The sequence below is a fragment of the Podarcis melisellensis genome, assembly GCF_964234715.1.
Source record: "Podarcis melisellensis genome assembly, chromosome: 17".
In the NCBI taxonomy this organism is placed as follows: Eukaryota; Metazoa; Chordata; class Lepidosauria; order Squamata; family Lacertidae; genus Podarcis; species Podarcis melisellensis.
The window spans coordinates 27,876,021-27,948,109 of NC_138534.1; the positions used below are offsets into that span (position 1 = coordinate 27,876,021).

Consider the following 72,089-nt stretch of genomic DNA (forward strand, 5'->3'; position numbering starts at 1 on the left):
TGTGTTAAGTTTTTGTCTCTTTTTCAACTGCCAAGCCAACAATTTTCCACATTTGTTAGCAGATTCAAAGGATCTTTGTTTCATTTGTTTAATTTTCCATTCCACCTCTTGATTTATCAGTTTCGAATATTGTGCCTGGAAAAACTTCACTTCTCTCAATACTTCCTTTGATTTAGGCCTGGATCTCAGTTTTCTCTCTCCTTCTCTTATTTTCTCCAAGATCTTCTCCTTCTTTTCATTCCAGAGTCTTTTTTTAATCGTGTTCTGTTGTATTAGAAACCCTCTTATAACTGCTTTGCTTGCGTCCCAGATTATTCTTTTTTCCACATTTGTCTTTAAGTTTATTTCAAAATAGTCCTTTAAAACTTTTTGGGCCTTCTTAACAATCTCCTGATCTCTTAACAAAGCGTCATTCATTCTCCATCTGAACGATCCGGTTGTATTTAGTCTCAATTCCATTCTCAAGGCGTTGTGGTCGGAGCAGGTTTTTGGGCAGATTTCCACTTTTCTGGTCTTAGGTGCCAGCCCTCTAGTTATCCATATTTGGTCGATTCGCGTCCATGTCATATGGGCCTCAGAAAAAAAAGTTCCTTCTTTCCCTAGAGGGTTCTTGATCCTCCATATGTCAATCAAATCCAAATTGTCAGTCATTTCAAAAAAGGTTTTTGGTAGTCTGCCATCTTTCGTTATATTAGCACTTCCGGAGGCGGCGCAAAACGGCAATGGCGGTCCTCTTTACTCAGTGAAGAGGGGCTCCGCGAAAAAGGGTCGTCCGCTACGGCGAAGCGGAGACCCATTCAGATAAACCGCAGGCAGAGCGAGCCTGTGGCCGTGGGACTCGGCGGGTGCCAGAAGCCCCCCCAGAAGCGAGGAAGGGACCTCGTAAGAGGCTCCGGATCGTGAACGGGGGAGCGGCGCTGTGAGTTCATCGCTCTTTTCGCGGAAGTGAAGCCGCGCTGCTGTTGCTGATGAGCGCCGACCTTTCTTCTTGAAAAACATCGAAATTGGCTGCAATCTACCCGTGAGTAAGGGGTACCAAAGAACTGATTAAGGATTAATTTAAATTTGTCTATTTCGGCTGAAAACGGGAGGCGAGTAACAGGAAGTCCGCCTTCCGGTCCTGCTAATCAGAGCAAAGCAAAAGAATCCGATGCGGGCTGAAGCGCTAAAAAGAGACTTTGAAAGAAGTAAGAAGGGGCATTAATAGACTGTGTGTTTCTAGAAATTGAAAAGAGTGAAGAAGTAAATTTTTTGGTTCATTGTGTTAGAGAATCCTCCTCCTACCGTGAAGAGATGTGGAATTGAAGGGGATAACCGAGTTATTGGACTGCCAGTGTTGTAAAGGAGTACTGTCAGGCTGCTGAAACTTTTTTCTTAACATAAACTGTTGTATTGATGGATACACTATCGCTTTAATACTGTCATTGAAACCTCTCCGTTACCTTGTGGCACTAATTTGAAACAGAACTTTCTGAAAGCCTCCTTTCTGAACTTGGGGACTTCAGTTGAAATAGGAGCTTTGATGGTGGAAAAGAAACTTTCTTTCCTATGAAACCCCCCCCCTAGTGGATTTGCGGAGGCATTGAGGTCTGGGAACTGTATCCTATTGGGATTTTTTGTGGTTTAATTGTTTATACTCTGGGCTTGCCTTTCTCATGGATTGAAAGACTATTTGACCTTGAACAGCAGCTGGGGAATGAGTGGCCCAGCGAAAACAAGAGCAGCTAAAGCTAAGGAAGCTTTAGCTGAGGAAGCTAAAGAAAAGAAAAAAGATAAGAGAGCTGGGCAGCTTGTCCAAACAACCTTGATTCATCATCGTAGATCCTCGGTGCCAACTGTGCTGACGGCGCAGGAGGAAGAAGTTGAAACGCCTGCTACAGAAGAAATGGCAGCTGGAGGAACTGATCCAGTCTTGAAACAAATTTTGGAACAACTGGCACTTCTGAATAAGAAGGTGGACGATCAGTCATCTAAAATTGATAGAGCTACATCTACTATCAGCAAGTTATCAGATCAGGTTTCGCAGCACACTCAGGCTATTGAGAAACTGCAAGGAGCTACGGCGGAGAACTACAAACTAGCTGCGGAAGCCAATCAAAAAGCTGAGCAAGCGTGCAAGAAGGTGGAAGAGATCAAAGGGGAAGTAAGACCTTTGAAAAGACAGGTAGGAGAACAGCAAGCCTACCTGTCAATGGTGGAACTGAAAAGTAAGGAATGTAATCTTAGGCTGAGGGCTGTCCCAGAGTTGGAACAGGGCAACCTAGAGAAATTCTTGACGGAGTTGTTTTCTAAATTTTGGGGGGTTGAAGAAGATAAAGATTTCAGGATTGTGACGGCCTTCAGACTGGGAAGATCGGTTAAGAAAGATAAGTCCAGAGACTGTTTGGTTTGTTTGAGAACAAGAGAGGAAAGAGACAAGATATTAGGCCAACATTTTAAAAAATCCCTGGAAGTTGAAGGCAAAAGGGCAGAAATTTATAGAGACATTCCTAAATATTTGTTGGACCTTAGAGCCACATACACAGACTTGGCCAAATTGTTAAGATACAACGCAATCCCTTATAGGTGGGAATTTCCTCAAGGTCTGTCATTCACCTATAGAGGAAAGAAGGTAAGAATTAAAACACCAGAAGACCACCAGAAGTTCCTACACGACAACGAGGAGGACCTCCAAAAGAGAGCTGCAGATTCCTGGCCTCCACCACCAGGATTACCACCAGGATCTATACCATCTGGAGGCGGCCCGGCACCACAGCTTCCGGAAAAGGACGACAAATTAGATACCCAACTGTGATACCCAAGAAGTAGGCCGGGATGTCTCTACAGCTTCTTAGTTGGAATATAAATGGCGGGAATTCTCCAGAAAAACGCAGAAAAGTATTTCATATTTTGAAAAAAGAACAATTGGACATTATTTGCCTGCAAGAAACGCATGTGACAAGACTCCACAGAAAAGTGTTAATCAATAAAAGGTTAGGCCAAGAATTTATTTCATCGGATAAAGTTAAGAAAAGAGGAGTGGTGATTTATGCAAAGGAGAACTTGTCCCCAAAATTTGTATTTAAAGATGAACAGGGCAGAATTTTGGCAATTGAAATCCAGACACAAGGAGAAAAGTTTTTAATTCTAGGAATCTACGCCCCAAATGATGGAAAATCGGAATTCTTTAAGAAGCTGCACGAGATTATGCTGGACTATTTGGACTATAACAACATTATCATGTTGGGAGATATGAACGGTGTCGCCTCAGTGAATATGGATAAGTCACAAAGTGCTAATATAACGAAAGCATCCAGTCTTTTTCAAAGCACTAGGATTTCCCACTTAAGCACTCTGAAATGTGCATTTGCTCTCTGGAATGCAAAGTCAATCTATCCTTTCCTCCTAATCAATAACATAAAGTATTTTCATCCCTTCTTTGAAGTTTTCATTTACTCTGAATTTTTAAATGCAGACAGAAAAGTCTATAGGAAAAATTACCAGGAACAATTCTCTTTGACCCAGCATTTTGCTATTTAAGAGATGCAAGCATTTTCATCACCCTGCTTCGTGCTCGAGCCTGAATATTTTGGGGCTCCTCATTCTTCTAAGTCATGGGCAGCAGAGCCAAAGGCAGTGAGCGTGAAATAGACAACACTCTGCAAAGGAGCTCCGCAGGCTCTTTGCAAATGAAACTGCACAAAATTTACAAAGTGCTCCTCACTGTTACAAAACACAAGCCAAATAGTTTGCAACGGATCTTTACAGTGGTGGCATATGGGTTTTTGGCACTCTAGGCGGGCTCTGAGTTGTGGACCCTCCTGAACAATGTGGAAAGGGGGCTGTTGTGGGAAATCACCCTAAATTGGACTTGGCTCGTAAGATGTTAACTTAAGGAAGCTCACAGCAGGAACATCCTCCAACCTTCTTTCCTGATCAGCTCTGCAAAGATTTTGTGGGAAGACACAAGTGGCTAAATACACCATAATTTCTTTCATGAACTTTCTTATGCTAACTTATCCGTGGGCAGTATCCAACTGATGCATTTCATCATTGGAAAGATTTTTGCTTGGCCAATGCAAGTCCTCCTTCTTCACTCCCCACGTGCCCCCTTTGCTCTCCCCAAATCTGCTCTGGAGGTTTCGGAAAACACCTAGAACAGACTCAGGGGGCACATGGGGAGTGGAGGGTGGAAATTCTATTGTGGAAGCCTCTTTCTTTAGAGGGACACAGCATTTGTGTTCTACAGTGGTACCTTGAGTTAAGAACTTAATTCGTTGTTGAGGTCTGTTCTTAACCTGAAACTGTTCTTAACCTGAAGCAGCACTTTAGCTAATGGGGCCTCCCACTGCCACCGTGCTGCCACCACACAATTTCTGTTCTCATCCTGAAGCAAAGTTCTCAACCCAAGGTAGTATTTCTGGGTTAGTGGAGTCTGTAACCTGAAGCGTCTGTAACCCGAAGCATTTGTAACCCGAGATACCACTGTATAAGACTCTTTCTAGGCAGGACAGATGAGAGCCAGTGTGGTGTAGTGGTTAAGAGCGGTAGTCTCGTAATCTGGGGAACCGGGTTCGCGTCTCTGCTCCTCCACATGCAGCTGCTGGGTGACCTTGGGCCAGTCACACTTCTTTGAAGTCTCTCAGCCCCACTCACCTCACAGAGTGTTTGTTGTGGGGGAGGAAGGGAAAGGAGAATGTTAGCCGCTTTGAGACTCCTTAAAGGGAGTGAAAGGCGGGATATCAAATCCAAACTCTTCTTCTTCTTCTATTCATGTTCACCCTTCAAGTTGTTCTTGGTGTCGTTTTACACAAAGAAAGTCTGTTTCACCAGTTCCAGAGGGGGAACCATGTTAGCTCATTGCAAGAAAAAGCAAGAAAAGAATCTGACGGCATCTTAAAGGCCAACAGATTTATTATGCTGTAAACTTTTGTGACTTAGACCGTACTTCGTTGAACACATGAAATGTTATTCTCAGTTGGAAGATATATCTAAAAATATGAGTATAGCGGGGAAAAGAATGCAAACAATAGGAGCAAAACGCAAGAGAAAGTGGCACAACTGTGTGGCCCTCGCTATCCTATTTAAGGAACCGAGGCAAGATTTTAAGTGAGAAATAAATTGATATTGTTAACACTCTGTTGGGCTGGTGCCCACCATTTTAGATTTCAGCTCTGAGGAGAATTTTGGGAGATGATGTCAGCCACTAGTGCAGCCTGAATTTTACCCAGCCATAGCTCCCACGCAAAATTTGAAGGTATATGAATAACATGATCCGTTCACAACAACACGCACTGTGATAATGCTATCTATCTGACTATGTGAAGTGACTTTAACATCTCCAATGGGGAAGAAACTCAAGACTCTTGATTATGCCAGAACTGAACAGAACAGAATTTGCTAGATTAACTTTGCTTCAGAAATATTGCAGTGAAATTTCATTTCAAAGTGTTTTTGTTGTAGTCCAATGACCTTGTATGTGGCAATTTGCTCTTCCCAGGGAACTCCAATAATGTCCTCAGTGTCACTATACTTTAAACAGTTTTCCACATTTCCACATCAGTTTGGAAAGTCTTCATTTTAACATCCTAATGAAAATTCATCAGTATTTTAGTGTGAATTTCTCTTAAAATACACAATTCTGTATGCAATTTTACCTCATGTACACATTTTCCCTGATATAATGCACTTTTGTATGCTATTTTGACTAAAATATGTGTCTTCATGCACACTTCCCCTAATATATGCATTTTTAGACACATTATATGGTTGGATAACTGTTGCAAAATTCAGGGACATGAGTATTTTAAAGGTTAACCATTGTTTCAGTTTGCAATTGTTTCAGGAAAATGCAGGTTGGTAGATCAACCTTTAAATGTGAACTGAACTGGATTTCTCCCCCATTCTTGACCCAGACTTGAACTTCCATGGGTGCATCCCACCAATGGGTGATCCAATGGGTGCATTCCACACTGATGGAGGGGGAATGGCAACTTTTGTCAATTCCCCGCTCTCCCTACAGTCCCCACTATACTGGAACATCACCCAGACCCTCAAAACAGTGTGATAGGTGATGTTGGGAGCTGAAAGTAGAAGGTGGGTTTAGGAAGAGTTCAGAGTTGCTCTCACAGGTGGGAGAAAAGACGGGATCCAACCCAATGACTAATTTACACTACTCAGAACTTACCTGGTCCAATAATGCATCGAGTCTTCACCCATTAGGCAGATGATTAGTCAGAAAAAGTTAATTTTAAAAAATCCTGAGTACAAAACTTTCATAGCACCTTCCAGTCAGCTCTACTTTTGAAGCTTTTAATTAATCACGGTGGGTGGCTACCCCATTGTTCTTTCCTGAAAAGAAAACCAGGGTTCAGCGACAATGTGTAAAGAAAGGCATTCTCCTGTCAAAACAACAAAACACTTCAACAGATTTACAAAGAGTTGAATCACTTGAGCTCCACTTACTGCAAATCAATTCAGCACTCTCTGGGCACTCTGTGATGTTTGCTTGAATTTTAACGACGAACAAATTTCATTGTCAGATGTAAAGATTATTACCAGCTCTCTGTTTAATTGCTACCTTTCAGATCTGTGCAGTTTAAAGAAAATTGGGGGGGGGGAAGGAACAACCAAAAAATAAAACCATGCTGCAAGACACACACAAAAACAACCCAGGTCTAGCCAATAATTATAACCAAACATTAAGTGTTACAGTGACATCAAGTGGTGAGGATTCTTCGTTCCAGAGAAGTAAGAGATAATATGTTATTGATTTTAGATCATCTTCATCTCCCCCTAGCAAATGCACACTTATTTTCTCTGACTCCTGGCCTTACTCTCCCATTTATTGTAGTCCATCTTCATCTCTTGTTTCATCTACCATTCAGGAGATGTTTTAGGTCCCGCCGAGAGATGTGCGACACCCTCCCATGTGAAAGTTTGCCTCCTCGTGCCCTCAAATATCACTTTGAATACCGAAACGTTGCAACAATTTAAAGCTATTAATAATTACTAATTGATTACCAATTAATTATTATTGTTTAGTAACCCTCATGATCTAGGTTCTCTGGGCGACATACTGTTGAACAACTCTGAACTTCTTGGAAGGAAAGGGGGCATGCAAATATAATAAGAAAGAAATACAGTGGTACCTCGGGTTACAGACGCTTCAGGTTACATACGCTTCAGGTTACAGACTCCGCTAACCCAGAAATAGTACCTCAGGTTAAGAACTTTGCTTCAGGATGAGAACAGAAATTGTGTGGCGGCGGTGAAGCAGCAGTGGGAGGCTTCATTAGCTAAAGTGGTACCTCAGGTTAAGAACAGTTTCAGGTTAAGAACAGACCTCCAGAATGAATAAAGTTCTTGACCCGAGGTACCACTGTACACATATCCCAGCTGTGGCACCACTGAGACATTGTGGGGGGGAGCTATAGCCTGCACATGGCAGCGGACCTGAGCCCATTAGCCCAGCCCTAGTAGCACTTCTTATTAATCTATATTATTAGAGCAGTATTGTTACTGCTGTATACTGCATTCATTTATTCTGCCATTGCTGATTTGAAAGCCAAGATGTATCCTTTTGCAGAATGCAGCTCCCAACTTCATGGGGGGTCTTTACCACCCCCCAGGCCCCCCTGAAAAAGAAGACACGGTGCTATTCTCCAGGGGAGAAGTTGGCAATGACCACTGGTCCTAATGAGCCATTCCTGAATGGAGGTTAGCTGTACTTTATCAGGTGGCTCCTCCCCAAAGTGCCTCACTTTGCTTCAATTCTTGCACCCTCCCTAAGCAGTTTGAAGTTTCCCAGTTGCCCATTTATGGGAGCTGAGTAGTTATTTTGGGGGAGCCCCAAACTGGCCCCGGTACTCTTCTTTTCACCTACACCAGTGGTGGCCAAACTTGGCCCTCCAGCTGTTTTTGGACTACAACTCCCATCACCCCTAGCTAACAGGACCAGTGATCAGGGATGATGGGAATGGTAGTCCCAAAACAGCTGGAGGGCCAAGTTTGGCCACTACTGACCTGCACCATACTCCTAAGAGTTTTCTTGTTCTGGAGTGGTATATTTTCTGATTGGTTTAATTGGCTATTAGTCTGGGCAGGGAAATGTTTAACAATACATTTGGAAACAAGGTTTACCAGAGATGGAAGTTTTAGAGACTCTGGGAAGAGACCTGAAAGCTGGAGAACGACAACTCAGGCAATTTACATCACAGTCAGTCAATACCTGTTGCATCAGCTCCACACCATCTGGGCAAAGTCCACAACTATAATGGAGAAACAACCCACCTCCAATTAGGAATCCATCTACAATTGAAAATCAAACATCTATGGACCCATGAATCAGACCAGGGCTATGTTCTCTGATATATTTTGCTGGATACTCCTTACCACATTTAGCAATCCTGATGCTTATTTTCTTGTGTGTCCCATTCCCTAGAGCTAGATGAGATGTATGAATTGATTTCCTTCTTTAATATTTCAGTTTTCACACTTTGTCCATGCAACAGTGACATTATAAAGATGCTTTCTGAAATTACTGTGGCACTAAAAGGACATTCCCTTATAGTCAGTTTTAAGAGGAACACATCAAGTCAGCTGTGATTTCTTCCAGACATTTCAGTGTTTTCGGTGTATATACAAACTGAGGTTTTGCTTTTAAAATGTCTGTAAGATTTGAGGATGTAGAGATGGGTGGCAACCTTGTTCCTGCACTGAAAATGAATTGGTCCCATTTCAATGCTCAAAAACCCTCGAGTGAATTCTTGTGCTCCTTTCTGAATACAGAATGACTGCTGAATATGACCTCAGTGACAGCAGAATGGCCACTTTGAAATTGAAAAAGTGCTTGAGTTCAGTTGAGATGTTTTTTCAACTCTGCTAAATTCTTTTCCAAACTCCAGGAATATTCCCAAAATGACCGCTCCCAGCTTAAAACGGGGGGCGCCCTTTGTGTGGACGTGTGCAGCCCTAGATCTGGAGCGGCTCCAACAGCATAGGCTTGGCTTTGCCTTCCCTCAGATGGGATACCTGGAGGTCTCCGCCTACCTCAGTCAGTTGTCCAATCCCACCTGGGGGAAGCGTTGCCAAGGAGACCAGGCCAGGTAGGGGAGGGATTACCTGCCCACACAATAGAGGGAGGATCTTACCTGGGAATCCTCTCTTGGCTCCAGAGCTTCTCCCACCCTACCCACCCTCAGTTAACGTCTCATTTTGCAGGTTAACTTTTCTTCACAGGTTTTGCAGGTTAACTTTTCTTCACAGGTATGCGGGCGCTGCTATGTTAAGGTCGCTGTTAAAGGGCCGGAAAGGAATTTCCCTGCATTGGCAGGTTTCGCCTTTCCCGTAGCAAAACGTCACAACTTTGGCGGTATCAGGCCTTGGGCAGAATTCTTTTGTCCATCTTCCTCTTTGCGGCGGCGATTCCAGGGTTCCCCGTTAAAGGGGTTTTCTGAAGGGAGGCTTTGACCGTACGCCGAAAGGTCGTCATTGCTCTCCCCTGCAGCGGCAGCATTACGGGGGCGGCTATCTCTGCTTGAACATATGTTCTCCAGAGCCGGCCCATCCCTCACACACATACTGGATAACCCTGATGCTCCCTAGGTCCCCGGCTGGGGACTGGGGAGGGAGAACGCCCAATGCCTGAGCCAAGGTCTACCCACATTTGAAATTTAATAAAGTTGTGGCCAATTTAATCCCATAGCACGTTGTCTTGAGTCGTTATTCCACATGACATGGGGACCGCGCAGGATCTGGGGACTCCGCCTGTCCACGCAATACAAATCCTGTTTCTTGTTCTACAGGACTCTCTCTCTCTCTCTCTCTCTCTCTCTCTCTCTCTCTCTCTCTCTCTCTCTCCTCAGACATTTCTCCTGAACAGGAGGCTTCTAGCAGTGCAGATTTGGGGCTCTCAAATTTTAGTGGGACATCTTGTCACAACCCCCCAGGGCTGTGCCCGGGGCAGCCAGCCCCTCCATCCCCCTTCGTACGCCTTTGGCGACAGCACCGGTTGCATTACCCTAAATCCACCTCTGCTTAAAGTGAGCCTTGAAATCCAGTGGCAACTCTTGATATCCTGCTTATCACCTTGGCCAACTGTAGCAGGCCTTTCTTCCAGAGCTGTGTTAAGAATTTCAGGAACAATTTGTTGGGTGGGTGACATTGAAATGAAACTCTCTCAGAAGATCTTCAGGGGGAAAGAGAATTTCACCCCAAATTTCCAGGAAGGGGGTGGTGAGCAGTTTACATTTGCATATGGCCAAGGGTAGCCAATCTGGTGTCCTCTAGATGCGTTGGACTACAACTCCCATCAGCCCTAGCCAGCAAGGTCAATGGAAGTTGTAGTCCAGAACATCTGGGTGGCACCATGTTGGCTAACCCTACATATGGCCAGGGAACCTCCTTATTATTGCTTTAACTGTCTTTTTTAAAGAACGCTTGCCTTGTGCTCACAGCAGCACAAGGCAAGTAAGAACACAATTTTGAAAAGGCCAATATCTTTGCTCCCCAAAGCCTCTCCCTGCACCAGCCAGATTCCATTATGGCAGCTGCTGGTTGCACAAAGCTTAATGTACTCGGCTCCCGAGGATGGCATTATGGTGAAATGAACTGTTCATGCATGAACACCCTAACAAACATAATTTATGCAATCACAACTTGCAAAACATCAGGAGCAGTTCTTAAACTGCTGAAGAGGTGGCGAGCCACCTGTCATTTTGAAATCCTCCCCCCCCCCAAAGGAGACTTTAACAAAAATATTAATCTCTGTGTTACCTAAAACAGCAACATTCCTCTCCTTCTCCTTCGTAACGCTTCGTGCAAATTACCTCATGTTGTGAAGCGTTGTGATATTGCAGGTTTCCCCCACCTTACCCTCATAGTTAATTATGTGGAGTGAGTAGAGAAGCATATGACGTTGCAATTAGCGCTGTTTCAAAGCCTGTCTTCCACTGCCTTAATAGTTTTTCCCCACCCCTTCCCCACAAAAGAACATTCCTGTTTTTCTACCTCTTTTTGAAGGTCCTTCAGAATTTATTTTTACTTGCGCACTCTTTGAGAGGGAACGAAGAAAACTGAATTGCTCACGGGACATGGTGCAAATTTCTTCAGGGTGTGACCAGGCAAGACATCTGAGATGGGCACCCTGAATGCATGGAAATATTTGGAAACATGTTTTTCAAGGTCAGAGTATTAGTCCAGATTTTGAATGCAGTGTAAAAACCACTGATTTCTAATGTGGTCTGTAGCGTTTGCCATCCTAGGTGTGTGACATCATACTGGGTTCATAAGGAAAGGTTTAACTAATTGTAAAATGACCAACCTATAGGAACCCAAGGAGAGGAGTTAGAGTTAGAGTTGTTAAGAAGTCAGTCTGGAGTTAGAGAAGAAAGAGGGAGGATAAATCTGTGGGTTGGGCTAGTCTGATGTGAGAGAGTGAGAGAATCTGTTAAGAGGAGTCAGTCAAGCAGTTGAGATAATCAGTCAGAAGGTATTAGGAAGGAATAGGCCAGTAAAGAAACTAAGGTTAAGAAACTGACAAGAAAATTATCTGAGAAACCATAAACTTGTTAATGCTTATAAAATAAACTTGTTTAGTTGGTTTAATTTTAACAACTGTCTGGACTCAGTGTGTACCTGAGAGTAATGGGTTGGTGGCAGCGAGGAAGCGAACACAGTGGTGGCACAGGGATCACTAGACTGTCAAACGTCCAGGGACCCTGTGTGATCGCCACATGGTCCGCTGGTATTAAACAAGCTGCAAAGTGACCTCGTTTTTTATATACCTTTCATGAAGTATTTGATTATCTCTTTGTTATATCTTGGGAGGTGGGTGGTGCTGTGGCTTAAACCACAGAGCCTAGGACTTGCTGATCAGAAGGTTGACGGTTCGAATCCCCACGATGGGGTGAGCTCCCGTTGCTCGGTCCCTGCTCCTGCCAACCTAGCAGTTTGAAAGCACATCAAAGTGCAAGTAGATAAGCACATCAAAGTGCAAGTAGATTTCAAAGATACGTGACCAGGACATGCATGCCCGCAGTCTGTAAATTTGCCTGCTTTGAGACTGAGTTGTGTGACTTACGCAGAGAAGAGAATTTTGTTATATAATTGCCTTTGCTAAACATCTGTTCCTACTTTTGAGGTTTTTGATCCATCCTGTTTTACTGATACACAATAAAATATATATTTATAATGAAAGGCTAAATGAAGAAAACAACCTTTGTATTTAAATGTCTAGGTAATGCTCTTTATAGAGCCAGTTTTTGTGACTGGGGACATGGAAGCCATCTCTCACTTTCATAGAAACACAGAATTGTAGAGTTGGAAAGGACCATGAGGGTCATCTAGTCCAACCCCAACTTTCTAAGAGAAAATGCTCTTGCTCAGGCAAGAGATCTCAGCTCCATGGTTCCAAGGGCTCTGCCACTTCTGCTGACTATGGAGGAAGGTTTATGAATAAGCAAAGTAGCACAGAGTAAAGAAAATCTGGGAAAGGTTGTGGACCACTGGGTTGAATTTTACTGCATGTAATGCTTTGAAAGAAAATGTAATGAAAATGATATACAGATGGTACATGACCCCAGTTAAACTTGCCAAAATATACCGTTCGTCAGATAACAAATGTTGGAAATGTAAGGAAAGTGAAGGAACATTCTACCACCTCTGGTGGACCTGCCCTAGGGTGAAGGCCTTCTGGGAAATGATATATAATGAGTTGAAAAAGGTATTTAAGTATACCTTCACTAAGAAACCAGAGGCCTTCCTCCTGGGCATTGTCGACCAGAAGGTGTTAAAGAAAGATAGAACATTTTTCATGTATGCGACAACAGCAGCAAGGATACTACTTGCCAAGAATTGGAAAACTCAAGATCTACCCACACTGGAAGAATGGCAGATGCAACTGATGGACTATATGCAATTGGCGGAGATGACTGGCAGAATCCGAGACCTGGGAGAAGAAAGGATAGAAGAGGACTGGAAGAAATTTAAGACTTATTTACAAAAATATTGTGATTTAATGGAATGTTAAAAAAGATGCTTGGTTATAAACAATTGGCCATCACTAAAATAGATCAGGAAATGATGATAAGAGAGATTAAGAGAAACAAATTTGAAGGAGAATTAATTTATTGTATTTTATTGATACACAAGCTGGAAATAAGATGATAATTTGCTTGACAAAAATTTATTAATGATGTAAATGGGAGCGGGAGGCGTGAGGAAGTTCAAAGATGACATGAAACTTTGTTAAAACAAAACAATACTGTTTATTATTAATGTACTTTTTTTGTTTTTAAAAATCTTAATAAATATTTATAAAAAAAAAGAAAATCTGATGTGTTTTCAGAATTATCGTATCTTTTGCTCTATAAGACTCACTTTTTCGCTCATAAAAAGGAAGGGGAAATGTGCGGGCGTCTTACAGAGCGAATGCAGACAGCACAGCTATCCCAGAAGCCAGAACAGCAAGAGGGATCGCTGCTTTCGCTGCGCAGCGATCCCTCTTGCTGTTCTGGCTTCTGAGATTCAGAATATTTTTTTTCTTGTTTTCCTCCTCCAAAAACTAGGTGCGTCTTGTGGTCTGGAGCATCTTATAGAGCGACAAATACGGTATATAGCAAAGAAATGTGAACTGCTATCAGACAACAATCATGCAAATTGGCCCCTAGATGGGGCTCCTGAGCTTTGAAAAGAGGCACTTCACACTCAAAACCAACAACATCAGCCCGCATTTCTGCTGAACCTATTTAGAGTGTCGGCTTTGTAGTTTATACAGTTTACATTCTACATAAATCCAGCTGCTCCATGTTTATTATTTCCTCAGCCAAATAGTTATTTTCAAGGTGTGAGTATTCTGCCAGCTAATTTGCAATCTGTTTAACTAAAATCTGTATTAAAAATCAAGAGCATACAGTCTAATATAGCGAACGACATATGCTGGAAGGTTTATTAACATTGTAGGGGAAGAATTCTGGGTAATTCTAGTAAGTGTGCACTTCAATTTCCGCCTGGTGACAGAAATAGTATCCCAATTCATTTTCCACTGGGGGAGCAGTGGGAGAGAACCAAAATGTTTTCACAATAACTTCTGCAGTGCCCCTGCAACTTTCAGTGTAAGGAAGAGAGATGAGGAATTGCTTTTTGAAAAATTCCAGAGCAGCCAAAAGAGAAAGAAAATATTATTTATTTTCTCTTTTTTTTTGAAGAAAGAAAAAAATAATTTTAAAACTGCAGAATGATAATCACGCTTAGCATTTATACATTATCAAAGAACGGAAGAGTTGGAAGGGACCATGAGGGTCATAGCCTAACCGCCTGCAATAAAGGAATCTTTTCCCCAACCTGGGGCTCAAACCCTGAGATTAATTGTCTCATGTTCTACTGACAGAGCCACCTCTTGCTTCTGGAAAGTAGACCTTATGCAACCTCAAGCCCTTAAACTCCACCTCCCAAAGCTAGTTGGCTGGGCGACTGGGTGCCCACCAGGCTAGAGAATCACAGACCCTCCAAGTGTCCCTATTTTCCAGGGATACCCCCCAACCCAAACTAGTTTGTTAAGAAAATCCCCCAACTCCGTTCCATGGGTGACTCTGGGTCATTTCTCTGTGGTAGCTTATCTTAAAGTTTTAAGTGTCTATACGCTTATTGCATTTATAAATTTTAAATTTATTGTTGTACATTGTTTTAAATGTTTGTTTTTCTTCTGAGATTGTACCCTCAAATGTGTTTTATAAGCTGGTCTCCAACCACAATAAATTATCATCTATCTATCTATATCTATCTATCTATCATCTATCTATCTATCTATCTATCTATCTATCTATCTATCTATCTATCATCTATCTATCATCTATCATCATCTATCTATCATCTATCTATCTATCATCTATCTATCTATCTATCTATCTATCTATCTATCTATCTAATCTATCTATCATCATCTATCATCTATCTATCTATACGTTAGAATCTGCCCAGAGTGGCTGGGGCAGTCAGATGAGTGTTATTGTTGTTGTTGTTGTTAAATAGAATGTCCCTATTTTCTTTGGAGAAATGTTGGACGGTATGGAGTTACAGCCTCCTATAGTGGGGTCAGGGCAGTAGTGGCCCCATTGCTCACTGTCTCTTCCTCTTCCTCCTTTTCCTGCCGCTGCTGCATTACACAGCTGTCTGCTCCTGAAATTATTTGTAGATTCCCCTTCCTTGCCCAGAAAAAAAAACAAAACCTTTCCCCTAATTTCAGCAGCTGTTTTGACCCCATTTGAGAGCTAATACAGTTTGATCAAAACATTTTGGTTTTCCAGACCGAGTTGAAACACATTCTCGTTGCACTTGGCTGAATATATATTTTCCCCCCTCTTGTGACTAAACTCCCAAAACAAAATGCAAAGTCTGGTCATGCCATCATGGGTATGAATTGCTGGCACCTAGTAAAATGTTCTTGAGTCACAAAAGTTTGTGTGAGTAATCTTGTCTGCTTTTCAAAGGACTCGATAGATCTTTACAATCTGTCAGTTTACATATCAGACTTGGGAAGAAAAATAGCAGATTCTAATAAGGTGGCTTACTGAAAGAATTTATCAGGGTTTTGATGGAGTGGAATACCTGGAGGCTGGCTAGTGACATTTGCATTTGACAGATGATTAAAAACAAGCCCTTGCCATTTGTGTTCTCAGGTGGAGAGTCAGACACTGTATGAACTCCAAACATGTATTTGTTAAGGAAATATGACACACAGAGATGGATTATTTTGCAGAGGGTTGGGCAACAACAGGGAAAGTGTTTAAGAGACTTCTTGAAACAAAATGTCTCTCCTCCTCTTATCATTGTGCCATTGGTAATGCCTGTATTCTAACAACTACTGCACAGCTTTAGTATGGAACCATTTCTGATTTAAAACAGCATTGGTGGCATAAGTTTCTATTTATTTGTTCTTATGTGTATGAGATTCTTTTCTAGCTAACTTGCCACTAAAAGGGATTTTAAATTCCCGACATGCAAAAAAGAAGAAGAGAGAATTCTATCTCACAGATGCCAGGAAGATGGCACAGAATTTTGCCCTAGTGGTTCGTTAACAATACAAACTCCAGTGATCGGTAAGAAACAAGAAACTAAACCCTTGACAAACACGTTTTGGGCCAAAATGCACTGGGTGTATTGCGAAAATAAAGAACTCATCCTTTTTCTTGGCATCTCTTTTTTTGCATGTCACTCTTTGATGCTTCCTGCGTTGGCATCTCTCATTTTAATCTCCTGGCAGCACACTGTTGTTATGAATAGGTGAGTGCCCACTTTTGCCAGACTTTACTAACCAGATGCCCTCTAGATATTGTTGGAATTGAAGGAAATAAGGAAGGCAGCTGCATCTATCATGTATATTATCTCTCTCAAGGTACTCTTTGAACTAAATACAAAACAAAGGTGCATATGCCAATACCAGGTTTTATTTCTGAGGTCGCTTCCAGATGGCCTCTTCACGAGCATTTGTTCTCATTTGTTTTCAGGGAAGTCAGACAATGTGAAGCAAAGGACTGAATTTGTTGCATAAGACTTAATGTTATATAAAATCAATATAACTTTTGTTTTGTTTTAAAAGAAATAAATTGTGACTGAAATGGTTGGTTTGATGTGAATGAACTTTGGACTACGAGGTTTCTGTATTATATGATTCCCCCGCCCCCCATCTTTCCCCTCTTATGGTAATATATATGGTACATCCTTTTGCTTTTCCTTGTCACCTACGGTTGACAAGCAACTCGTAAGTCTAATAACATTAATTGCACAACCTGAATCTGTCAGCATGTAACTCAATCCCATACCGAAATAGTGACAGCATGGAAGTGTGCTTAATGTAAAGCAGTGGCCAAGTTAACAGATGCTAAGAATGTTGTCATCCAGGATACCTGACCTGGATACATTTTCCCAGTACAGTAGTATCTCGGGTTAAGTACTTAATTCATTCCGGAGGTCCGTATTTAACCTGAAACTGTTCTTAACCTGAAGCACCTCTTTAGCTAATGGGGCCTCCTGCTGCTGCCGCGCCGCCGGAGCACAATTTCTGTTCTCATCCTGAAGCAAAGTTCTTAATCTGAAGCACTATATCTGGAGTCTGTAACCTGAAGCGTATGTAACCTGAAGCGTATGTAACCTGAGATACCACTGTACTATTTTTCTAGAAAAAGAGGTGCCAGAACTCACAATAAATGACCCCCTTCTTCTCTTATTATAATGGCAATGGTGCCCATTTGAAAGGGTGCCAGAACTGAGTTCCAGTAAATTCCAGCTGAAAAAAAAAATCCCTGCATTTTCCCCATTGGCCTCAATCCTTTTGGGGGCTCTGTCATAGCCGCACCTTGTAGAAACAGTGCTACAATGACGATTTACATAAATGAAACTGCATCCAATGCAGTTTAATGCTCTTTGCCTCCAGGATTTGAGTTTGAAGAACAGAAAACCTTCTTGGCATCACCACCCCCCTGCTTATGCATCATAGCAAAACCTCTCCTCTGTCTAGACCTGAGGGTTTGCTCTATTTTAAGATGGTCAAAACAAGAACACGATGCCATGCAGGATGGACAGAACAGGCCTATTGGCTCAAAATGCCCCCTCCTTTTGGAATATGCTGTTAACACGCTTTGCAGATGGCTCCCGAAATGTGCTGCTGTTATTTCACGGGAGCAGGAAAGCACAAACAACATTCCCCCTCCCACCTCAATGCTGGCTCTAAAGAGAGAGTGATGCAGGCACTGACCACAGAGAGGCCAGCCGAGGCCTTAGGATGGAGAAGTTACAAACAAGCAGAAAATTGTAATATCTCTGACTCTGCCCAGGGCCAAGTGAAACACTTAATTTCCAAACGATTTCTTAAGCACATGGTCCAATTGTAATCAATATTCTGGATATTCGACATCAAAAACTACAGCAGAGGTTTATTTATTTCTTAAAAGAAGCATTTATAGGGCAATTCAGCCTCCGGCAGCCTCAAGAAAACACTTGCAAGTTTCTGCCAATGGCTTTGAACGAAACGAAACGAAATTACTTTTGCATATGCGACCATTTCAGACAAATCTGCACTCCATTCCCTTGCCCTAGATCCTATTGCATCCCTCCAAAATCTGGAAGATATTCGGAGTAAGAATATTCTTTTTAAAGCAGCAGCAACATGTGCCCTGTAATCCCATTCATTCCAGTGCTGACTGCAACACAACAGATGAAAGGTTAATAAACTCTGGAGATAGCAAACGAGCAACATATGGAGGTGGGAAATCTTGGGGGTGCCGCTACAAGGAGAGATGCTTGAGGAATTCAATATTTGCAGATTCTGACACTGACTAACCCGATCCACACCTCTCTGACCAATGAGCCAAAGATGATGTCATTATCTTTCATTTAAAACTACTTTGATTAAGGCTTGGAAAATGAACAAAGGAAAAACAATATACAGGAGTCAACATCAAATATCAACAGAAAAGGAGAAGAAGAAAAATAAAGAAGAAGAAAAGAAAAGAAAAGGGACGTGGCCTAGTGACAAGGTGTAGCATGACAGGATTCTCAACAGCCAGATAAGCACATTTGGCCCGTCGGACTGAGGTACCCCACAGAGATATGTGATATTGCAGTTTGCATAGACAACAGCACCATGCAAAATTTAATTTCAGACCTTAACTGCATGTGCTTGCTACAATTTAGTGAGTGGGCTGGCTCACTGGTACAAATCCTAGGTCTGAAGATCCTAGGGCTGAGTTACGCCGGAGGAACGTCCAGCAATCCCATCTGAGACCTCATTGCACCATGTTCTAGAAATGAGGAAACAATTTCAAAACGCTGAAGTAAGTTGAACAGCCAAATCGTATAATCACCATGTGGGTGCAGCCTTTGTAGTCTATAATCTGAAACCTCCACAAATGTAGTCTGAAACCATCAGGGGGAGCTCATAGCACACATAAAACACATATTCGAGCAATCTAAATTCAAGCAGCCTAAATTCTCTGGAACAGAGAGAAGGCGAGAGAGTGGGGGAGAGAGAGACCCCTTCCAATGTCAGTCGGAGGCCCTGGTTCACATATCAGAAATGGACACAATATAGCTTCTCACCATATCTTACTTAACATTGGACTTAACTCTCAGAATTGGAGATCTTGGAACATAAGGAATGCAGCTGCAGCAGGCATTTACACGAAGGAAGCTCTTTGAAATGAGCGTGAGGAAAAAGAGTCTGGAGGTTGGTCCATCATCTTTCAATGTGTTTTGATGGGATTATGTGATAGGATCCAATCTGATAGGGCACAAATGCTCTGTTTACTTCTAACGCCTAAGTTCTTCCAACTAGTTTCCAGATATTCTTGTATTCCTCACGCTCACTTCAAAAACTTCACATTAAATACTTTTTCTTGCCATTGGGGACACCTCATCCATGTTATGTCCCATGATCTAGGACTGAGAATAATCTGCTTTCTTTTGTCTAATTCCCAGCTTCTTGGTGGGTATTAGGGTGTGTGGTAGCAAACAACTAGGATGAATGGGAAGTTCCCATAAGGGATGACAAATCTTTTCAATTTCAGTTCCTCACAGTTTCTCTCTTTTCCATACTTGGAGATCAGTTCTTCACTTTTCTCCATCAGATTCTAATACACACACACACACACACACACACACATATATATATATATATATATATTCACAAAAATAGTCAGCATTTTAGTACACATTTCTACTTATATACACATTTTTGTAAGCATTTTTTTTTTACATGCAAACATTTCTGCATACAATTTCTCCTAATACTGGGATGTTATTTCTGCCTAAATGTTGAGGAGAAATTATATGGTGATTAATATGGAGAACAGCAAAGATTTAATTGGATGGGACTCTTTGTGGGTTTGAGCCCCACATTGGACAAAAGATTCCTGCATTTCAAGGGCTTAGATTAGATGACCCATGTGGTCCCTTCCAATTCTACAATTCTTTGATTCTATTCCTTTCACTTTTTGTATTTTTTTTTTACCATTTGTTTATTATTATGTTTGGTATATATGTAAAACTATATCTTAACCGGGGGTTTTTAAAAATAATAAAAATAATATTGTATTACTTTATATATATTTTTGGTGGTCAATATGACCACAATGGTTGAAGCAACTACAATACACATAAAAACAGTATATTATTTTCACAAATATATGCATTTTTTCCCTAATATACACATTCCCCCCCCCCCCACTCTATTGCAGAATTTAAAGTGCAGATTTTCAAGGATGGTTGTATTTTACCTTGTGTCTTGTTTTGAGAAATGTGCTTTAGGCAGGTTCACATGAAAATTTGAATTTATTCCCCAATTCTAGTTCCCATGAACCACAGCTTTCATGTCCCATTAGCTAAAGCTGGGTTCCAGCTGCTGGTTTTATATGCCTATCTATCATCTATCTATCTATCTATCTATCTATCTATCTATCTATCTATCTATCTATCTATCTCTATCTATCATCTATCTATCTATCATCTATCTATCATCTATCTATCTATCTATCTATCTATCTATCTAATCTGTTTCACTCTTATTGACAAACTCACAGGTTACATGAGAAGTTCCAATGATTCATTTTAAGGTATGAGTAAGAATCCCATCCATGAATCACATGCAAGCATAGATGCAAGGCTCCCTCCAAGTCAGCGGTTCTCAACCTGTGGGTCCCCAGATGTTGAATCTCAAAACTATCCCCCCATGAGTCCTATTGTCAACATTATTTCGTAATCTATATTTTATCTCTATCCATATTGTCCATAGTATTTGTTACATTACAAGTGAGATTAAAATCCTGCTAATGTTTTCATCTGCTTACAGTGGTCTCCCCATTCTTTCTTGAATTTCTTGTCTTCGTGGTCTCTGAGCTTTCCATCTGGTATGCAGGCTGAGACCCTGCTTGCCTTCAGACTGTCTCCCCAGAGTGGTGCATGCTCTAGTTATCTCCTGCTTGGACAACCGCAATGTGCTCTATGTGGAGCTACCTCTGAAGATGACTCAGAAACTACAGCTAATCCAGAATGCAGCAGCAAGTTTGGTGACTGGGAGCAGCTGTTGGGACCACATAACACCTGTCCTAAAAGAACTACATTGGCTCCCAGGACATTTCTGAGCACAATTCAAAGGGTTGGTGCTGACCTTTAAAGCCGTAGACGGCTTTGGCCCTGTATACTTGGAGGAGCATCTCCACCCATGTCTTCAGGCCAGATATTGAGATCCAGCGCTGAGGGTCTTCTGGTGGTTCCCTCATTGTGAGGTTACAGGGAACCAGACAGAGGGTCTTCTTGGTAGTCGTGCCCACCCTGTGGAATGCCCTCCCATCTGATGGCAACCCGATAAACAGCTATGTGATTTTTAAAAGACATCTGAAGGCAGCCCTACACAGGGAAGTTTTTAGTATTTGATGTTGTGTTGTGTTTTTACTATTATTTTTGGCTGGGGCAACCCAGTCAGATGGGTGGCATATAAATAAATTCTCCTCCTCCTCCTTCAACCAGTGTCTGTCACCATATACTATTTCAATGAGTCCCACACAAGGGCATTTGGCATTCTCAGGCAGATGCCAGTGCCCTAACATCCCAGCAGGGCCCACAGCTATGTCTAGCTCTAGACTTCAGCTCTGTGAACCACCTGCCATTTGACTTACTCCCAATGTCCCCCACGTAGACTGTGAAAAAGGAAAGTCAGCTGTAGCCAAGATGATCTTCTCCAGCTCCCATTGTCCCTGACCACCTGCTGGGATGGGTGGAAGTAGTAATCAGGCAACATCTGGGAGGCAACATGTTGACCACCCCAGTGTATGTCCTCTCCAGATAATGCAGTGTGTTTGCTGAACTGCTCAAATATTAACTTATTTAAAATAATTATCATGTATCGTTCTGCTAACAGCCAAGTGTACTCTGCAAACATTCAGTGCTTACTCAGTCAGCTGAAGTGCTTCCTGAGAAAAAGTTGATAACCTTTATTTGTAATGGCAACCTTTATTTTTGCTCATGAGTCATATCAGAATTGAGTGGGAATTAGATCCCAGCATTTATCTGTAGGCACCTAATGATATACGGGACCCGGTAAACTTACAGAATGTCCTTATTTAACTGGGAAGCTCCACTTCTATCAGTTCTCATATTGGCATTTCTGATGAACAACTGAACAATCAGATTTGAGGAATAACGACAACAGTCCAGCATCCTGTTTTCACAGTGGTCGGCCAGATGCCTCAGGAAAACATGCAAACAGGACTTCAAACTAGAAGCAATCTCCCCTCCTGAAATCCCCACTCTGAGATTCAGAGGCATATGTTGTTGTTGTTTAGTCATTTATTCGTGTCCGATTCTTCATGACCCCATGGACCAGAGCATGCCAGGCACTCGTGTCTTTCACTGCCTCCCACAGCTTGGTCAAACTCATGTTCGTAGCTTCGAGAACACTGTCCAGCCATCTTGTCCTCTGTCGTTCCCTTCTCCTTGTGCCCTCCATCTTTCCCAACATCAGGGTCTTTTCCAGGGAGTCTTCTCTTCTCATGAGGTGGCCAAATTGTTGGAGCCTCAGCTTCAGGATCTGTCCTTCCAGTGAGCACTCAGGGCTGATTTCTTTAAGAATGGATAGGTTTGATCTTCTTGCAGTCCATGGGACTCTCAAGAGTCTCCTCCAGCGCCATAATTCAAAAGCATCAATTCTTAGGCGATCTGCCTTCTTAATGGTCCAGCTCTCACTTCCATACATCACTACTGGGAAAACCATAGCTTTAACTATATGGTCCTTTGTTGGCAAGGTGATATCTCACAGGCATATAGCCTATGCCAGTGGCAGTATACCATAGCCAGAATGCTCACCCCCCTTATTGAGGGGGTACATGGCAGTACACCATATTGCCACCTCTTTTCGCCTCCTCATCCACTACAACTTCCCCACCCCCAGAGGCTTTTGGCATCACCTACCAAAGCAGGTTTACCACAAAGTGGTGGGGCTAGAGCAGCCAACGCTTCCTTTTCCTTCTTTCCTTGATGTGTGGGCTGCTCTAGCCATGCCACTTTGTAGTAGAGGAGGACTGGAATATTCCACACAACTGGGAGTTAAAATATAATAACCTTAGAAAAACTATCTTAATTATGTCAACTTGATCTACCGCTTTTTTGGGGGGTGATGCAGGGCATGACAATAATTGCCTCTTCTTTTCATTCCTGCAAAGTTCTAGTCTCATGCGGATGCAACAAAAGGTTTAAGAACTAGTTTGTCTCTCTAAGTGATGATCTGATTAGACAAAACTAATGGAACACTGGAGATTAGGGAGAGGCAGGGAGATTTGGATAATAATCACAAAGCAATTTGACGACAATGGGTGGAAATGAAATGAAAGGGAAAGAACAACAGAAAGATTTCTATCAGGTTTCTTCTCACATTACTGGAACATTTAGGAAAATGTTGAATGTGCCATGGTGAGTTTATATCAATTAGAATCGGATCAGCACCCACCATACTACAACATATTTTTGTTTTTTGTTTTCCTATATCAAGTGACATTATTTGCATCCTTTGCAAAGCTTCCACGCTGTAATTTCTTCCTCCCTCAGAGTCAGAGTCTTTTTCTCCCCGCCCCCATCTAAAGCAGAGGCAAGGTTGGTACCCACCACTTGGAATTTCTGCTTCACAGAACAGGGCCACAATTTATGATAAATCCCAAATCTAACAGCAGCACAGATTTTGATTCTTGAGACTATATCACTTTAGAATGCAGCTGGGAATTACATGATTGAATGCTGCCCTTGTCAAAAGTTCTTTGCCCATGGAAAATTATCATATTAGGGAGAGGAGTTCTAGCCTGGTGCCCCTGCATGGAGGTTTTTCTTGCGGGGGGGGGGCAGGGGCGTAATGGATTACATGATCCCTACTTGCATGCTGAAACAGTATCTCAGGAAGGTTTTACCATGACTCCTGAAAAACTGTAGCTCTTACTTGAGCTTAACTTCCAAAAAATAATAATATCAGATCTCTACGACTAATGGAAATTGGAAATTTGTTAAGAGATAAAATGCTATTATTTAGGGAGAATTGATTCATTATTTTAAAGCACTGGAAGAGCAACAATGCTAAATGTTGGGAATAAAACAGTGGCAAGTGGTCTTCCATCCCAATGTACAGATTTTGGCTTCACATTAGCTTATCAGTTATCAGCAATCAAACAGCTAGTTGATCCTCCAATGCTCTAATTCCTATGCAGAAAAGGGTGCAAATCCAGTACTCATGAGTTGCAGTGTGTTTGCTCAACTCTCACCCCCAACCACATACAAAAATTCTAATAAAATAATGGACCTTGGGGGTGTGCAATTGTACCCTGGATTAGCTGCCTACTGTTTAACAACAATAAATGACACATACTCTCTTTTTAAAATTTAACTTCTTATCGACTTTTTGAACAATCAAGTCCTCTTTTCTTGCTGGTCAACCATTATTCATGTGTACATAAAACAAAGTTGGTACATTGGGAGTGGGGAGTAGGATGGATGGCAGTCAAGTAAACTAGGTCAACAACCATGTCATTGGGCTAGATTCAGGTTTTCTTCATAGTTAGTTTCAGCCTAAAATTGAATGGATCCATCTCTGATCCTTGTAACTTTCACACATATTCATTCACAAGTCTGTTGCACCTTATTTCCATACTGATGTATGAACTTAAGAAGCCTTGCATGGAAACGGAAGATTAATGTATATAAATATGTATTGTGAAATCCACTTTCACACAACTCATTTTTTAGACCAACCAAAATGTCGCAAAAGAATTGGTACATTTTTGAGTTCTCCAGGTTGGATGGTGTTTTTAAAAAGAATGCAAGGGAGGGAGGACAACTTTGGGGGCTGGTGTTAATTCCACCTATGTCTACATTCAGTAGTCTTAAGCTTGAGTCTGGGAGGAGGTAGCAGACATTCAAATGAGAGCTCTTCAGGTGCTATGCAGGTATCAAGTTGCACTTCAAGGAGGAAAAGAATATATTAGGAGATTCCACCATCTCTAGAATACAACAATAAGCTGTCACTCATGTTTAAGTATGTATATTATATCCAATGCTTCTCCCCCCCAGACTCGGGGGGGGGGGGTCTCCTTGCCAGCCAGAGGCTTGTTGAGCAACTAAGCAAAGCCCTCCCCATCTGTCCTCTGGCTGATGTGAGCTGGAGCAGCAATGAGACTTGCTCAGCTGAGGTGTGGAGAGACTTCTGAACCCCAACTGAACAGCTTAACAAGCCTCCTCTCCAGCACTGCCCCAGCTCATGCTTGCTCAGCTGAAGTGTGGCTTTCACACACGTCAGTTGTGAGCCAGGAGGCTGAAGAGCCTCGGAGACCATAGATGATGTCCACTTTGGGCTGTGGGGAGGGTCTCGTTGTGAGCTTAGGCTGGTCAGGTCTCTTCCAACACTTCCAGGGCCCACCTGAGAGGTGCTGGAATGCTCCTCTGATGCTTTCCAGCAGGAAAAATAATGAAAAAAGTTTGTGATCAATGCAATTATTAGGGGCTCCCTTCCACACAAGAAAAGAGAGCCCCTTTCCCCCCTGAAATGACTGCAGCAACCTGGTCCTCTTGATCAAGCCTGTTCTATAATAGAGCATAATTCTTGAAAGATCTCACTGTTTGACACATTGTCCTCTGCCTCAAAAGGCTTGCCCTTTTCAGCACTTTATCTGAGAAATACAATGGCACATGTTGTTAAGCGGCTGTCAATTCAACACAACACCATGGTAACTTGCTGCTTTTAATTATCCCTTGCAACAGCTGTGAAACACACACTGAAATCCTGTGACATACGTGGTGTGGTAAATTGCATGTGTTTATTTTTTAACTTACAACTTGCTTGATATTTCAACCCGTTAACCTCCTGATTTCTCTCTAGAATAGGGAATGAGGAACCCTTTGGCCCTCCAAATGTTGCTGGAGTCCCAGTCAACATGGGTTATGATCAGGCGTAATAAGTTGAAGTCCAAACAGATGTGGAGGTCCATTCACCATCCCTGCTTTCGAAACACCCGCATTAAAAGTATAGGTTTTCAATAATACACACTAATATATTATCCCACTGCCCCATCCATAACTGTGACTTGTAAACGTTCATTTGGACCCAAACCACCCAACATGACCCCCTTTTGGACCTACCAATGTCCAAGCTCCAAACCCTCCCTTCCCGCACATAGTCCATTGTGTGTTTATGAGTAGCATGGGCCTGGATTTTCAATGTCAAATTCCATAGCTCCTGCATCAAGATTTAGACCATAAAATCATGGAATTTTAGGGCTTGGATGACCCTCAAGGTTCTTTTGCCTTTTAGGCAAGGCCTGAAACCTATTCATCCATACAATCCAGATTTTATCAGTGCATCACCAGAGAGCACAAGTAATTCAACTAGTAACGATTCCCATCAGCACAAGGATTTTCTGTTGTGCAATGGGACTTCCTCTACTCTCATGCTTGTTTGTTTGTTTCGTTGACATCTGACGGCCCTCTGCTTGGTTCCCTGTAACCTCACTTCTCACAGTGAGGGAACTGCCAGAGGGCCCTTGGAGCTAGACCTTAGTGTCTGGGCTGAATGATGGGGTGGAGATGCTCCTGCTGAGTTTGATAGGCTACCAAGTTTGATAGGCTTTTCTGCAGATTGACGTTTGTTCCAATTCACCAGTAAACAGCAGGGGTTTTTTTCTCTTGCAAAAATGGTAGTACAAATGAAAAAAGAACACTCAGACCTGTGTCTAGAAAGCAAGGTGCAAGCAGAAAACCTCCAAGACCCATGATTTTTAGGCACATGGTAAGGTGAAGTGTAGATGAGCCCTTTGTAAGCCTCCTTGAGTGTGCATACTTATAGAAAGGTGGGATAACTAAATAATAATTCTTTAAACTCTGATACAGTTAAAATGACTTTCTTTGTGTATGATTCATCAGACTCTCTGGCAACTAAGTGCACTGCCGGTACTAGCTTGCTGCAATTCCAGTACATGATACACTAGCTCTCAGGGTCACATTACAATGAAGTCACAATTCAACGTGAATGTACAATTTCCTTTTGAAAAAAATGATATAAAGAGGGATGGGCAAGATAAACTGTAGGCTCTTTCACCCAGGATCTCTTTTCCATTTTCCATATCTGGGAATAGTGAGGGACAAGGTTAGCGAGCTCTTTACATTCATTGTCCTCATCTGGCTGCAAACAACATTCATTTCAAAAGGCTGGTTCACTTCCTCAAAACCACACTGCATTAAACAGGTTTAGGCAATCAAAACATTTTGTCCCACTTCACGATGCAATGAATATTTCTCTGACAGACATCAGCTTGCAGTCAGAACAGAGGTTCGAGTGAGATACTCACGGAATTAAGGAGATCTGATGAAGCTTAACTATATAGTCACACACAAACATGAATCAGCTAAGCAATCTGCATACAGGTATAGGGTGGAATTCAGCTAAGTTGCTGTGTGTGTGGAATAATGTCCCAGCATGCAACACGACTTTACCTGATCTTATTCAGGTGTTTCTCACATACAGGACACTTGTGAAGTGAACTGGAAGTGAGGTTGCAGTGCTGCCCTGGCTCCTGAGTGTCCACACATTGAGTGGGGCCATTTGCAAAGGAACCGCTAAACATGAGCAGCTGAACACAGTTGCACAGATACCCTCATTCCATGGAGCCTAGTAGAATCACATAGGCATAGAGGCATAGTAGAATCACAGACTCATAGAATTGTAGAGTTTGAAGAGATCCCTATGGTCATCTAATCCAGTGTTTCCCAACCCTGGGTCTCCAGCTGTTTTCAGACTACAATCCCCTTCATCCCTGACCACTGGTCTTGCTAGCTAGGGATGATGGGAATTGGAGTCCAAAAACAGCTGGAGAACTAAGGTTGGGAAACACTGATCTAATCCAACCCCCTGCAATACAGGAATTTTTCACCCAATGTGGGACTCAAACTCAAGACTCTTAATCTTAAAGAGTCTTGTGCTCTACCAATGAAGCTATTTGATGAGCTCCTTTGCAAATGGGATGCAGGGCTAGTCCAGGGATGCAGAGTCCAGAGTGGGGCTAGATGCAGAGAAACTAACACTTAAAATGCTTGGGCAGTTTTGGAATTAAAGTCATTCACCATGGGGGGGGGGTGAATGCAGTGAACAAGTTCTTTACCCTTTCTATTAAGATGACATTAATTTTAAAAAGCTCCTAGAATGAAACAGAACCTCGTAAATAGCTCTCAAGTGAAAACTTTATAAGTGGAAATTAAATATTAACTCCGGAGGAAATTATCAGATGACTGTGCCCTTTAGAGTCCATTAGTCATTCTATTTGGCCTCAGAGCACAGATAAATATTCAAATCAGGTGGCTAACCATTCAGTTGCCTGCAGCTCTAGTCCAGACAACATCATTTCCACCTATTCCAAACCCCACCCAAAGCACTGCACGTCAGTGGTGTATAATGGAAGGTGCATAATTAAACTGTGTTACTGCTGGTCTTCTGAGGTTGGGCTTTCATGACATGAAATCATTCTATTGTGAAGTTTTACAAGGCATCAGTTTGATGATGCCACGGAAACCACAGATCCCTTCCAGCGTTCCTTCCTTTACTTGTTCAGAAGCATTTATATGGAGTCATCATCAAAGACTACATAGATCTTCAAAGGGCCTATTCTTGTGTTTCATCAACTGCTGCTAAAATCACTAATATGCAATCTCCAATACCCTGGTTTCGACAGATGCCTTTACTGAAATTGCACTGCTATCATATAAAAATCTGCATGCCCTCGCTTCTCATCAGATGTATTTATATTGACCAACACCAAACTGGGGTTTGTGTCCTGATCTATGGTCTTGGCATATTGTGTGAATTTGGGGGTTTCCTACTCAGTCAAAACATTTGAGACTTTTTGGAGAAAGCAAATAGAACACAGGGAGACAAAATGGTGCCATCCAGATGTTTTTGGACTACAACTCCCATAATCCATTGGACCCTTGGTCCTGCTGGTTGGAACTAATGGGTCTTTTAGTCCAGTAACATCTGAAAGGCCACGAATTCCCCATTCCTTAAACAGAGTTTGGAGAACACTTCCTTGTGGTGGTGATATGATGTTTCGTTGTCAGAAAATCTTGTGCAACCCAACATTTAAAATTACTCTGAAGGTCCCTTCTCAAGTGACATCTGTGGAGGTTTTGAAGGAACCCAACCAAATCAAACTAGAGATATTTCAGAGTGAGGTTTTGCACTTCTCTAACTTAACAAACTATGGCTGAACTGGAAGTATACGTGTGTGTGTTCATATTGTAAATTGTTTTTATATATAGTGGTACCTTGGGTTAAGAACTTAATTCGTTCTGGAGGTCCGTTCTTAACCTGAAACTGTTCTTAACCTGAGGTATGACTTTAGCTAATGGGGCCTCCCGCTGCCGCCGCGCCACCAGAGCACGATTTCTGTTCTCATCCTGAAGCAAAGTTCTTAACCCGGGGTACTGTTTCTGGGTTAGTGGAGCCTGTAACCTGAAGCGTCTGTAACCTGAAGCGTCTGTAACCTGAGGTACCACTGTATATTGTAAAAACCTCTGTCTGCTGCAGTAAGCACATTCTTTTGCAAATTTTTGGGAAGGATGTAAAACTGTTTTTTTTAAAAAAAAAAAACAGCTGTCCATTGTGCAACCGACAAGAGCACAAGGAAGGCAAGGGGAGAGCAGTGAAACTGCATCAGCAAGAGGAATATTAGAGGTATGTGGTGTGCATCTGAGCCCTGGTCTCCTCACACAGCTATGCAAGTGGTACCTCTGCCCAACATCCATAAAGATTATGCAAAGCCCTCACAGTGAATTGGCTGGCATTTCCCTTAATGTATTAACTTGCAGCAATACCTGATTGCTTGTGTGGCACCATCATGATTCACAGCTACATTAGTCATAACCCTTGCTCCATTGGACCACATTTCCCCTTTCTCCCTAATATGCCTTTATCTCCGGATTGTGGGTTTGTGGGCAGGACCCTAGTGCTTTTAGCACAGTTCCTGGCAGTTTTAGATGCTTTGTGAATAACTTAACAAATACTCAACAGCAATGGCTACTACCATGGCTATGGAGACCAGAAAAAGATTAGCACAATAAATGACACCAAAGCAGCAAAATCCCGAGGAAATGGCAGCGAACAGTGCAGAAAAAGGCAAAACCAAGAGGTTTTCATGGATTATTTTGCCACTGACCTTACCCCACAAAATGTCATCGTGACCTAAGTTGTGGGTGCCAATCCAAAAATTTTGGGTTGTACCCCTGTGTGTGTCAGATTTATGGCGAGCCCCTCTGTAGATATAGTTCATTTGACATCCAGGCAAATGTTGGAAATTCTCTAGTGTGTCTGGTCATTTCAAGATGGCATCCCCTTTGCTCCACCAATCAAAATAAGGGATGTAGATGACCCACTAACGTCACCCATGGGACTTCTAGATATCCGGTATATGCTCAACCTCTAAGGATGGCAGTAGGAAGCAAGTCACACTAGCTAAATTTAACAAGGCATCCCCAAAAGTCGTTACCAGGGAAAGTTTACAATAAAACAGGGTTTGTCCCTAGGAAATAGCTTGTTACTGCCCACACGGACTGGCAGCAGCTCTCCAGGAATTCAGAGAGGATTTTTCTCCCAGCCCTACCCGAAGATGATGGACACTGAACAAAGTATCTTCTGCATGGAAAACGTAGTGTCTGCAGTTGAACTGCCACAACCCACCTCAGCCCAAACCCCAACTGTACCATTTTCATCTGTGAAATATGAATGTCAAGTGAAGTAGAAATGAATTTTGACACACTTAAAAATTTGAGGAGGAGAAATGTAAAGATCAACGAGATTTACTTTAACAATGATTCCACTTTGATGCATAATTGTTTGTGTGTTTGATGATTATTGTTTATAGCATAGCAACGCATATATACAGTGCTTTTTTCTAAAAACAATGTTTAGGGGTACTCTCATTTTGACTCAAGAAAATCACCATTTTATAGTTTAAATTGGGAAAAATAAATACGGTAAATGGACCAAAGTACAAAGATTTGCAAAATCTTTAGGGGTACGTGTCCCCCTGCATCCCCCCAGGAAAAAAACCCTGCATATATAGAGGGATAATGTTTAAGGCAGCATTCCCTGGCTGAGGTTGATGGGAATTGTAGCCCAAAATATTTTACATTAAGAAACAAACAAAGCACCCTTTGGTCAGCTGCAAAAATTATAATATCTCAAAATACACAAAATCCTGTCACCCCTTCGTTCAGTAAGTATATCTGGGAGAGAAACATGCTGCAATTCAGCAAAAGACAATCACACATATAGGAAGCCTTCAACTCATCTGCATTGCACAGCAATTCAAGCTCAACGGAACTGACTTCTCTCCTTTTTTGGATGTGAGTAAACCGGAATCAGCAGCCACATCTGAGGCCACTGGTTGTCCATACATGTGAAAACTTGCACCCATGCTTACAGCTGGATTGGGTCCTGGGAAGCTGCTGAAATGTTTGAATGCACATCAATCTGTTTATTCCTTATCTGGAAGCAGATCAAAGAGAAGAGCTATGAAGATACTATTTCCTCATTGATCGAAATGAATCACTGTATGAATGTTGGCATAAGAAAATCCAGTGCATTTCCCCCCACTTTTTTATATTAGCTTTGTAATTATAAGTTGTTCGGGGCATTATTTTCTTCAGTCAATATCAAATTTAAATTGGGGGGGAAAACAGTTAAGTGATTCAGAACATACCTTTGCTCTTTCTGCGCTTAAAACACATGCACGGACACACACACCCATCCAGATTACAGCCGGACGGGATCGCCTAGCAACAGAAATATAAACAAGGATTCCCTCTGTGGGAGTTCTGCTGGCATGCATCATAGAGTTTAGGTAACTGTTTGCAGGTTGTGGTTGGCAGTTGCCATGGAGACTAATAGGCGAGTAAGGGAAATCCTTGCGAGTGACGTCGCCAACATCTGTTTACTGCTCCGTGCCTTGCACGCAAGCCTTGCGCACTCTCTCTGTGTGGGAAGGGAGGGGAAGGAAGCAGCACAGGTGAGTATTCAACAGGAGCATTGCAAAGGGGACATTCCACTCCCCATGACACAGTAGCTACTGTAGTATTTCTTCATTGCAGTTTCATTCTCCTAAACTCCCCGTTTTCACTCCTGCTAAGAAACAGGGTGACGCAAGTGTTTCTTTACAAACTGAAAGAGGGGGCTGTGCATTATCAAAAGTTTCTGCTGGGTATTCTAATGCATTTAAAATGGCAGCGTTTGGGCTTCTCTGAATTCGGATTTCCCCTGGAGTCACAGAATCATACAGGTTTTTTATTTTAGTCATAGATTCCACCACGTGCTCTCAATGCCATCATCAGCATGCCTAAATGGAAAAGCTGAGATTTATCGCCATTCAATCCCAGTGATCCACATGCGCACAAACGTATTTGAATCCCTAATCCACCCCATCTCAAAGGCTCAAGACAATATAGATAACTATAATTTAGGAACATTACAGTCTCAATGGACTGAACAAGCACCTTGTACCACTCCAACTAATTTCAGCAGGACTCGTGCAGGAGAATTTATTACTGCATTGGCTTAAACACTGCTCAGCCTATGAGTTCCAGATGGGATTTTTAAGGCACATTTTGGGATTGATGGAATAGTTTCTTTGGAGACCATGTCAATTCTGCAAGCCTTCTTTTATTAATCTGTTCCACCTCATTTCCCTATTAATCTGTGAATGGGAAAAATCTGCATTAAAATACGCATTTAATTGTGTACCTTATCACAAGATATGCAATGAAGTAAATATTTTATCTTAATGTATCCATTCTGAACACATTTTATCCTAAAATATACACTTTAAACACATCTTTCTGTTTTGAGCCATGATGTGTATTGCAAAATTCAGAGAAGTGTGAAACCCAAAGGTTAATTATGTTCCACCCCATACATTAGTCTGGGAAGTGTGTGGATCTGGTCAGTTTTCATCACAATTCAGAGCAATCAAATTCCTTAAGAATCCCTACATATGACTGATTACTCAATTTCATTCCAAGTGTCCAATTAAAATTATTTCATAGAATTGTAGAGCTGGAAGCTACCCTGAGGATCATCTAGTCCAATGTGATTTATTTAATTGCTTTATATTAAAAAGGGATGAATGGGGTGTTAGGGGAGGGAGTGTACCTCTGGTGGGGGACAGGCTGTGCTCCTTCTGGGGTAGTTTGTCCACCTCTGGTCCCCACTCTTCACTCAGGACTCACCTGTGACTCCTAGAAACTGCCATCATGCAACAGTGGCCACAGTCCAGAACGGCTTCGAGTGGCCTGCTAAACCAGGTGAGGTTTGCCAACGGGTCTTAAACCCTTGATGAGCTAGGGACTTCCCTTCCATGCAAAGACAGGCTGTGGTAGATTGAGTGGGTGAGAACAATAGCGGGTCCAAAGGCCAAGAAGGAGGTTTCTGTGTGTGCTGTAGAGGGAAGTGAGGAGGAGGAGGAGTTTGGATTTGATATCCCGCTTTATCACTATCCGAAGGAGTCTCAAAGCGGTTAACATTCTCCTTTCCCTTCTTCCCCCACAACAAACACTCTGTGAGGTGAGTGGGGCTGAGAGACTTCAGAGAAGTGTGACTGGCCCAAGGTCACCCAGCAGCTGCATGTGGAAGAGCGGGGAATCGAATCCAGTTCACCAGATTTCGAGTCCACCGCTCTTAACCACTACACCACACTGGCTCTCCAAGGGGCAGATGGGGCTTGTCAACCTGGGAAGGTAGCTCATCACTGAGAAGGAAAATATTGGTGCTAAACTTCTGCTGTCTTGTGGGCTATCTTTGGGAGAAGAAAAAGCCTAAGGGGTAAATAAGGAGTGGGGTCCCTAAGACAATTGGATAGCACCTTGCACGCATCCTTCTAGAAACTCCTGCAGCCAAGCTGGTGTCAAACATATTGCTCTGCTTTCTTTGGACCACATTAGTGAGGCTGGGGGGGGGCGGTTCTTGTTGTCTGGGCAGCCCAGGACCTCCATACACGCTGCCCAGACTTGTGCCCCAGGGAGGTCGATTTGGTGCTGCTAACACAGCCGTATGACTTCATCCCCAGAGGCACACTCCATTGTCTCTTGAGACAAATGGATGCCAACAAAAATAATTCTAAGAGACTTTTAGCCCAGGACAGGGCATGTGGTAGTCCCCTGCAATTTTATCCTCGCAACAATCCTTTGTGGCTGGATAAAAGATCACAACTAGTCTAAGGACAGGGACGCGGGTGGCGCTGTGTGTTAAACCGCAGAGCCTAGGACCTGCTGATCGAAAGGTCGGCGGTTCGAATCCCCTCGGCGGGGTGAGTTCTGGTCGTTTGGTCCCAGCTCCTGCCTACCTAGCAGTTCGAAAGCACCCCTAAGTGCAAGTAGATAAATAGGGACCGCTTTCTAGTGGGAAGGTAAACGGCGTTTCCGTGTGCGGCGCTGGTGCTGGCTCGCCAGATGCAGCTTAGTCACGCTGGCCAAGTGACCCGGAAATGTCTTTGGACAGTGCCGGCTCCCGGCCTCTTGAGCAAGATGAGCGCGCAACCCTAGAGTCGGACACGACTGGCCCTGACGGGCAAGGATAACTTTACCTTTTTAGTCTAAGGACACCCTGTGAGCTTCGTGGCTAAACAGGAATTTGAACTCGAGTCTTCTGCATTGTAGTCCAAAACCCTAACCTTTGCACCATACCAGTGAAGATGTGTTTTCTATTTTGAAATACTGCCATTTCAAAGCAGCCATTCCAGCCAATGCAGCCAACTTCATCCTTGGCCATTTCAACCAGGTTTATTTTATTCTGTGTGGTCTGACTGTTGTCAAAGGGAGTACCTTATGTTGGGTGGTTATGTTGAAAATGGTCTATTGGGTAGAGTTATTTCCAGATGCCTGTTCAACCTCCATCACGGCACAAATTCTTGCTTTGAATGCTTTTTGCCTTTGTTCTCTGCAGCAGAAGGTTTTTAATTAACATGCCACATTATGCACAAATAGATATGTAAATTCCTTTGCAATTTAAGTTATTTACATATTTGCTGATGCATAATTGCTGCTATCCCAACAGGTGTCTCATTACTTTTTCCCCTGAAGTGTTTTTCGCTGAGTTTATGTAAGGTGTTCTTTTGCTAGAGGCAATCTATAGGCAAATATTTTTTTTTTCTTAGTGTGAATTTTAAAAACCAGCCATCATTCACTACAATTCACATGGAAAAAGTGATATATTTTGTTACCTGTAAAGTTTATCTGTGCTCCTCACTTCTTATCCGAGCTTCTTTGTCAACATGGGGGAGAACCATCTAAATGTAACTGCTCATTTTAACCATCCATCCCCCTAATCTTTGTTTTAAACATGTTCTTGCTTCACTTCCTGCATATCTGAAGGACTAATTCATACAATCCATGATACAAAGAGTAAAAATATCCAGAGGGTGCTGAACTTTCCCTCCCTGACACCTGAGTGAGAGAAATGAGACTGGATGACAAGATTATACTGAACAGTGAACTCAAGCTAGCAAAATAGGCTGCAGTCCAAACCCCGCTTTCCTGGGAGTAAACTCCATTGAGTTCAATGGGACTTACTTTTGAGAAGATGGGTTTAGTTTTGATGCAAAAAGAGAACAACTACTAGGGCTACCCTTCTGGAAATTAATATTGACAAACAACACACAGAGGAAGGCAATTGGTTTGTAAATATCTGTTGATGGCTGAGTTATGTTTGTCTAGTGTGTTCTACGGTATATGTAAAAATGGAACATATTTCCACATCAAGTGGACAACAAAACAAAAGAGTTGTGCAAAATAAATCAATTGCAGCAGAACAGAAAATACCAGGTGAATGTCGGAAGAAATTGAAGAACATTAGTGCATTCCTAGTCAATAGCAACAATGAAATTGTGGAAGGTGCTGTGAATGAAGAATGGCATAACTCTATTGATGACCCGATAAGATTCAAAATACAGTATGCTAAAATAATGTACAGTGGTATCTCGGGTTACAGACGCTTCAGGTTACAGACTCTGCTAACCCGGAAATAGTACCTCGGATTAAGAACTTTGCTTCAGGATGAGAACAGAAATCGTGCAGTGGCGGCGCAGCAGCAGCAGGAGGCCCCATTAGCTAAAGTGGTGCTTCAGGTTAAGAACAGTTTCAGGTTAAGAATGGACCTCCAGAATGAATTAAGTTTTTAACCCGAGGTACCACTGTATGAATGTCTTTTGAACCATTCATAGAGTACAGGCACAATATTTCTCTGGCCCTTTCCAATAGAATGCTTGAACTTATACAGCATTTTTCATGAAAACTTGGAAGAGTTTTCTCTCTTTTGTTTTTATGCTTCAAGGAACAAATAGCCTGGGTACCTAGGAAAGGGTTCTAAACATAAAATAGAAAAGTATTCTAAACATAAAATAGAAAAATCTGTCTCATATCTTCTAGAATCTAGAGGTTGTTCTAATTCCCTAGCTATGCAGCACTGTAAGCCAGACGTTGCCTTTAAGACAGTAAAATTTGCCTACCTTGAAGGAAAAGCATTTCACACAACATAGGACTCTGTGCTTTGCAATTACAATGCCACATTTTGAAATTAAAATTGGCATCCTTCCTTGGTAAAAACCACGCATCTTCGGAGAAACCAATCCAGCTTATCTTTCCCTGATTACAGGAACTCTCGGTTTCAGATTGCAACCAAGTTATCTCCTTGATTAAATTCTGATTTTCCAATTTAAATGGATGACATCAATGCTAAATGACTCAATCAACTGTATAGGTATCGATGAAGGCTGCTCCTTTATCTGTATAAGCAGAAATATTTTAAGACCCGTATTTTAATTCTCCATCCAGCTACCATCACCAAAAACCCCAATTTGTACAAGAAACAACAGCAAAAAAAAGTGCAGTTGCAATGGTTTTAAAAACAGAAATGGTTCCAAGTTATTAGATTAATCATGATCCATTAATCATGGTGCAATGTTTCTCAATCTGCTTTCTGAGCTCATCAGTGTTTCAAATATAATTTGAATCTTACCGACTTAGATGAAACTACCTGGTACCAGTCAGGAGCCAGCTCTTGATCAATCTGAGAGGTAAATGGAGTTCAGCAGTGGCAATGAGGGCACCATTGCATGCCCCTGCATGAAGATAAATGCCTCACTGAAGCTACTCTGTGGTGTACACAGGGGGGAGCCATTTTGGAATGGTCCCCTGTCCATGTGTCTGATTACAATATTCTTACTCACTGACCTAGGCTATCCTCATTATGCACACCAAAGCCACAAATCCACATGGTTCAGAAGCAAAACAAAAGGGGAAGGGAGAGGAATGCAGTGTCAGAATTGCTGTCACCGTCCCTCATCCACCCACTTCCTATTGTTGAAGGCAGGTTGGCCAAGCAGTAGCTGACAAGATGTCTGGGTTAACACCTTGGAGACCTTGGTTAACACCTGGGTTAACAGACCTTGGAGGCAATTTCACTATGTCTGGAAGTTTTGGGCCATCATGAGATGCAAATGGGGAATTCACAAGGCAAGAGATCTCCCAGTCATACAGGATTTGAAGAACGTGACTTGGCCCAAGGCCTATACAAGGCCACATCATGTGACTATTTTCAAGTCAAGCAGCACAACCCTTTACCAGGGTTACCCAAGAAGTCTGCAGCTGGTTGCTCTGCATACCCTCCACCCTCTTCTAACCTAGGCACACCATGCCTCTGCCCCATCACACAGGCCCACTATCACCACAGCCACCCCGTGTGACCTCACCTCTCACCCCCCACCATCCGTGGCCCCCCCCAAGTGTTTTTGGGGGGAGGCTGCAGTGCAAAATTACATGAGATCACAATGCCCCAAGTGGCCTCTATTCTCTCATGAGAAAAAAACTGGGATGTCTCTAGTTGGGATTATAGACCATCCTGAGGCAAGGTGGCATGCCTGTTAATTGTGCATCATTCCACAACTTGTTCCAAAGTAACCCAGTGCAACTAATAAACTCTGTGGAATGCAAACGCAGCAGATTATATATATATATATATATATATATATATATATATATATATATGCCTAGAGTTTATTTGCTTATAATGGCTTCTAGGCTATAGCACCTCAACAAAGGGTGCATTAGGTGATCTCATCCACTCATATGCCGCTATAGTTAATTTGTTTGTTCTGCTAGATGTTTTCTTTATTAAAGAAGAAGAAAAAACAATCATGAGTGTCCTTGTTGCTTCCTGGTTAAATTGAGTTGAATCCCTGACTCAGCTAAGGTGGCCTCGTCCTCAGGGCTGGGCTAGGTGACTTCTCTTCTGTCTGAGTTGAGACTGTGGTTTTAGAATTGTTTTAAAATGGGTGGAGGTGCAGGTAAAAGTGCATGTTTATTTGTTTGTTTGCTTGCTTAGGAGCTAAAAAATGAAGAAAGGTTACATCCTACCTTTGGGGAGTTTAATTTTACCAAAAGGTATGGCAATTTTGATTGCTCGCCTTAAGGCCTCCCATGTCTGGGCTTCACAAATTCATACAGAGAACAGTTCTGCTCGAACTCTAAAGTGATTTCCTACTTCCTCCTGTCTATGGATGAAGAGAGAAGATGACAGGGTCTTTCACAGTCAGCTCTGTACTGAGTACTGCCGTCAGTTTATGGTTTGCCCCACAGCAAACCAGGCTCAATGTGGCTCACAATCACAAGAACCTGAGAAAAAAACTACAGTGGTACCTTGGGTTACATACGCTTCAGGTTACATACGCTTCAGGTTACAGACTCCGCTAACCCAGAAATAGTGCTTCAGGTTAAGAACTTTGCTTCAGGATGAGAACAGAAATTGTGCTCCGGCAGCACGGCAGCTATTAGCTAAAGTGGTGCTTCAGGTTAAGAACAGTTTCAGGTTAAGTACAGACCTCCGGAACGAATTAAGTACTTAACCTGAGGTACCACTGTAAACATAATAAAAATGCAGCATTTCAAGATTATTCATTATGACGTTGTTACAAGAAACACAAGCAAAACTTAAAATAGTTGTAGAAACAACAATCCAGAAGGCCAATGGAAATATCTCATATTAGTTAATTCAGAATAAAACACTCCACTAATAATTCAGACTAAGATCCAACAGTAAAAATACAAATGAAGTATGCATTGGCCAAAATTAAATTCATATTAAGGCCTAACAATAAAAATACAAAAAGAAGTATATGTTGCCCAAAATGAAATGTTGCCACCAGGAGCAACCCCTAAGCAAGATAGCCACCTTGCCAGTCTGTGTGTCATGAGCCAGAAAATCAGGGAACTGGGTCTAATAAGCCACTTGGTCTCTCACAGGAACACTGTGCTCATTATAAAGACTCTCGGCGGCTGGACAAAATCATTTCACGAGCCAGGTGCTGCCCTCGAGTCACCACCACATCATTTCTCAATTACACAATCACTTTTTAATTATATAAAACTCTATAACTGGACCCGGCTCAAATATTCTTTAAAATAATGACACTGCTGCCCTTTAAAAAAACCCCAACCAAAACACATTATCCAGCAAGCTTAAGAGCCAGTTGGTGCTCTCAAAAGTCCTGGAAAATTATATTTCAGGTGGAACATGTGCCCATGAACATATTTGCTATCATTATGCTGCATAATGTCACTTATGGATGTATATTCATATTGAAAGATACATATACCTCTCTCGTGCCTACAATTCTTTTACCCCATTGATGGAGGTCAAAAATGTTGTTGGAATTTTTTTGGGGGAGGGGTGTATACCACCAGAAGCATATGCCCTCAAAAAGTTATATTCAGGCTGAAAGGTTTTCTATGTCCCATTAAACCAAAAGGATGCTGGATGGCGAATATGAGCACAAGCCAAATGACTTGCTTAAAAATCATGTGTGAAGGAGCTCTGTGAAGGCAATTAAGTGCCACTGAAATGAACCAACTTCTGAACTTTCAAATTCGCACTGATTTTATTCATGGTTGATCTTCAGGGCTGGAGGACCTAGGCTAGCGAGTGACTGTGAAATCTGAGCACTCAGTTGTGATAGGATATGTGACTTCTGCTTCTACAGGTGTTTTTACTGAGATGACACTTCTGACAGATACACAGGTGATTAATAGCTCAGACAGGTGCACGATTAGTTGAATACACAGGGCAGGTGTCTAATTGAAGACAGTAAGGGGAAAAAATAAAAGGTAATGTGTACATTCAAGGAGAATTAGCTTGTCAAGGGAAATGAGGAGCTATTAAATATGGTAGTGCTCATGAAACTGGGTTGTAAATTGCGTTCATAATTGGCCACGTTATGCAACCGAGTTTCATCAAAGGGATGAAACCCAAAAGGTGCTTGTGTGTCAATTCACTCTTTCCCCCTAGTCATCAACTTGTTGACTGCATTTTAATTATCTCTGAAGTACAGAAGGGAAAAGGCTGGTTTTCGAAGCTGCCCGCAACCATCCAGCCCACACCTGTTGTAAAACGCACCTGCGCCGTGCAGAAAGTCGTGCCGGGTCAGGATTTTCAAAAGCTGGGTGCTTGAATGCTTCAGGAAGAGGCAGGAGGGGAGGGATCAAGAGGTGGAGACAGAGCAGGAGAAGAAATTGAAGCGGACTGCATTTTGTGCAGGACTATGAACCTGCCTAAAGTACGTAAAAGAAGGAACCTGAAAGAGAGAAATTGGGAGATCTAAACCTGGGTGGGCAGTTGGACTGATGCAGCATCCCACATTCACAGCAAGGATTCCAGGGCTTCAGCCAAGGACTGAGGCCAGCCATTTTGCCTACCATGGGGTGCACAAACCCTCAGAGTAGGGTTGCCACCCATCCCTAAAATAACGTGATTATCTTTTTTCTTTTTTGGAGAAAAGTGTCCCCTGTCCTGTTTGGACTTCAAATAGGATGCCTTTTTTTCATGTATTTAAGCTCATTCACCTCCTCAAAACCGTGTGGGTAGAAGGTGGAGCCATGTGGTGGAGAGCAGAGGGTGACAGCAAGAGTTATTGTGGGATGCAGGCAGAGGGTGAGGTGGGGTCGAGAGGAGGAATAGAGAGAGAGAGAGAGAGAGAGAGAGAGAGAGAGAGAGAGAGAGAGAGAGAGCACTTTTGCACGGGCATAGGGTCATAGCTGTCAACCTTCCCTTTTATTGTGGGAAATTCCCTTATTCCAGTGCCGTTTCCCACTGCTTCCCGCTGCTATCCTGGATTGTTAGATATCCCATAGACTGTCCACGGGACACGTGAGGCTGCTGATCCCTTATTTTCAAATCTGAAAGTTGACAGCTATGCAGAGGGTGGGTTGCAGAAAGTGATATAGGGGGGTTGCATGGGCCTGCTACAGTGGCATCTTATGTTTTCAGTAGGTGGGGGTGGGGGTGAGTGAATGAGAGGGTTTACAGAGGCTTGGTCCACTGTGGAAGAGAGTTTTTGCAGGGGAAGAGGTGGGTAGGTCAGATATGTTCTGGCTTCTTTTCATCCAATGGAGAGCGGGGGGCGGGGGGCAGAGATAATTTTTGCTTGGGCAGTGATGAAGGGGGGTGGACAGAGAGTGAGAGGGAGTTTGCAGCAGCACAGTGTGTTGGTTGTTTATTTTCATTGAATGAACCACTGTAGCCCTTGTGTGCCATTGTAATGGATTGGTTTGAAGTCATTTCTGCACCCTGTACAGTAATTTACTCACCCAACTCCCTCCTGACCTGTCCTTTATTTTGCCTGACCAAAGGTGGCAACCTTACCCCAGAGTCCTCCTCCTTTCTGTCTTCAGAGACAGACAGGAATCCGGACATTGCAGAGTCTGCCTATGTGATTGAAGAGCCAGCATGAAATCCTTGGATTAAACAGGTCTTGATAGAAATATTGGTCAACAACTGCATTCTCTTTCTGCTCTAGCTGAAACTCTCAGCTCCAGCTACTGACTCAAAGATTCTGAGCAGAAGATTACAGCCTTCAGTCTAAATTTGGGTTCAGATGCCAAAAATCACTGGGCTGGAGCTCATACCTTAAAGAATTGGGAGGATGGCCTCAAATGTCCTCTGAACCTCTAATGGAAGGCTTGTCAAATTGAGAAACCCATCTACCAGATGGATCAAATAAGTATTAAACTTTTCTGTGCACCGTCATTTAAAAAACTAATGATGTTTGTATCTGAGATTGCCTTTCTACAATGTGAACATTCGCTTTGGCTGATAAATGCTGCAAATAGGCAGCATGTCTGGATGCACCTAGAGAGCGGAGTTTGGATGGCCATCTGTTATGCATGATTTAGTTGAGATTGCTGCATCACAGGTGGACCCTCAAGGACCCTTCCAACTCTACAGTTCTACGATTCTATGAGAGAGCAGCAGTGAAGGGATGTCCAAGTTGGATGCAGTTATGGCAGCAATGTATATGATGCCCAATAATGACACCAGTTTGCATTTTTAAAAAGGGGAGCATGATACACAATTCTGAACAATAAATTGAATTCTATGTATTTTTATGTGCTTTGTGCAACTTCCTTTTATCCATTCTTTTCTGTCAGTGTCTCCTGAATATGCAATGCCAGCATCCTAGAAAATAGAAATATCTGCAGAGAAATAGCACTCAAAATATAATAGCCCAATCCCATACCTCTCTATTCTGCACCATTCTTGGTAACTTGCAGATCTGATCTATAGTAACTGCATATGGCCAATCCTGATGTTCTGACTTCAGTTCTGGAGAAAGTTCACCTGAATCATTTCCTGTAAGTTTGCTGGAAAAGTCAACAGGATTAAGATCTTAGCTCACCTTTGTCCTTCCTCCAATACAACTTCAACCTCAGCCAACCAGTTTGATAAGTCCTTATCATTCTGTTATTCATAAACCACATAACCAGAGGATATCCATCACTGAAATACTGCCATTTAGATAGAAATTCAAACTGCCTCCAAGTTTCTAGATCAGAGTGGCTAACCTGTGGTACTCCAGATGTTGCTGGCTCGACCCCCATCAGTTCCAATCAGCATGGCTAATGGTCCAGAGTGATGGGAGCTGTACCATTTCAATATTTACCATTCTAAATATTGAAATACACCTTTTGATTATAAAAAAGTGTTAGATCACCACACCAGCACATAAATGGGACATTTCTGACAAGCATATGCTGACAAGCATATACCTCTAAGGAACTTGGATCCTTCGTAAAAGTTGGAGACCCATTTCCATTACTTTGCTTTGAGACCATTCCCACCCTCACACTTCCTCTGAAGATGTAAGGCACAGTAAATGGATTGATTCATAGGCCCCAACTTTCTTAATGTTGATGTCTGATCTGCAGTCTTCTTAATGAGTTCACGCCAAGGTCTTCTACATTAGGGCATCTACCAGAATGAGAGGTATAAGATGACATCCCTTGATGCTCACTTTGTGTGGGAGGTCTTCCTCCAAACATCAGATCAGGGCTATCACAGGCTTTCACACCTGATTGCACACACAACTGAACAGTGTGTCATGGAGGCCTTGCCCACACCACCAGTCTCCCCAGTGTTAAGCCTCATGGATCTATAAATCACTTAGAGTCTATTGCAAACTGCTTTGTATCTTTTAAAAACCATTTAGAGGCTAATGCAGTTAAATTGTATATAAATTGGTTAAATAAATAAATAATATAAGTCTGTCAGGATTACTTGCACTAGGCCCTCTTGTGACAGTGATCCCAGACAATCCACATGTCCCTATTTCCCAGGGATAGTCCCAGATTTACAGAAGCCGTCCTGGTTTCTGATTTGATCCTGGAATGTCCTGCTTTACTTTCGGACATTCCTATTTTCATCAGAGCAATGTTGGACGGTATAGTAGGTGATCCCTATTTTAATCAGTGAAATGTTGGAGGATAGGGAATAGGACATTCCTATCTTCATCAGAGAAATGTTAGAGGGATGTCCCTCTTTTCATTGAAGAAATGTAGGGAGTCTGAAATAGGATGACCCTATTTTTATTTAACACATGTTGGTGAGTATGTGACCCATAAGAGGTTTGGTTGAGACAATTCTCCCTTTACCATTTCAGCCCCTTAAGGTGCTCACCCATTGTGTAATACCATTGTCCCTCTTTCCCGCAAACATACAGAAAACCTGCGGGTTGTGACTTAGGGTAAAATGAATTATTATGAACTCATAGACCGGGTGTGTGGGGTGAGCAGGGTGCTGCTCACAGGAAGTGCTGCTGGGGGTAGACATAATGGCTGCCTTCAACAGGAAAAACCATGTCTGCCTTTGATTGTCCAATGTTACATGAGCCATTGAACCTCTTTCTTGTACTACATCCATCTAAGAGACAGGTTGGGAAACTCAGACTCAGGGGCCAAATGTAGACCTCCAGGCTTCTCTGCCTGCTTTGGGATGCTTCTTCAGGCCTGCCCAGCCACAGACACCCTCTCCCTAGGCCACACCCCTCACCTGCTTTCCTTCTCACCTTACTTGAGTGGTTTTTGCCTGGCTGGAATGCAAATAATAATAATAATAATAATAATTAATAATAATAATAATAATAATAATAATAATAATTATACCCCACCCATCTGGCTGGGTTTCTCCAGCCACTCTGGGCGGCTTCCAACGGAATATTAAAATACAATAACTTATTAAACATTTAAAAACTTCCCTAAACAGGGCTGCCTTCAGATGTCTTCTAAAAATCTGGTAGTTATTTTTCTCCTTGACATCTGGTGGGATGGTGTTGCACAGGGCAGGTGCCACTACCAAGAAAGCCCTCTGCCTGGTTCCCTGTAACTTGGCTTCTCACAGCGAGGGAACCGCCAGAAGGTCCTTGGCACTGGACCTCAGTTTCCAGGCAGAACGATGGGGGTGAAGATGCTCCTTCAGGTATACTGGACCAAGGCCGTTTAAGGCTTTAAAGGTCAGCACCAATACTTTGAATTGTGCTCAGAAATGTACTGGGAGCCAGTGTAGGTCTTTCAAGACCGGTGTTATATGGTCTCGGCGGCCTCTCCCAGTTACCAGTCTAGCTGCCACATTCTGGATTAGTTGTAGTTTCCGGGTCACCTTCAAACTGATAACAGTTCTTGCTTGCCTGAATGAGGATAGGCAGAGAAACTAGGCAGCTGTACAAAGGTAAAAATTGCATTCATTGCTCCAATTGATTTTTTGCTTTTGGCTCCGCTCACCTCTAGCATGTGGACCCTGCAAGATCACCTTGGAAGGTAATGTGACCCTCAGGCTGACACCTTTCTCTGGGAGAAGATGTCAAAAGTGCCTTGGACTGTTCTATCACTTTAAATAAGTAAACCGCAGAAATTCCATAAGCAAAATTAGCAATGCTACAGGGCTGATTTCAGAGATTTAGATGCTTCACACACTGAGTGTAAACCTTTGAGTTCAAAGACACCTGCAGGGCAAAGGCTTCAAAGGAAGTGTCTCCATTAAAGGCCTATTCACCTTGACAAATGTTTATCTGTTCCCATGGGACAGTGTGATGAGTATGGCAACAACAGAGGTTCAGTCAGGCCATAAACTTTGACTTATTCTAGTGCTGGGGTGTTGTGCTTTCAATATTGTTTTTATATAGTAAAATGGTTCCCTTTGATTGTATGATTTTAAACATCTGGGTGCTAAAAACCCCTTTGCAAGTCATGCAAGCCAAGCAATTTATAAAAGTTCCAGGCCCTGCAGATGGAGGGATTCAGCCTGTAGGTGGTCTTTTCCCATTGAGCTCAATAGGGGAATAAAGAGAGACTGGGTGCATTAATATCCCTGAAAATCGTCTGTGATTTTGGTTCCCACAATCTGTTGTCTCAGCACACATGTTTGGCACCATTTAAAAGAAAACCTATTTCCATTTGTGTATCGGGACATTTGAAAATCTGGATTATGATAGCATTCTTTAAAATTGAGAAATTTTGAGAGAGATGCATCAGTGACCAAATGGCTTACACTATACAGAAGAGCAAGTCCCGCGTGTCTGTATACTGGAGAGTGGGTGGCAGAAGAGAAACAGATGCAAAACAAGTTTGCTTCCTTCACTTTCTTTGCCGTGAAACTCACATGGATAGTGCCAAGTCTTGCTATGGTCAGGCCTGGTGTGCCTCAAAGTAAATCACCAGACGTCCACTTCAATTCACCGAGATGAAATAATTTGAGGCTGCAGCTTCACTAGCAATTAAGAACGGAACCCAACTGAGCAAGATGCTCCGGGCATTTTAGATCGCACTGGAAACATTGAGAATGATATGTGAAAACAAATTCTCGCTGCTGCTTTTGGTGCCGTCAGGCGGGAAATGTAAAGCAGGGGTGGCGAAGCTGTGGACCTTCTTCTGTTGTTGTGACTCCAGCTCCCATAATCCCCAGTGGTTGGTCATGCTAGCTGGGGCTGATGGAGTTGGAGTCAAACAACAAATGGAGGACCACAGGTTTCCAATCCTTGCTCATCTTTCCCATTAAGACCTCATGTGGCTCTCCAAGGAGAAAGCTAATCAATCTCTCCTTTATGCATTATACCTGGAGGTGCATCTCCACTCCCCTCGCTCAGTCCGGACACTGAGGTCCAGCTCCGAGGGCCTTCTGGCAGTTCCCTCATTGAGGTTACAGGGATCCAGGCAGAGGGCCTTCCTGGTAGTGATGCCCGCCCTATGGAATGCCCTCCCATCATATGTCAAGGAAATAAACAACTATCTAACATTTATAAGACATCTGAAGGCAGCCCTGTTTAGGGAAATTTTTAATGTTTGAGGTTTTATCGTGTTTTTAATATTCTGTTTGGAGCCACCTAGAGTGGCTGGGGAAACCTAGCCAGATGGGCGGGGTATAAATAATTATGATTATTATTATTAATTTTAACTGAACAAATAAAGAAAACCTAGCGCAGCCTAGAACACACCTGATTCTCTCATGTAGAGAAGAATCATGGTTTTGGGGGAACAGTCTTTCATGGAAGTTTGTTCACCAACTCTGATAATCTCAAATCCTGATACATTTTCTAGAAAATTTGTTCAGCTTTCCTTGAAATATCTTTGTGTTTCCCAACCAAGAATTCACCCCAAAAATTCACCTTAGGTGAAAATGATGACTTAGGTTGACGCAAACCATCAATCACCCCTCCTCTCCCCTGTGGAAAAATTTCAGTAGTTTTAGTCATAATCTGTTTTTGTGTCACTAAAAATCCTTTGGTGATTCCTCAAAGCAGAAACATCCATATTTGCTTAAGGGAAAATTCTGGGGCAAAACTGAATGGAAATCGCTTTGAGATGTTATTATCGGAAGCGATTCATAAATCGAATAAACAGAGATTCTTAGAAGACTGGAGTAAATATATGAAGTATTTGAAAAGCAATTGTAATGAACAGATTACACTAGTAGGACTGCAAGAAGTTCTGTAATGAGGACTATTTGAAATATTGCAAGAAAGACTATGAGGAGAATTATTAGTTAATGATAATTAAGAGTAATAGAGAAATTAAGAAATGCAGAATAAGTGATAATGAATGGGAAATCATCAGAGGTGTTGACGGAAGTCTAAAATATTGTATAAGATAAGATGTTATGTTATATGATTGTTGGAAATTATATGTTAAAAAAACTAATAAAAATGTATATAAAAAAACTAAAAAACTATAATAAAAGTTTTTTATTCCCCTTTCACCACTATCTGACCTTACCCAGGAATGCAAGCAAGGCTCTTTCCTGTTATTCTGATGTGACCAAATATGCAAGGATTAATCTGGAATGGTTGTCCCTGTTTCGTGAGGCAATGTGTTGCATGGTAGAACCTGCTTTAGAAATAACACACCGTTTATGAAAAAGGCTGATTCTCCGTTTCTGTAGCCTTTTCTAGAATATATATCAGTGACTCAGGTGTGATGAAGGGCACAGTTATCAAGCAGGGGAACATATACTGATCCTTTGCATACCAGAAGAATTAACAGTTTTAAGGAACACATAGCTGATGATGCATATCATGTGACCAACGCCTATGTCTTGGAAAATGCATGTAATGAAAGTATCCCATTATTGAACCAGAAGCCCAATAAATACAGTGATAAAGAGAGATCATTTTCATAACAAAGCTTCCAATTTTTTTAACACAATGTGTTAAAAATATTGTTTAAATACCATATATTGTAATATGTTTTGGGAATATATGTTTCGGCAAACACAAATATATATATATACGTGCACCAGGTTACAGTTGATAACTTGTTCTTTTTATTATACAGCACACATCAACAATGAAGCAAAACTAAAAAAAGGCTGATTCAACAAAGTGCTGTTGCACATTCCCTTAGACGCACCAACGCAAGTCACACATTGTTCTCAGTCACTCTTCAAAGTGTAATCCTCTTTGATTGGCAAATCATTCTATAAAATCAATTACTCATCAAAGCTCAGCAAATTATTCGTAATGACCCAGCACTTCCTTCTGTACCAGGGATTCCCTTCATGCTAGCCACTGTTGCAGACTGCCAGAAGGATTTACTCAAATTCAAAACCAGCAGTATTCCAGCTAGAGATTTCCCAGGTTTAAGAGCACTGTGGATCTTGCATTAGGATTATTAATTTCCAAAAGGCTTTGGGATTATTTTGGTTAAAAAGTAGGATATAATTGTAATACACAAATGAAGAGAAATCAGGGGTTTCCAATTTGTGGTTGTTCTTTCACAACTACCTGTGTTCTCTGTGTTGCTGCCCTGTGGTGGTGAATTATTGACATGCAAGTGGCAGTCATCTTCATGAAGACCCTTCTGGATTGAATCTGGCCCCTAAGCTTCACCAGTGGATTTTTCTAGGTAGGGAATAATATTAAGGGCTTCCTTTGCCAATGGAACCTTGCTTGAGCAACAATATATTTCTGAGCTCCGACATTTTTCTGGATTCTTGGTTGGTCTAACTCCTGTGGGTTTTTTGGTCCTGCTTCCTGCTTCACTCCATGGTTGGTTCTGACTACTGGTCTGTCTCTTGGCTCCCAGTTCCTGCCACAATGCTTGCCACTGTCCACAAAACCACAACAAAAAACTTGTGTTTTATTCCCTGCACTCTGCCTGTACATTACACTAATTATATGTTGTTGTTGTCGTTTAGTCGTGTCCGACTCTTCATGACCCCATGGACCAGAGCATGCCAGGCACATCTGTCTTCCACTGCCTCCCGCAGTTTGGTCAGACTCATGTTTGTAGCTTCAAAGACACTATCCAACCATCTTGTCCTCTGTCGTCCCCTTCTCCTTGTGCCCTCCATCTTTCCCAACATCAGGGTCTTTTCCAGGGAGTCTTCTCTTCTCATGAGGTGGCCAAAGTATTGGAGCCTCAGCTTCACAATCTGTCCTTCCAGTGAGCACTCAGGGCTGATTTCCTTCAGAATGGATAGATTTGATCTTCTTGCCGTCCATGGGACTCTCAAGAGTCTCCTCCAGCACCATAATTCAAAAGCATCTATTCTTTGGCGATCAGCCTTCTTTATGGTCCAGCTCTCACTTCCATACATCACTACTGGGAAAACCATAGCTTTTACTATACGGACCTTTGTTGGCAAGGTGATGTCTCTACTTTTTAAGATGCTGTCTAGGTTTCTCATTGCTTTCCTCCCAAGAAGCAGGCGTCTCTTAATTTCGCGGCTGCTGTCACCATCTGCAGTGATCATGGAGCCCAAGAAAGTAAAATCTCTCACTGCCTCCATTTCTTCTCCTTCTATTTGCCAGGAGGTGATGGGACCAGTGGCCATGATCTTCGGTTTTTTGATGTTGAGCTTCAGACCATATTTTGCGCTCTCCTCTTTTATATACCATGTTCATAAACAATGGAGACCCATTGGAGCTGGATTTCCCAGACTTGGGTCTCCAACTACAGTTCTCATCATCCCCGACCACTAGTCCTGCTAGCTAGGGATGGTGGGAGTTGTAGTCCAAGAGATGATGATGAGAAATGAAGTCGAAAAATAGCTGGAGACCCAAGTTTGGGAAACTGCATTAGATGTTTGAAAACTCTTTCATGTATGACAGTTAAAATCCAGTAAGTTAAAATCCAGTAAGAAAGAGAGTTGCATTTCCTAAACACTTTCACCCTTCTGGCAAATAACCCCAGTCTTTTCTTTTTGCAATTCTTTGTATTCCCTTTTGATAGAATGCAAAAATGTTGGCAAAGGGTGAGTGGAAGAGGCAACACATGATTCCTTCTGAAATTATGATGTGCATGCAAAGATGCATCCCACTGAAAGTAACACAGTGCCAAGGAACAATATTCACTTCTAGCTGTACTTTCAGATGCACATGGCCCAACACCCAGAAAACACTGCTGAGTTTCCTCAACAAGGGAGATGTTGAGTTCTCTCTGCTTTCCCAAGCAGCAAAAGGTTGGGTGAACAATGACAGAGAAGAGGTATGGAAATAAACGCTAAAGAAACAGAACGTAGGTGGCTGGCAAAACATTTCCATGCCTCCTCTCCCTCACAGCCCTGCAGAAACCTTTTTCGCCGAAAAAATAAAATCAAACGTCATGGAAATTTAGCCCAGCCCTAGGAACAAAATCTCTCAAATGGCTATGAGGCTCACTTCAAATGAATATAATACTCAAAGCTCTATGTGTAGAATAAAGGCCAAGAGAGCCAAACTGGAAATTGAACCAGATGGCAATAAGTATGAGTTCAGCTGAATTTAATATGAACTCCTCCCACTTTTATTATTTTCAATTATTGTAAGTTGTAAAAAGAGCATCTGTGGGTAGTATCAAAATATGTAATAAGCTTTGAAACCTTGATTTGTTTCCTGGAGTAATTCGTCCAACTGATGGGAACCCTGAGAGATGGTGGTTTCATTTCTAGAAGAGGAAGAGGGCACAAAGGGGGGAAGATGCCCAGAGCTTCAAATATTTAAGGAGATTTGTTTTAAAATGAAGCTGTAATGTGGCAAAGTCAACCATTCTTGGTTAACTAATTTACTGTCTAAATGTTCATCCATTGTGCTTTTCTGTGTGAAGAGATCCTATGCCTGAGAAGGTTCTTCTTTTCTCTTCACCCTTTGATAGTAGAAAGATGGCACCATTTCCCACTTCTTGATAGGGCTTCCCACCCCCACCCCCTTTGTAAAGTGACCCCAGCCCATCAAAGATCATAAAGCAAAGTTGATAATGAAGCTAGTGTGTGCTGACACCACTGCAGGCAAACAAAGCAGATTTATAGTGAAACCAACCATTCCTGACCCGATTACATGGGTGATCTCAGTTGTCAATGAGGAAGGTGAACACAAATGAATGATTCTGGTATAAGAAAACACCTTTGAAGCCACCCATGAAAGATCAGTGCTTGGCATGCTTGTCTTTCAGTACTGAGAAGAAAAGCATGTGTGAAAATTAACTTCTCTCCTTTTATTCAGCCTAATCTTGTCTGAAGTCCTACAGTTCAGGAACAATTGTACCACATCATCTGTTGCTTGTGTAAGCAAGGTTTTAGTTATTCTGATGTGCCTGCAGCCTTGGTAATAGTACATAAATATAGATTTTCTCAATAGTTCAGAGGAGGGGTGCCCTCTGTGTTTTGGACTACAGTTCCTGTCATTATCTATCATTACCCAAGCTGGCTGGGGCTGATCGAATTGTAGTTCGAAACAACAGGAGGGCATCAGCTTCTTCAGAATCTCCCTTCCTCACCCCACTGTCTCTTTATCAGAATGGACATCCAATTGAGATTATTAACATTGTAGCATGTACTTTTGCTACAAAGTTATATTGGGTGCTATCCAACTAAGTACTACTCAGAGAAGACCCACTGGGATAGCGACCACTGATTCCACTCTCAAAAGTTTGTTTCTATGTTTTAAATAGTAATAATTAAAAAAGTGGTCTCTTCATGTTCCACATAGTTTTTCATTTTCAATCTAAATTCAACAGGAACATCTGTGCCTAATGTCATCGAATGCATGTCATTGACTACAGTATTCAGTGACTTTTACATGCATGTCTGCTGTTACAGACATGAAGACAGAAGCTTTATATCACACAACATCAAGTTGAATACCAAACTTGTTTAAAAAGAAAAAAGCCTGTTCAGATAAGATGCATCAAAGTGCAAGACATGGTCAAATGAGAAGCAAACATTTATAAGTTAATGAAGCTCCAGTCCAGAGTATCCCTTTTCCATTTACAATATGTATGCACACATTCTTAAAACTCCAACGCCCCCATTGCAATTGTCTCATCTATTGAAATACTTTTTCCACAACTTAAGCTGATTCTTAGTCAGATCTGAGAGACTAAAGACTCATCTAGATTCTAGACATCTAGATTGGCATTTGATATGTATTGTATATGCGAGATAACACTGTGACACCAGATGGCGCTGTGGAGTCCCGTCTTTCCCTACCAGGTTGCCCTGTATGAGTTTACAACTGAAACGTTTCTTTGATGTGTCTAGATCCAGCCTAAGAGATGAGCTGCCTTTAAAAACAACACCACGTTTTTGTTTATCTCTCTGGGCCAGTAAACATGACCAACAGAACCAACCAGTCAAATTCTTCCTTCACTGAATTGCATCAGACTGGAGAAGGGAGCTTGCATGTACCAGAGTTCCCACACAATGTAAGCGCTTTGCATGTAGAAACATAGCACAGCAGGGAGAGTGCAAGCCTGAGCCTTTCTTCCTGGTCCACTCCACTGGGCAAGCAGTCAAACACTCAGCCACCCATTGGCAAGGGGCAAAGCCCTCCAAAAACCTTTACCTCTCCATTCTGCTGATCCCATACACTGGCCTCCTCTGCCCCTTGCAGATATTGTTCATTTGTTTGTTTTGCTGTATCCAGCTTATTTTTCAAGCCGCCTACACACAGGAATGCACTTGAAGTGACAGCATGACAGCTTCCCAAGCTTGCCTCCAGTGTTGGTGTGGCCTGCCAAGAAGAAAATACCTTTCCACCACGTGACTCGCTTCCTCCTTTGCAATAGTCTGGCTTAATTACACACTGCATCTGGCCTTTACACAGCCCCAGTGATTAACAAAGAGTAAGTCCTGGCTTGAGCTTCTGCCTCCAGGGCCTGTATCAATTATCATCTGGCACCCACTAGTCTTGCCAACTTTACAGAAAATGTTTGTCTCTCCAAACGCATCAGGAGAAGGTCCATAGTAAATCAGGGTTGTTGATGGTGTTCTCTTTTCCCCCCTCAAAGGCACTGTTAGTCCTGACATCTACTTTGCTATGGCAACCTAGTTTACTATCATGCCCACTCACTGTAGAAGAAGAAATACCAGGAGTGCAGGTTGCATAATGAACTCCTTTGACTGCTTCCAGAAATGTTAAGTTCCCTCCTTAAAGTTCCTCAAAGTCCAGGCATGGCAAGCAACTACTGAGATCAGCCAGCTCGTTCCACTGCTTCATCTGAGCTATCAGAAAGCCCCTTCCCTTTTTACTTTTTTTTTTTTTAACTGATTATTAAAAGCGTGCTCGATGTCTCCAGTTCACAGAAGCTCCAATTAAGTCTCATTAAATTAATGGAACTTCAGTTTATGTAAGCATTTATATCCTTTACTTTTGGTGCCTACACATCACTTGCAGCAACTAGCAACAATTAAAACCAACCATTATCTATATCTTATCTGTTTGTTTGTTTGTTTATTTATTTATCTACCTACCTATCGGTATCTATCATCTATCTATATCTTTCTATCTATCTATCTATCTATCTATCTATCTATCTATCTATCATCTATCTATCTATCTATCATCTATCTATATCAATCATCTATCTATCATCTATAAATATAATAAAACGCAAAGACAAGTTAAACACAACTAGCTTCACCTGTTGATTTCAATACACGTTTTGTGAGAGCACTGTAGAATAAAGAGACTAGATGCAGGTGGCGCTGTGGTCTAAACCACTGAGCCTCTTGGGCTTGCCAACTGAAAGGTCAGCAGTTTGAATCCCTGCAATGGGATGAGCTCCCGTTGCTCTGTCCCAGCTTCTGCCAACCAAGCAGTTTGAAAGCATACCAGTGCAAGTAGATAAATAGGTACAGCTGTGGCAGGAAAGTAAATGGTGTTTCCATGCACTCTGGTTTCCATCACAGTGTTCTGTTGCACCAGAAGTGGTTTGGTCATGCTGGCCACATGGCCTGGAAAGCTGTCTGTGGACAAACGCTGGCTCCCTTGGCCTGAAGAGCAAGATGAGTGTTCAACCCCATAGTCACCTTTTACTGGACTTAACCGTCCAGGGGTCCTTTATCTTTACCTTTAACCTTACAATTTATTAACTTTAGTCACAACTTTAGTGCAACCTAATATGTGTGGGTTTAATTCTGAATTTACTAGTTTACCAGGAATATTAATAATATGAATATGAATATGAATACAAATACTAATAAGAATAAGAATATGTCACCCATCTGACTGGGTTGCCCCAGCCACTCTGGGAGGCTCCCAACTAAGTAATAAAAACACAGAAAAACATCAACCATTAAAAACTTCCCCTGAATGCAGGACTGCTTTCAGATGTCTTCTAAAAGTCAAATAGTTGCTTATCTGTTTGACATCTGATGGGAGGGCATTCCACAGGCTGTGGGCCACTACCAAGAAGGCCCTCTGCCTGTTTCCCTGGGTCCTGGGGTCATCATTACACTACCCTTTTCCCAGTGGCCATATCTACTTGGGTTTTGACAGAGGCTTCCGCGAGCCACACTTTCCCAAACCCCACAGCATCAGGTTGGCCCCCAAAGGAACCCATACCCTACTCTTCAGCCCACAGCCCTGATAGGTAAGTAAGTCTCTAGAGTCCCACCTCACCTTACAAGTCCTTCTGACTGCCACCAAATACTATTGATCTTCCCCCCCTGAACAACCCTGTCAATTGTGACCAACTTAACATCTAGCTTCCAGTTCTAACTCTGTATCACCACCCGCTTCAGTGTCACAGTATGAATCAAAAATCAAAAAATCCAAATCAGACTGGGATCAACCTCTTCTTTAAAGGAACTTGGGTAGGTGCAATGAAGAATAAAGAGGCCTGGCATTAGCATAGCCTATTATGCCCACACATACCCCTAGTCAATGTTAGCATGATGTGTAGCTGTACATTATGGTTAATGTGTCTTATCTTCTCCTCCAGGAGGCACTCGCAAAACCTGCCTCCACTTATACTGCCACTGGCCAGGTGAGCATACAACAAGTATGACAGATTTTCTGTAGCTGGGCATCTGTCCATAATTTGGGTCTGCCTTCAAACCCAAGGCAGTCTGAAGTTCGTCATCTTATGGATGAGTCCCACCTGGATCCCTTGATAGACCCTCTGACCACAGACTGACCCCTACCTTTTCCCCTGCCCTAAATGTCTAGAAGCCCTTCAAGAATGAGGGTGGAAGAGGACCTGGTGGAAAGCCAGAATTGATGTGGGTGTGTCTGTTTATCTGCTGTAAGCAGTGATCCAGCAGCTGATAAGAAAGAGGAAGAGCTGGCAGTGAGAACATAATTCAGTATCTGCTGGACCCTTCTGGGTTTAATAGCTCTACAGTGAGCTTCTTGGTTTCACCTCACTTGCTCAGCTCCCCCATTGATGCCAGCCATTAACATCATGCCACAAATGCTTGTGATTTTCCACTTACGTTGTGAAAATCCCATATTTACTGTTGCAGATAAGCATCTCAAAATGGGCAAGTGCAATATATGGCTCAACTGATCCGCATGTGCAAGCTGATGCCCAATTAAACTAATTGTGCATCTGATTCACAACAATAACAGAGACAGGTGTGCATTGCAGGATGGGAAACCTGAGGCACACTCAAGCCGACTGAATTATATGATAATATATGCATGGAACATGCAGGAATGATTCAGATGTGGATTGCAAAAATTCCATGCTCATTCACCCCCCTCCCCCATGAGCATTCTGAATAGGCAGTGCCTTCGTATGGAAATGAGAGAAAATGTCTACAGAAAGAAAGGAGGAGGATTGGCACGCCATATTTCAAGAGAAGTGGTAGGAGTTTGCAGGAACTATCAGCAGCAACGAAATAAAATGTTAAATTCAAAAATTAGTTTTTCAGTAGGAAAACATGCAGTAGACTTACTGTGGGAGCTTCATGAAGCTTTTAAAAGGAGTCTACCTATACTACCAGCACAGTTCTACTCATGGTTATAATGTAGACAAGAGGTTGTGAACATCAATTTGAAATCTCCACTAAATACACATATCTATACATTGTCCTTCCATTTAATGATTATTAGGTGAAATTTCCAGAAGAGCCATAATGTGACTTAATGAGAGAGAGAGAGAGAGAGACAGACAGACAGACAGACAGACAGAGAAAATATCCAGAGAAGCACAGTACAGTGGTACCTTGGTTTAAGAACAGCTTAGTTTATGAGCAATTTGGATTAAGAATGCTGCAAACCTGGAAGGAGGTGTTTTGGTTTGTGAACTTTGCCTTGGAAGCAGAACATGTTGAGTGTGTTCCATTTGTAAATTGAGCCCCCTGCTGCTATGGGAAAGCACACCTTGGTTTAAGAATGCTTTGGTTTAAGAACGGACTTCCAGAACGGATCAAGTTTGTAAACCAAGGTACCACTATAATGATTTTGGCTCGATTCTTGTTTATAACTCTGAAATCGCTCTATGTCCTGCGACTTGATGGCTTATCACTTGAAGGCTTGGCACTGCCTACATCAGTCCACTGAAAATTCCTGGCTGGCCCCAATTCAGAGAAAGGTTTTTGTGCTTAATCCCATTGCAAATCAACAGGTTAAACCGGCTCCCACTGACTTCAATTCCATTAATTTAAATGGGACATAAGCATGATTAACTTTCTGTGGGTTGTTACTACTGCACCTGCACTGATATGAAAGTGCTGATTGTGGAACGTTTGATCTGTGATGACAGTTTCATGCATGCAAATAATCAATGCGTTATCTTTAATCATCAAGTGATGGACACACAAGCATGAAATCACCCTCCTTCTCAAGCTGTGACATCTGCTCATGTGCAATAGATGTTCCACTTAAACCAGCAGAGCTGCTGCTCCTTTAGCAAGTGGTGCAGGGCCTGCAGTCAATGCTATAATTTGCAGTGGCATTTAGGATGCCTTTATAAGTATAATTATATGTACCATCACCTGGAGCAATTTAAGGTAGGAAATTGAGGCAAGTCGAGAGAATCGGAAGCAGTTCAGACAGCCCAAAGGCCAAGCCAGCAGCATTGCTTAGAAAGTCAGTTCGTGACTGACTTCACTTTGTTACACAAGATATACATCTGTGGCAGTTCAGTAATGAAAGCTTCAACACGTTGTTTTGGGAGTGAAATGCCGACAGTAGAACCTCCACTTTTTTTGCCACTGAGATAGTAAATCTGTCAATATTGCACTTCTTACTGCTACTACTAGTGGGATGCGGGTGGTGCTGTGGGTTAAAGCACAGAGCCTAGGACTTGCAGATCAGAAGGTTGGCAGTTTGAATCCCCGCAACAGGGGGAGCTCCCATTGCTCGGTCCCTGCTCCTGCCAACCTAGCAGTTCGAAAGCACGTCAAAGTGCAAGTAGATAAATAGGTACCACTCTGGCGGGAAGGTAAACGGCGTTTCCATGTGCTGCTCTTGTTCGCCAGAAGCGGCTTAGTCATGCTGGCCACATGGCCTGAAAGCTGTACGCCGGCTCCCTCAGCCAATAAAGCAAGATGAGTGCCGCAACCCCAGAGTTAGTCATGACTGGACCTAATGGTCAGGGGTCCCTTTACCTTTACTGCTACTACTAATATTCTTACTTCCATGAAATGGGAAATTATCATGTGAGCAAGAAGGTTTCTAGCCTAGGCATTCTGGCATTCCATTTATATATATCTGGAGAGGCATTCGATTATGATTTCACCCCTTGTAGTCAAAAGACATCTTGGCTAGGCATAAGCCCACCACCTTGTTGAGACAGTTACACCTGTCTTTCTAAAGTATGAGGCCATTCCTTGTCATCAACAGTAATGACATTTCTTCAATCTTACTAATTTGGGGAGGGGGGATGTGACCTACTTCATTCAAGGGGCTCATTTCTGTCCTGGATCAACAAGTACTGAAAGCAAGGTGGTCTTCTTAAACAGTTCTGTCACTGTTTGTAGAAGAATGATACTTTTTAAAAGAAAAACTTTAATTATTTTAGGGAAAAGATTCATTCAGAAATTGTTGAACCAGGGCAGGGATGAGTGACCTGCCCCTCAGACCTGACACCTTAAGCAATTTTATTTGACTTTAATCAAGATGTGGTAAATAGCCTACAGTTTACCACTCAAGGAATGACCACTCCCCGCATAAAACGGGGGGCGCCCTTTGCGTGGACGCACACAGCCCCTAGATCTGGAGCGGCTCCAACAGCATAGGCTTGGCTTCGCCTTCCCTCAGGTGGGATACCTGGAGGTCTCCGCCTACCCCAGTCAGTTGTCCAATCCCACCTGGGGGAAGCGTTGCCAAGGAGACCAGGCCAGGTAGGGGAGGGATTACCTGCCCACACAATAGAGGGAGGAACTTACCTGGGAATCCTCACTTGGCTCCAGAGCTTCTCCCACCCTACCCACCCTCAGTTAATGTCTTATTTTGCAGGTTAAATTTTCTTCACAGGTTTTGCTGGTTAACCTTTCTTCACAGGTATGTGGGCGCTGCTACGTTAAGGTCACTGTTAAAGGGCCGGAAAGGAATTTCCCTGCATTGGCAGGTTTTGCCCTTCCTGTAGCAAAACGTCACAACTTTGGCGGTATCAGGCCTTGGGTGGAATCCTTTTGTCCATCTTCCTCTTTGCAGCGGCGATACCAGGGTTCCCTGTTAAAGGGGTTTCTGAAGGGAGGCTTTGACCGTACGCCGAAAGGTCATCATTTCTCTCCCCTGCGGCAGCGGTGTTACGGGGGTGGCTATCTCTGCTTGAACATATGTTCTCCAGAGCCGGCCCATCCCCCCCCACACACTGGATAACCCTGATGCTCCCTAGGTCCCCGGCTGGGGACTGGGGAGGGAGAACGCCCAATGCCTGAGCCAAGGTCTACCCACATTTGAAATTTAATAAAGTTGTGGCCAGTTTAATCCCATAGCACGTTGTCTTGAGTTGTTATTCCACATGACGGGGGGGACTGCTCGGGATCTGGGGACTCCGCCTGTCCATGCAAAACAAAACTGTATTCAAAATTTGGAGGGGGGGGGATTCCACACGTTAATGCTGCTTTTCCATTTTGATTTTGAACATACAGTGGTACCTCGGGTTAAGAACTTAATTCGTTGCGGAGGTCCGTTCTTAACCTGAAACCTGAGGTGCACTTTTGCTAATGGTGCCTCCCACTGCTGCTGCTGAGCAGTGCACAATTTCTGTTCTCATCCTGGGGCAAAGTTCTTAACCCAAGGTACTACTTCCGGGTTCGTGGAGTTTGTAACCCAAGGTGTTTGTAACCCAAGGTGTTTGTAACCCAAGGTGTTTGTAACCCAAGGTGTTTGTAACCCGAGGTACCATTTATGCTCACGTGCATCAACTCCACCATGGACAAAGCCTTTACATCTGTGTGGCAAAATGTGCTTCCTGCTCAAAGAGGCAGGTTTCCCTGACCTGGTCCCTTTGAGATCTTTTTGGATTCCATCTTCCCATCAGCCCCAGGTAGGATGCCTGATGGTCAAAGATAAAGGTAAAGGACCCCTGACAGTTAAGTCCAGTTGCAGACAACTCTGGGGTTGTGGTGCTCATCTCACTTTGCAGGCCAAGGAAGCCGGCATTTGTCCGCAGACAGTTTTTCCAGGTCATGTGGCCAGGAGGACTAAGCCGCTTCTGGCACAACGGAACACTGAAACCAGAGCAGTGCTATTTTTCTAGGGGGGAAAGGAGGTGCTGGAACTCACCTCCCTCGTTTTCTTATAATGGCAGTGGCACTGAGTTCTGGCAAGTTCTGGCTGAAAGAAAGGCACTAGTCAATGGTGATGGAAGTCTGTAGGGTTGCAGATTGTGGGAGACTGATTTGGAGAATAGAAAACCCTCTGAGAAGATAGACGTTAGCCATACCTGGCTTAGAAAAAAGGTAGGAGGAAGGGGAACATGCCAACAAAGAAACAACACATTTAATGGGGGGGGGGGAGAAAGAGATTGTGCAAAAGTATGTTTATATTAGCTGGGTAGATTAAGAGATGTAGATTTGCTAGCCTGGCATTTGTCCAGCACAACTTGTCAAACCAGGTTACATTTGAATGTGCCTAGAGGAAAGTATGCAAGCACTCAGCCCGAAGATGAGCTGTGTACAGGCATGCTTGATTTGAGGTGATTTTCACTTTTCATCAAAGGAGCCACCTGATTCTCTTTCCGAGGTAATGGGTTCTGAAATTCATTACTCTATTCCTGTGTTTGCTTTGGTTACTGGGGCCCAGTGGAGGAAACGTTGGTATTTTAATGTATTATTTATTCAATTAAGAGAAAAACCCTTTAAAGTTAAAATGTATTCTGCTGCGTTCAGGCTTCTAATAATCTACAAATCCCACCTTAGTTTATTTATACCCAAGGGAATCTTTCTTATATAACATGCCAGTGTGAATGATCCCTCCCTGAAACAGATTTTCATCTACATTTAATATAGGGAAGTATTCTATTTATGTAATGGCAATAAACATCATTTAGCCACTTTGGGGGACCCCCATAGTGGTTTGCATAAAAGAACCAAACCAAATGTAATTAAGTCACAGTTAAACTAAAGCCTGTAAAATTAAAGCTGAAACCTTATAATGTTGCAGATGCAAAATTTTCAGCTGTATATTAAAAACCACATGGAATGAGAACATTTTCACTACTGGCCTAAACGAGCATCAGGGATGGGGCTGATTTCATCTCCTATGGTAGAGAATTCAACATCTTGCTACAGGAAAGGTCCTATTGCCATAGCCTCCATCAACCAAATCTCATGGGTTGGTGATCCAATGATGATTCCAACCTGTACTCAGTTTCATACAGGAGGAGGTGTTCTTTCAGATATCTTGGCTCTAATCAGTTTAGGGCTTTATAGGTGAGCAGCAGCACCTTGAATTGAGCCTGGTAGCCAAGGGGAATGCCTCCATCATAGGACCAAATCACCCTTTCCAGCAAAACACTCGCATTTCTCGGGTTGCGTCCAGACTTAGTTGACCTTAGCACCCATTGGTCAATTAGTCATGATAGGTCCCATTGATTTTGATATGAACAAATGTGCAGTACAATCCTATACACATTTATTCAGAAGGAAGCTCTGTTGAGTTCAGCAGGACTTGTTCTGGGTAAGGAATTGCTGTATGGTCTGTATAGTCAAAGCCATGGTTTTCCCAGTAGTGATGTATGGAAGTGAGAGCTGGACCATAAAGAAGGCTGATCGCTGAAGAATTGATGCTTTTGAATTATGGTGCTGGAGGAGACTCTTGAGAGTCCCATGGACTGCAAGAAGATCAAACCTATCCATTCTTAAGGAAATCAGCCCTGAGTGCTCACTGGAAGGACAGATCGTGAAGCTGAGGCTCCAATACTTTGGCCACCTCATGAGAAGAGAAGACTCCCTGGAAAAAACCCTGATGTTGGGAAAGATGGAGGGCACAAGGAGAAGGGGACGACAGAGGACGAGATGGTTGGACAGTGTTCTTGAAGCTACAAACATGAGTCTGACCAAACTGCGGGAGGCAGTGGAAGACAGGAGTGCCTGGTGTGCTCTGGTCCATGGGGTCACGAAGAGTCGGACATGACTGACTAAACAACAACAACAACAACAAGGAATTTCTGTCTTAGTTAGATCCAACCCTTGACTCTTGCACACTTATCCTATGTCACCAGTCTAATTGACTTCCCTCATAGCCATCAGTACCAGTTCTGGGCTGAAATTCTTTTCAAGGGTCTGATCACTCAAGGGGATGTATTGAGGTTGGAAGAAGGGGAAATAATTTTCTCTGGAATCTTTGTAGAGGGGGAGGCCCTGGCTGCTGCTTACCCCAAATGTTGAGGTAGACAATGGTTTTCACCTTTAAAAGAAGGATCCTTTAGCACGGTGAGCAAAGCAGGCCCATTGAGGCCACCTCCCTTGGCCTGTACTCCCTTGATCAGCTTTGGAGAGATGTGAAAATTGGGATGTTGCATTGCTCTGAAGATACACAAGGAAGTGATTTTGAAGCAATTTCTTCCTGCTGCTATGGGTCTCCCACTGTGGTGCCACAATAAGAAGGGGGGGGAGTTACAATGGGCAAGGGATTTTGGTTGCAATATACAGCTGTCAGCATGGGCAAAGTCATGGAAAGAGGACTTAAAATTTACAGCATGCTATACACCAAAAGAAAATCATATGGAAATGATGTATCGCTGGTATTTAACTCCGAGTAAATTAGAAAAAATGTAAAGGACAAGTTCAAATATCTGTTGGAATTGTATAGAAAAGGAAAGCACCTTTTACCATATGTGGTGGAATTGTAAAGTTATAAAGGAATCATGGGAAAAGATATATAATGAATGGGGGTGGGGGGATGTTTAAAATAACATTTGTTTTAAAAATAAACAGAAACCTTTTTTGTTAGGAATTGTAGGTGCAGATATACCAAAGGACCAGAAAAGACTGTTTATGTATGCAACAACAGCTGCAAGGATGCTGGTTGCCCAAAGTTGGAAAGACAATAAGGTCCCTACCAGAGTGGAAGGGCAGACCAAGATGTTGGACCATGCAGAGATGGCAAAAATAACCAGGAAAATCAGAAACCAGGACAATCATAACTTCAGCAAAGAATGGGGAAAATTTATTTTATACTTGAGAGACCACTGTAAACATTTGAACTCTTTAACAGGTCTTAAATAACTCTTGTAATGTTCCATAGAGTTTGGATACAATGGAGAACTGAAAAATTAGAGTGATTTATAGTATGCAGCTGGAAAGGTTAACTAAACAACCCATGGAGGGGAGGAGGGGAGTCTGAAGATTCGGAAGAATCTTGTGTAATTTTTAGTATTTGTGATTTCGAATGTGAACAAATTTGTAAAACCAAATAAAAAAATATTTTACAAAAAAAGAAAGGCCCCTCCAAATGTTTTCCATTTTAAGATGCATGTGCGTACAGACACATGAAAATTAATGTAATGTCAAAAGGGGCTGGGGGGGGCGGCAGCCCCCTCCACAACTGTCGTTCTAAAAAATACTTTAAAAAATTACTTAAAGATTCCATAGGGTACTCTGATACCAATGTTTTTCTGAGGTCCTCCCCCCCCCCCCATTTGTCCATTTTTAAAGTTTTGGTTTATTTTAAAAAATATAATATGCTTTCTTAAACAACAACAACTGGCCGACCCCATGGGTCCATTGCTGTGGTGTCAAAAAAACTCAAATCCCCCCGGTCTAATATCCCTAGTGCTGCAAGATTGTCACAAGAGTGCCTGGACTAAAATTGTCTATCAAAAAGTTCACTCTTGTGGTTTATCACCACAACAGCTACTCACTTTGGGTTTGAGTAAAACAAACAGTCTAATTTGTCAGCGCCTAAATGATATTGAGGATCAGAACAACTTGGCCACAATAAGGACATTTTGCCTGTGGTATGACTATTTTCCACCTTCCCATTTCGACTCTCTGGCATCCTATCTGCATAACCTAGCAATTCTAAAGTATAGACATGCTTTTACTCTCACAAGATTGAATGCATTGCCCTTGGCTGTACTTGAGAGATGATTTCAACAGATTCCACATGAAAAATGCTTAAGTCCGTGTGGAGATGGCAGTACCGAATCGGTGGCACATGCCCTTCTGGCTTGCACTCTTTATAAAGACTTGAGGAATGAGACTATAGCCCCTCTTTTATTGCCCATTCCGGGTCCCCAACCACGGCCACAGTGTCCTTTTTCTTGGTGGGTCAAGATGAGCAGGTGACAGCAAAGGTTGCAAGGTTTTTAGCTGGGGCACTCAGAATAAGATCAACTCTCGGACTACTGATTCAAAACTCTAAAATGTATTTAATATAATGTATTTTATATATGTATTATATATATATATTATGTATTTTAGATGTGTGCGTGTGTGTGTATTTCTATTCTTTTCATATTGTATTGTTGTTTTATTGCTATGGCCGATGGCTGACGCAAATAAAGATTCATTCATTCATTCAACCAGGAGGTAGACTATTCTTTCCACAAAAAAGAAAAGTCGAGTTAAATAAGGACATGCCAAGAAGATGTGATGTGAAACATGCTAGACGGTAACCCTATAATTATAGCTCCTGCAGTCCATATGCATTTGGCAAGAGACCACTCACAGGAAGGAAACTGTTCAGGAGAAAGTTGTCCCATATGATGGAGAGTAGAGGAGTTGTGGGCAAGGAAAAGGCAGGAGTCTTTAAATCGCTTTCACTGGTTTAGCAATGGAAGGATCTTTCAATTTCAGTTACCCAAATTCAATGCTCCACATTTCCGCAGCAATTTGTGATTTATTTTTTTAAATCCTCATAGAAACTCTCCAGCATTTTAGTAGATTTGTACTAAAGATACAATTTGTATGCAGTTTTGCAAGCAGTTTCTCTGAATGTACTGCATATTTGTGTGTTATTTTACTAATAAATTAATTTGTAGGCACATTTTCCTCCAATACATACATTTTTGTAAATGTTGCTTGGTTGGAGAACTGCTTCACAAAATTCACATTTTGAAAGCTGGCTCAGTTTTGGTCCTTACACTGCTTTGAAAACTGCAGATGTGATAAAATTGGCTTTTGAATCCAAACTCCACATAATTTCTTCCCCCACCTCTACTGATGGCACATTAGAATAGGGAACCCTTCAGATACAGTGGTACCTCGGGTTAAGTACTTAATTTGTTCTGGAAGTCCGTTCTTAACCTGAAACTGTTCTTAACCTGAAGCACCACTTTAGCTAATGGGGCCTCCTGCTGCTGCCGCTGCTGCATGATTTCTGTTCTCATCCTGAAGCAAAGTTCTTAACCCGAGGTACTATTTCTGGGTTAGCGGAGTCTGTAACCTGAAGCGTATGTAACCTGAAGCGTATGTAACCCGAGGTACCACTGAATTTTGGGAGTCCCAAATCACATCAACTCCAGACAGCATGGCCAACAGTCAAGGATTATCGGAGCTGTAGCTCGGCATCAACTGAGGTTCACAGGGAGGTTCCACACCTTGTGCTATGGTTTCCTACACCACACCCAAAAACTGGATACACTGGGATAAAGATTGCCATATCCGTTACTGGAAGGAAGGCCTCTTTATTCCTGACCATTACTGGAAAGGAGGACACTTATTACTTGGAGGTAACAATCTTAGAGTTGAAAATGCCTATCTCCATTTTTTCCATCTCTCTCTCAAATAAACTTTATTCAGGTGCTTCCAAAACATTTTAAAAAACCCCCACAAATATCACAGCTAAATTGCTGAATTTGGAGGTAGGTTACCAGAGTGATGAGAAAGATGGGGAAACAAAGTCTAGAAGACTTTTTCATTGAAAACACATTTTTTAAAATAAATAAATAAATAAATAAATAAATAAATATATTTGTTTTCTTGGCTGTGCTGTATGTTTCCCCCCTGGCATTGGCTGATGCATTCTAAATATTATTTCAGTATGTGACTAATGGTGGAGTACGATTCAGGTTTCATGCTTTCTTCTCTTAAATAAACACAAGCCCAACTTTGATTCTGCACTGAGTAAATAAAAAGAGAGAGTATGTTCCCATCAGTAAGGGCCCAGAGTTACACAGGGCTTTTTTTCTTGTTTGTGTGTGTTTTGTGTATGTGTGTGGCTTGGGAAGAGGGTGACAAAAGATTGGCATGTGTACAAAAGCAAAGAGTCGGGATTGGACAGTCCTTTTTCGGTCTCCATCCTTGTACATACTAAATCTGCAGCCAGGGAGTGTGTGAATCAACACGGAGTTTGTTTGTTTTCAAATAAGCCTACGCATTTTCCCCCCTAGGAAACAGAATTACAATGTAATCCTGTGTATATTTATTTGGCAATGAGTCCCACTGTGTTCAATGGGGGCTTATCCCCAGGTAAATGAGAACAGGACAGCAGCCTTCCTATCTATATTTAGTTAGTTACATGTCCGGATATAACAACGAGTCACCAAATTCTATCCCTTTGTCACACCTTTGCAGTGCCATGAAAGGATGGTGTTGACATTGGTTTTCCAATCTGTAGCTGCTCTGAAAGGCTGCACAAGAAAAACTGATTGGGGCAGGGAGATCCAAAGGCCACTCCTTGCAGGGAATCTGTTTCCAGTCCTGCCCCAGTAAGCCTTCCTCACCATAATATACCTGCCCCTCTTTCCCTCTTACCTACTTGGCAACTGCCACTCTCTCCCAGCGGTGCCAACTTGAATAAAATATATTTTGGGGAGCAGGTAAGCACTGCTTTGCATAAATGATCACAAGTCACCTGGCACACACACCATTTGAACGGCAATGGTCCCTGGTCCTGAATGGTGTAGCTGTGCTTCTGAAGGACCAGGTGCGCAGCCTGGGAGTCATTTTGGACTCACAGCTGTCCATGGAGGTGCAGGTCATTTCTGTGTCCAGGGCAGCTGTTTACCCGCTCCGGCTGAGACACTACCTGCCCACAGACTGTCTTGCGGGAATGGTTCAACCTCTGGTTATCTGCCGCTTGGCCTACTGCATTGCGCTCTACGTGGGGCTACCTTTGAAGGTGACCTGAAAGTTACAACTAATCCAGAATGTGGCAGCTAGATTGGTGACTGGGAGTGGCCACTGAGACCATATAACACTGGTCCTGAAAGACCTACATTGGCTCCCAATGTGCTTTCTGGGCACAATTCAAAGTGTTGGTGCTGACTTTTAAAGCCCTAAATGGCCTCGTCCCAGTATACCTGAAGGAGCGTCTCCACCCACATCGTTCAGCTCTGGTGGTTCCCTCACTGTGAGAAATGAGGTGACAGGGAACCAGACAGGGAACCAGGCATTCTTGGTACTGGCACCCGCCCTGTGGAACGCCCTCCCATCAGATGTTAAGGAAAAAACCAACTATCTCACTTTTAGAAGACATCTGAAGACAGCCCTGCTTAGGGATGTTTTGATGTTTGATGTTTTATCGCATTTTTAATATTCTGTTGGGAGTCACACAGAGTGGCTGGGGAAACCCAGCCAGATGGGCGGGGTATAAACAATAAATTATTATAAATTATTACAATGTCCACAAACTTTTTTGGGGGGGCAAAGGGACCTCAGCCCCCAGGAGTTGGCTCCTATGTTCTCTCTGCTTTCTCTGGTCTGACTCTTGACATGTAGTTACAGCTAGCTGCTAGGTGGCTGTAGCCAACTGTTGTAGCCAACTGACCATGAATGTATTTCCTCCAAATATGGGTATTCTTTAAAGCAATTTTCCCTACTAGAATGCAGTTTGTACATCCTACTCACTACTATGAGCGTCTTTATGTGCACTTTCCTGATAAGTTTTTTCTCTCTCTCTCTCTCTCTTTTGGGTGAAAAAATGAGTTGGGAAAAAAATGAGCATGTATGGATTATGATAGATAACTGCCTTTCAGCTTACATAATGGTTCAGGAAGTGCAAAAATCAGGTAGAACAAAGAGAATTTCTCCCCAATTCCACTGAAAAGTGACTTAACACATTGTGAAATCTGAGACGCCATACACTACTCCATTGATGTAAGGAATTATGATTCAGACATAAAACGTCATCAAGCCCACAGACCTGTCCAGACAAACCCAACCTTTATTTGGGTGGGACTTAACTTTCACAATGGTGACGTGGTGCCATCTTAATTGTGAGAAAACCAATTGAAATTGTGCTTGAAGACTGAGGACCATCTGCCAGTCCTGCAGACGAACTCAAGTTCAGCAGCATGGAATTTTTTCTGGAATTCATCATATGCCTATATGACTCAGAAGCCCAGGGAAGGGAAGGGCAAGTCAGTTGCATGTGATTTCTTGCTGCTTTTCTTGAATGCTGAGGGTTGCTTTCAGTCTCATGTCCCATGAATATATACAAATCATCGCAGACAGTCCTGTAGACTGCCATGTGTAGATGTCATACAAGTGCCCAGTTTACCACATAAATGTATGTTTGGAGATTGTTCCACACTGTTGGCAAATTGCCTATTGCATAGCCCGTCTTCAATAACTCCTGGCAAAATACAAAACAATCAACTTATTATGTACCAAAAATTAAACGCAAAAGGGTATAATAAGGCCTAGTCCCTTATTGTAACATGAGAAACAGCCGCTGCAATAAAAGCTATTTGGGTGTCTCTGCAAGTCCCAGGCGCTCCATCTATTTACAGCTCCCCATATAAATCTACATGGTTGTTACTCAGATTAGGCATTTAACTTTTGGTCTCAGAAATGCAACACTCTAACCTGTAGGCCTTCTTAGCGGTCCATGTAATTTTGGTTTATGGCTGTAATCGTTCTCATGTCCCCATCAGGTTCATATCCTTTGCATCTTGGCAGGTATGCGTTGAGTGACAGGAAGGGCTTTGTTGTGGTTGGTGAGTCACCACACTTATCCCCTTGCCACTCCTTGGGTGTGTATTTTATACCACTGGGGCCATTACACAATAACAGCCAGTGCATCTCTGAAACAATACAAGGTTGCATACAAATGTCAAAGAAAGCCAGTGATTCAGCGACTTTGATTTGAGGCCAAAGCACCATTTAGCTTCAAGAGTTCTGGCTCCTCTATACCTTGTGAAAGCAAACAATGCAACACAGAAATGGCTTCTCCTGGAAAGACAATGCCATTTTGGGCCCCAACTTATTTAGCTATGTCTTGAGCGCAACAAGCTATATACATCAGCTGCTTCTCATGCACCCTTCCCCCCAACTTTCGTTGTACACATTTGTGTTGTTACTCATCCCTTTTGTGGGTTGCAACAAGGAAGAAAAAAATGCTGCTAAACTGAGGAAGGGAAAACTCTCTCTCTGCAGGGTTCCAAACCTGCTTTGTCTTCGAGGCCAGCCTTGGCATGTCCACCGAAGGAAGAGGGAACTATGATTTTCACCCCGCCCCTTCAGAGTTAGTGGAGGGGCAACCTGGGAGGAGATTTTCTAAAGCAGTGGCAGCAGAACAGCCAGACGAGGGCAGCTAGGTTTGAAAATATATGGAACTGGATACAGAGTTTGCATCATCCCCAGAGTGGGTTTAACTCAGGACACTCCTGCCAGAGGAAACGAAGGAATTTTTGACAGTTTCTTCCACCAACAGCCCACATCACCCCCAACCCAGTATTCTGGAAGGTCATTCAACCTTCCAACACAGATTTTCAGCCTTGTCCCATGGTATTCTTCTAGCAGGTGGGCTGAAGATGATGGTGGCTAGCCTAATGCCATACCAAACTCACTGGCGTTCATAATCAATAAAGGTTTGGCTTATTTCTAACCCATAAAAATGTTGTGTGTTGTTTTTTGTTTTACTGTGATGTCCTGATGAGGACAGATTCACTGCACCTGGTCATGTTCATGTCTCTGTTACTTAGAGGGAATTAGAATTTCCTGTTTTGCTTATTTCTATATTTTATATTCTTTTTCTTTTCTGGAGTGTAAATAAATACAATGGCTTGCATCCTTACTTACCATGAGTTGAACTTGAGTGATGTTAAATTCTCGAGAATAATCTTTTGGAGAATATTCCCGAGAATATTCTCGATTTATGAGAATATTAGAGAATTTTCATTTAAAATAGGAGAATGTTCATTTTAATGCATTGAAAATGATATCATTTTAATGCATTGAAAATGATATCATTTTAATGCATTGAAAATGATATCATTTTAATGCATTGAAAATGATATAATTAGTTAATATACTTGTTCATTCATGGATAAACTTGTTCAGATGGCAACCAAAAAGTGTACAGATACTTTTATTCAATGGGGCAATGCAGTGAATTCACATTCTTTGATTTTTATTTTTTTTGCACCAAACTTGAAATTGAAAATGCATTGTGAATGACTCATGTAAATCACTAAGCCTGCCACTAACCATTTATTTAACATCAACTTTGAATTCTAATTATGTTGTGTATGTATGAAATGTAGCTTTTAAAGTAAAAGGAATATAAAAAAACCTCAGGTCTGCTACATGAGTACGTTCTTTAATAAGCATATCTACATGGTATAGTATTTTCTGTAGCTCACATTTCAGAACTGCCAATGGTGAATGACACAATGCCCAGTAATGTAACTGGATCAAAAAAATAATTATTCATTACTTACACTGGCAATATCACAGCTTGACTTATTATTTACTAGATTTTTTAAAATGTGGGTTGTAAAACTGGTTCTTACATTAGAAATTACAGTTTGTGGAGAATATTCTCCAGAGAATTTTCTCACCTCACATCACTAGGAAATACTTGCACTAGTGGATTCCACCTTCCCTCCTTTCATCAGGTTTGAGATACTGGCGGTATATTTAAGAGATTGCTATTTCCAAAGGAATGTGAATTCTTCAGTGTCTGGGAACTGCTGATCTAACAGTATGCACACACAGTAAATGTTTTATGCAAAATTATATACACAAAGAAAGTGTATTCAAATACCAGTTTCCAGTGTGTCATAATAAATCACTGAGAGCCAGTGAGTTTGGTAGAATTATTAAAGTGCAGAACTCAGACCAGGGAGACGTAAGACCTGCTCAGTGATGAAACTCAATAGATAAGTACAGTAACTTGGGGCCATTACTCTCTGCCTCCCTTTCTTAACCTGAGGCTGCCCACAGGAGAATAGTTATTATAGAAGATCTGTGTGGGGTGGACAAACCCACATTTTAATTATGTTTTTCATTTTTATGAGATTTTAGAAACTGTATATCAATTATACTGTGGTACCTCTGGTTAAGAACTTAATTTATTCTGGAAGTCCATTCTTAACCTGAAACTGTTCTTAACCTGAAGCACCACTTTAGCTAATGGGGCCTCCCACTGCCGCCATGCCACCACCGCTTGATTTCTGTTCTTAACCTGAAACAAAGTTCTTAACCCGAGGTACTATTTCTGGGTTAGCGGAGTCTGTAACCTGAAGCGTCTGTAACCCGAGGTACCACTGTATTAATTTTGTGAGGTTGCATTGTGGGGTTATTATATAAATTAGGTAAAGGTATCCCTGACCATTAGGTTCAGTTGTGGACGACTCTGGGGTTGCGGCGCTCATCTCGCTTTATAGGCGAGAGAGCCGGCGTTTGTCTGCAGACAGCCTCCCGGTCATGTGGCCAGCATGACTAAGCCGCTTCTGATGAAACCAGAGCAGCGCATGAAAATGCCATTTACCTTCCTGCCGGAGCGGTACCTATTTATCTACTTGCACTTTGATGTGCTTTCAAACTGCTAGGTGGGCAGGAGCTGGGACCAAACAACGGGAGCTCACCCCGTCGCGGGGATTCGAATTACTGACCTTCCGATTGGCAAGCCCTAGGCTCTGTGATTTAGACCACAGCGCCACCCATGTCCCTTCTTATATAAATTAGTTTTTGCAAGTATTTACTGCTTTTAACTTTTTGTATCTTTATTTTTATGTGGAAATTGTTCAGTTTGTTTATGTAGCTTTTAATGTTTGGTTTATTTTTTTTACTACTTTGCTGTGTTTGTAATTATGTAAATCTTTTCATATTGCAAGCAACCTTGAGCACTGTTTTAACTGTGGAAAGGCGGCATACAAAAACAAAAAAACTACATACGTGTATCTGAAATGAGCACATATTGCTTCCAGTTTCCTCTCTCTTTTGTTTTCACTTGTGTCCGATCCATAGTTGTCAAGTGTCCCTTATTTGAAGGGACAGTCCCTTATTCCAGCGCCATGTCCCGCTGCTGTCCCTTATTGATGGATGTCCCTTAAATGTCCCTTAAATGATGTCCCCTAAATTTCAAAGGAAGCAGCTCCTCTCCCTCCCTCCCTGCTGGCCAGGGAGGAGGGAGGCTCCAACTGTGTTGCTTGGCTGTGTTGGTCACCCAATAAGAAGTCTAAGAACGACTGGGGGGTGAAGCTTGCATGCCTTGTGTGTGGCTAGTTAATGCAAGCTGAGGGTTTTTTTGAATGCTGGACGCCATTTTGTTGCACGTGCTGCTGCAAACTTTGCAGTGCAAAGCCAGGCCGGGGAGCCATCTTAAGTTGAGGCTGCATAGGCCTTGTGGTGCATGTGATTCAGATTCTATTCAGTTGAACCTCTGGTTACAAAGTTGGTTGGACAG

At 42.3% G+C, this 72,089-nt stretch overlaps 1 long non-coding RNA gene across 1 annotated transcript; it reads left to right on the plus strand.

The window, feature by feature from the left end:
- Positions 1-31,956: 31,956 nt before the first annotated feature.
- On the plus strand, positions 31,957-41,896 carry LOC309360447. The gene is made up of 3 exons (XR_014164158.1): positions 31,957-32,057; positions 33,267-33,348; positions 41,761-41,896. It is a non-coding gene; the product is annotated as an uncharacterized lncRNA (long non-coding RNA).
- The last annotated feature ends 30,193 nt before the right edge of the window (positions 41,897-72,089 follow it).